We start from the raw sequence: 72089 nt of genomic DNA on the forward strand, positions 1-72089 counted from the left end.
TTCAGCACAGCCTGCTGACGTCTACCAACGCCAGTGCTGCAACGTTTCCAACTCGTAGCTGGGGTCAATCTAACAGCGGAGGAGGAGGCGGTGGCGGAGGAGGAGGCGGTGGCGGAGGAGGAGGCGGTAGAGGAGGAGGAGGAGGGGGGTGTTCTTCTCGTGTCCCTGCCAGGAATGTTAGGCGGGGAGACGAGGTACACCGGGCCAGTTTGGGAAGCAGTCCCAGCCTCAACTACATTCACCCAGTGTGCCGTCAGTGAAATGTAGCGTCCCTGTCCGCATGCACTTGTCCACGCGTCGGTGGTCAAGTGGACCTTTGTGCAAAGCGCGGAACTAAGGGCCCGCCTGATGTTGAGTGACACGTGCTGGTGCAAGGCGGGGACGGCACACCGGGAGAAGTAGTGACGGCTAGGGACGGCATAGCGAGGTGCCGCAGTTGCCATCAGGTCCAGGAAGGCGGGAGTTTCAACAAGCCGGAACGCCAACATCTCCTGGGCCAGCAGTTTAGCGATGTTGGCGTTCAAGGCTTGCGCGTGTGGGTGGTTAGCAGTGTATTTCTGCCGCCGCTCCAATGTCTGAGAGATGGTGGGTTGTTGTAAAGAAACGCCTGATGGTGCCTTTGATGGTGCAGGAGAAGGAGATAAGACAGGACCAGGGGAGGATGAGGTAGAAGTCAACAAAGTGGCGGAGGCAGATGAAGTGGTGTCCTGGCTCGTCCTCTGGAGTGCATCGCCAGCACAGTCAGCAGTGGCAGTGGCAGAGGCAGAGGAAGTGGCAGAGGCAGTGGCGTGAACGGCAGGCGGCCTTTGTCCTGCCGTTGCTGCCTGCCACTGATTCCAGTGCTTGGATTCCAAATGACGGCGCATTGAAGTGGTGGACAGGTTGCTCTTCTCAGAGCCCCTAATCAATTTCGAGAGGCAAATTGTGCAGACAACACTATATCTGTCCTCGGCGCATTCCTTGAAAAAACTCCACACCTTCGAGAAACGTGCCCTCGAGGTGGGAGTTTTTCGGGGCTGGGTACGAACTGGAACATCTTGGGAGATTCCGGGTGTGGCCTGGCTTCGCCTAAGCTGCTGACCTCTGCCTCTGCCTCTAGCTACCCTTTTTGGTGCTGCACCTGCCTCAACATCCACACTACTTTCCCCGCTTGACATCCCCCCTGTCCAGGTCGGGTCAGTGTCCTCATCATCCACCACTTCCTCTTCCAACTCCTGTCTCATCTCCTCCTCCCGCACAATGCGCCGGTCAACTGGATGCCCTGACGGCAACTGCGTCACATCATCGTCGATGAGGGTGGGTTGCTGGTCATCCACCACCAAATCGAACGGAGATGGAGGAGACTCTAGTGTTTGAGCATCTGGACACAGATGCTCCTCTGTTAGGTTCGTGGAATCGTGACGTGGAGAGGCAGGTTGAGGGACAATGAAAGGAGCGGAGAACAGCTCTGGGGAGCAGGGACAGTTTGGGTTATTGTTCTGTAAAGCTTCGGAATTTTGGGAGGAAGGAAGACAAGACTGTTGGGTAATAGGAGGAGAGGAGGCAGAGTCTGACTGGCTGCTGGACAATGTGCTGTAAGCGTTCTCTGACAGCCATTGCAAGACCTGTTCCTGGTTCTCGGGCCTACTAAGGTTTGTACCCTGCAGTTTAGTTAATGTGGCAAGCAACCCTGGCACTGTGGAGTGGCGCAATGCTTGCTGCCCCACAGGAGTAGGCACGGGACGCCCTGTGGCTTCACTGCTACCTTGCTCCCCAGAACCATTCCCCCGACCTCGCCCACGGCCTCGTCCACGTCCCTTTCCGGGAGCCTTGCGCATTTTGAATTCCTAGTTAGAAATTGGCACTGTATACCAGTAGTAAAAATTGTGGGTGCACGTAACCCCAATATATTCTTTGAATTCCCAGTCAGACACTGGCACTATATGGCAGTAGCAAGAAATGAGGGTATTTGTATTCCCAATATACTCTTTGAATTCCCAGTCAGACAATGGCACTGTATACCAGTAGTAAAAATTGTGGGTGCACGTAACCCCAATATATTCTTTGAATTCCCAGTCAGAAACTGGCACTATATGGCAGTAGCAAGAAATGAGGGTATTTATAACCCCAATATATTCTTTGAATTCCCAGTCAGACAATGGCACTGTATACCAGTAGTAAAAATTGTGGGTGCACGTAACCCCAATATATTCTTTGAATTCCCAGTCAGACACTGGCACTATATGGCAGTAGCAAGAAATGAGGGTATTTGTATTCCCAATATACTCTTTGAATTCCCAGTCAGACAATGGCACTGTATACCAGTAGTAAAAATTGTGGGTGCACGTAACCCCAATATATTCTTTGAATTACCAGTCAGAAACTGGCACTATATGGCAGTAGCAAGAAATGAGGGTATTTGTATTCCCAATATACTCTTTGAATTCCCAGTCAGACAATGGCACTGTATACCAGTAGTAAAAATTGTGGGTGCACGTAACCCCAATATATTCTTTGAATTACCAGTCAGAAACTGGCACTATATGGCAGTAGCAAGAAATGAGGGTATTTATAACCCCAATATATTCTTTGAATTCCCAGTCAGACAATGGCACTGTATACCAGTAGTAAAAATTGTGGGTGCACGTAACCACAATATATTCTTTGAATTACCAGTCAGAAACTGGCACTATATGGCAGTAGCAAGAAATGAGGGTATTTATAACCCCAATATATTCTTTGAATTCCCAGTCAGACAATGGCACTGTATACCAGTAGTAAAAATTGTGGGTGCACGTAACCCCAATATATTCTTTGAATTCCCAGTCAGACACTGGCACTATATGGCAGTAGCAAGAACTGAGGGTATTTGTATTCCCAATATACTCTTTGAATTCCCAGTCAGACAATGGCACTGTATACCAGTAGTAAAAATTGTGGGTGCACGTAACCCCAATATATTCTTTGAATTACCAGTCAGAAACTGGCACTATATGGCAGTAGCAAGAAATGAGGGTATTTGTATTCCCAATATACTCTTTGAATTCCCAGTCAGACAATGGCACTGTATACCAGTAGTAAAAATTGTGGGTGCACGTAACCCCAATATATTCTTTGAATTACCAGTCAGAAACTGGCACTATATGGCAGTAGCAAGAAATGAGGGTATTTATAACCCCAATATATTCTTTGAATTCCCAGTCAGACAATGGCACTGTATACCAGTAGTAAAAATTGTGGGTGCACGTAACCACAATATATTCTTTGAATTACCAGTCAGAAACTGGCACTATATGGCAGTAGCAAGAAATGAGGGTATTTATAACCCCAATATATTCTTTGAATTACCAGTCAGACAATGGCACTGTATACCAGTAGTAAAAATTGTGGGTGCACGTAACCCCAATATATTCTTTGAATTCCCAGTCAGACACTGGCACTATATGGCAGTAGCAAGAAATGAGGGTATTTGTATTCCCAATATATTCTTTGAATTCCCAGTCAGACAATGGCACTGTATACCAGTAGTAAAAATTGTGGGTGCACGTAACCCCAATATATTCTTTGAATTCCCAGTCAGACACTGGCACTATATGGCAGTAGCAAGAAATGAGGGTATTTGTATTCCCAATATACTCTTTGAATTCCCAGTCAGACAATGGCACTGTATACCAGTAGTAAAAATTGTGGGTGCACGTAACCCCAATATATTCTTTGAATTACCAGTCAGAAACTGGCACTATATGGCAGTAGCAAGAAATGAGGGTATTTGTATTCCCAATATACTCTTTGAATTCCCAGTCAGACAATGGCACTGTATACCAGTAGTAAAAATTGTGGGTGCACGTAACCCCAATATATTCTTTGAATTACCAGTCAGAAACTGGCACTATATGGCAGTAGCAAGAAATGAGGGTATTTATAACCCCAATATATTCTTTGAATTACCAGTCAGAAACTGGCACTATATGGCAGTAGCAAGAAATGAGGGTATTTATAACCCCAATATATTCTTTGAATTCCCAGTCAGACAATGGCACTGTATACCAGTAGTAAAAATTGTGGGTGCACGTAACCACAATATATTCTTTGAATTACCAGTCAGAAACTGGCACTATATGGCAGTAGCAAGAAATGAGGGTATTTATAACCCCAATATATTCTTTGAATTCCCAGTCAGACAATGGCACTGTATACCAGTAGTAAAAATTGTGGGTGCACGTAACCCCAATATATTCTTTGAATTACCAGTCAGAAACTGGCACTATATGGCAGTAGCAAGAAATGAGGGTATTTGTATTCCCAATATACTCTTTGAATTCCCAGTCAGACAATGGCACTGTATACCAGTAGTAAAAATTGTGGGTGCACGTAACCCCAATATATTCTTTGAATTACCAGTCAGAAACTGGCACTATATGGCAGTAGCAAGAAATGAGGGTATTTATAACCCCAATATATTCTTTGAATTCCCAGTCAGACAATGGCACTGTATACCAGTAGTAAAAATTGTGGGTGCACGTAACCCCAATATATTCTTTGAATTACCAGTCAGAAACTGGCACTATATGGCAGTAGCAAGAAATGAGGGTATTTATAACCCCAATATATTCTTTGAATTCCCAGTCAGACAATGGCACTGTATACCAGTAGTAAAAATTGTGGGTGCACGTAACCACAATATATTCTTTGAATTACCAGTCAGAAAGTGGCACTATATGGCAGTAGCAAGAAATGAGGGTATTTATAACCCCAATATATTCTTTGAATTCCCAGTCAGACAATGGCACTGTATACCAGTAGTAAAAATTGTGGGTGCACGTAACCCCAATATATTCTTTGAATTACCAGTCAGAAACTGGCACTATATGGCAGTAGCAAGAAATGAGGGTATTTGTATTCCCAATATATTCTTTGAATTCCCAGTCAGACACTGGCACTATATGGCAGTAGCAAGAAATGAGGGTATTTGTATTCCCAATATATTCTTTGAATTCCCAGTCAGACAATGGCACTGTATACCAGTAGTAAAAATTGTGGGTGCACGTAACCCCAATATATTCTTTGAATTACCAGTCAGAAACTGGCACTATATGGCAGTAGCAAGAAATGAGGGTATTTATAACCCCAATATATTCTTTGAATTCCCAGTCAGACAATGGCACTGTATACCAGTAGTAAAAATTGTGGGTGCACGTAACCCCAATATATTCTTTGAATTCCCAGTCAGACACTGGCACTATATGGCAGTAGCAAGAAATGAGGGTATTTGTATTCCCAATATATTCTTTGAATTCCCAGTCAGACAATGGCACTGTATACCAGTAGTAAAAATTGTGGGTGCACGTAACCCCAATATATTCTTTGAATTCCCAGTCAGACACTGGCACTATATGGCAGTAGCAAGAAATGAGGGTATTTGTATTCCCAATATATTCTTTGAATTCCCAGTCAGACAATGGCACTGTATACCAGTAGTAAAAATTGTGGGTGCACGTAACCCCAATATATTCTTTGAATTCCCAGTCAGACACTGGCACTATATGGCAGTAGCAAGAAATGAGGGTATTTGTATTCCCAATATATTCTTTGAATTCCCAGTCAGACAATGGCACTGTATACCAGTAGTAAAAATTGTGGGTGCACGTAACCCCAATATATTCTTTGAATTCCCAGTCAGACACTGGCACTATATGGCAGTAGCAAGAAATGAGGGTATTTGTATTCCCAATATATTCTTTGAATTCCCAGTCAGACAATGGCACTGTATACCAGTAGTAAAAATAGTGGGTGTATATAGCCCCAATTCTATTGCTAGGGGACTTGCAGGGTATTTCTGGGGTGAAGGTGGGGGGGCACACCGTTGGAACGGGTATCGGGGTATATATCGGGTATACGGGAATACACTGACAGTGTATTCCATTCAGGATCCTGGGAAAGCTGGGTTGCGGCGATTGAGCCCGTCAGTGCCACGTTACACTGACAAGCTTCTCCCTGGAATTTAGCTCTTACAAGAGCTGTTGGTTGTCTTCTCCTTCCTATCCTAGCCTGTCCCTGCCTACCCAGAATCTAAGCCCTAGCTAGCTGGACGGAAACCTCCGTCCTCGGTGAATTGCAAGCTCAGAATGACGCGAACCTGGGCGGCGCTGTTCTTTTAAATTAGAGGTCACATGTTTTCGGCAGCCAATGGGTTTTGCCTACTTTTCTCAACGTCACCGGTGTCGTAGTTCCTGTCCCACCTACCCTGCGCTGTTATTGGAGCAAAAAAGGCGCCAGGGAAGGTGGGAGGGGAATCGAGTAATGGCGCACTTTACCACGCGGTGTTCGATTCGATTCGATTCGAACATGCCGAACAGCCTAATATCCGATCGAACATGAGTTCGATAGAACACTGTTCGCTCATCTCTAGTCATGTTGGTGATAAATGAGTCTCAGTGACCTCCATATACCATGAAGATAAGATATACAAATAGCCAGCTGCGACTTACTTACACAGTTTATGTGTGAAAGGTTACAAGATGACTGACAAAATACAAAGATGGAGGATTTGACTCTAACACAGCCATAGTCAGCAGCACAGCTGTATCTCCATACTACAGGACCTGTATACATAGACATAACCCCTGTCACCTCAGGTATACTGTATATACAGCCATAGTCAGCAGCACAGCTGTATCTCCATACTACAGGACCTGTATACATAGACATAACCCCTGTCACCTCAGGTATACTGTATATACAGCCATAGTCAGCAGCACAGCTGTATCTCCACAGTACAGGACCTGTATACATAGACATAACCCCTGTCACCTCAGGTATACTGTATATACAGCCATAGTCAGCAGCACAGCTATATCTCCATAGTACAGAACCTGTATACATAGACATAACCCCTGTCACCTCAGGTATACTGTATATACAGCCATAGTCAGCAGCACAGCTGTATCTCCACAGTACAGGACCTGTATACACAGCCATAACCCCTGTCACCTCAGGTATACTGTATATACAGCCATAGTCAGCAGCACAGCTGTATCTCCACAGTACAGGACCTGTATACACAGCCATAACCCCTGTCACCTCAGGTATACTGTATATACAGCCATAGTCAGCAGCACAGCTGTATCTCCACAGTACAGGACCTGTATACATAGACATAACCCCTGTCACCTCAGGTATACTGTATATACAGCCATAGTCAGCAGCACAGCTGTATCTTCACAGTACAGGACCTGTATACACAGCCATAACCCCTGTCACCTCAGGTATACTGTATATACAGCCATAGTCAGCAGCACAGCTGTATCTCCACAGTACAGGACCTGTATACACAGCCATAACCCCTGTCACCTCAGGTATACTGTATATACAGCCATAGTCAGCAGCACAGCTGTATCTCCACAGTACAGGACCTGTATACACAGCCATAACCCCTGTCACCTCAGGTATACTGTATATACAGCCATAGTCAGCAGCACAGCTGTAACTCCACAGTACAGGACCTGTATACACAGCCATAACCCCTGTCACCTCAGGTATACTGTATATACAGCCATAGTCAGCAGCACAGCTGTATCTCCACAGTACAGGACCTGTATACACAGCCATAACCCCTGTCACCTCAGGTATACTGTATATACAGCCATAGTCAGCAGCACAGCTGTATCTCCACAGTACAGGACCTGTATACACAGCCATAACCCCTGTCACCTCAGGTATACTGTATATACAGCCATAGTCAGCAGCACAGCTGTATCTCCACAGTACAGGACCTGTATACATAGACATAACCCCTGTCACCTCAGGTATACTGTATATACAGCCATAGTCAGCAGCACAGCTGTATCTTCACAGTACAGGACCTGTATACACAGCCATAACCCCTGTCACCTCAGGTATACTGTATATACAGCCATAGTCAGCAGCACAGCTGTATCTCCACAGTACAGGACCTGTATACACAGCCCTAACTCCTTTCACCCCATGCGTATTATATCTACAACTACATGACAACCACAGGCAGGCACGCACGCATGCGTAGTAGCTGCAAATCCTCCCAGGGACAACTGCCGCCCTACTGCGCAACCTCAGTGGTCTCTCTGGTGACGGCATCGCGTGTGTATCATCCCGGTTAAGATGGCGGACCCACGGGTGAGGCAAATAAAGATCAAGACCGGCGTAGTGAAGCGGTGAGTTTAGCGGGAGTGAGAGTGCAGAGCGGCGGCCTGTCAGTGATCTGTGCCTGTCCGGAGTGCTGCAGTGTGCGCAGGCCTTACAGCCAGGCCGGGAGTGATGGAGCAGGCTTGTGCTAGTAGTGGCCATGTCTGCCGAGCCGCAGTCAGTCACGTGGCCATTCATGGCTTCAATGACACAGGCTGTGGTAAGCTGGGCGCAGAACTGACGCACTGTGTACATACATGTGGCGCAGACTTCTCCCCGCTCCTATACACACACAGCCCCCCCTTACAGCCTGCAATGTTCTGTGCTGCTTATTTACCCCTGGTAAGATGGGAGGTCCCCCCCCCCCCCGTGTGGTAAAACGTGAGAGACTGTTCTAGACATCATTGTCATAATCCTCATCTCTGGGGGGCTAAATTTGTGGCCCCCCTGTGTAACTGGAGCTCACCATTACTTCTGTAGTAAAAACAGCTGGGTACAGCACCCCCCAATCCCATAGAGGTAAGTAATAGCTGGGTATAGCACCCCCCCCCCCCAATCCCATAGAGGTAAATAATAGCAGGGTATAGAACCCCCCAATCCCATAGAGGTAAATAATAGCAGGGTATAGAACCCCCCAATCCCATAGAGGTAAGTAATAGCTGGGTATAGCACCCCCCCCCCCAATCCCATAGAGGTAAATAATAGCAGGGTACAGCACCCCCCAATCCCATAGAGGTAAATAATAGCTGGGTACAGCACCCCCCCATCCCATAGAGGTAAATAATAGCTGGGTACAGCATCCCCCAATCCCATAGAGGTAAATAATAGCTGGGTATAGCACCCCCCCCCAATCCCATAGAGGTAAATAATAGCAGGGTACAGCACCCCCAATCCCATAGAGGTAAATAATAGCTGGGTACAGCATCCCCCAATCCCATAGAGGTAAATAATAGCTGGGTACAGCACCCCCCCCCCCCCAATCCCATAGAGGTAAATAATAGCAGGGTACAGCACCCCCCAATCCCATAGAGGTAAATAATAGCTGGGTACAGCATCCCCCAATCCCATAGAGGTAAATAATAGCAGGGTACAGCACCCCCCAATCCCATAGAGGTAAGTAATAGCTGGGTATAGCACCCCCCAATCCCATAGAGGTAAGTAATAGCTGGGTATAGCACCCCCCCCCCCAATCCCATAGAGGTAAATAATAGCAGGGTACAGCACCCCCCAATCCCATAGAGGTAAATAATAGCTGGGTACAGCACCCCCCAATCCCATAGAGGTAAATAATAGCTGGGTACAGCACCCCCCCATCCCATAGAGGTAAATAATAGCTGGGTACAGCATCCCCCAATCCCATAGAGGTAAATAATAGCTGGGTATAGCACCCCCCCCCCCCCAATCCCATAGAGGTAAATAATAGCAGGGTACAGCACCCCCAATCCCATAGAGGTAAATAATAGCTGGGTACAGCATCCCCCAATCCCATAGAGGTAAATAATAGCAGGGTACAGCACCCCCCAATCCCATAGAGGTAAATAATAGCTGGGTACAGCACCCCCCAATCCCATAGAGGTAAATAATAGCTGGGTATAGCATCCCCCAATCCCATAGAGGTAAATAATAGCTGGGTACAGCACCCCCCAATCCCATAGAGGTAAATAATAGCTGGGTACAGCATCCCCCAATCCCATAGAGGTAAATAATAGCTGGGTACAGCACCCCCCAATCCCATAGAGGTAAATAATAGCTGGGTACAGCACCCCCCCCCAATCCCATAGAGGTAAATAATAGCAGGGTACAGCACCCCCCAATCCCATAGAGGTAAATAATAGCTGGGTACAGCATCCCCCAATCCCATAGAGGTAAATAATAGCTGGGTACAGCACCCCCCCCCCAATCCCATAGAGGTAAATAATAGCAGGGTACAGCACCCCCCAATCCCATAGAGGTAAATAATAGCTGGGTACAGCACCCCCAATCCCATAGAGGTAAATAATAGCTGGTTACAGCACCCCCCAATCCCATAGAGGTAAATAATAGCTGGGTACAGCACCCCCCAATCCCATAGAGGTAAATAATAGCTGGGTACAGCACCCCCCAATCCCATAGAGGTAAATAATAGCTGGTTACAGCACCCCCCAATCCCATAGAGGTAAATAATAGCAGGGTACAGCACCCCCCAATCCCATAGAGGTAAATAATAGCTGGTTACAGCACCCCCCAATCCCATAGAGGTAAATAATAGCTGGTTACAGCACCCCCCAATCCCATAGAGGTAAATAATAGCTGGGGGGGCCACACGGTGGCTCAGTGGTTAGCACTGGAGTCCTGGTGTTCAAATCCCGCCAAGGGCAAAAAACCATCTGCAAGGAGTTTGTATGTTCTCCCCGTGTTTGCATGGATTTCCATCCCATATTCCAAAAAAAAAGACATACTGATAGGGAAAAATGTACATTGTGAGCTCTGTGGGGCTCACAATCTACATTTAAAAAAAAAAAATAAATAGCTGGGTACAGCACCCCCCAATCCCATAGAGGTAAATAATAGCTGGGTACAGCACCAACCAATCCCATAGAGGTAAATAATAGCTGGGTACAGCACCCCCCCATCCCATAGAGGTAAATAATAGCTGGGTACTGCCCCCCCCTCTCCCCCAATCCCATAGAGGTAAACAATAAAAATGAGGTGCGAAAAAAATGGGAAATTGTATAGAGCACTACTGTGGAAGGATGCAACACAAAAAGTAAATGGAATTGCAGCGTTGGAACATTTTCCAGTGTGTGTGCAAGGCTTTACCCTAGGGCACACGGTAACATGTCATGTGACTCGTCTGGAGCTTGTCATGCCACATATTTAGAGCTGCAATTTACGCTAGGGTCACACCTGCGTCTGGGTTTCCGTTCTTCAGGTCCACTTGGGAAACCCAAAGAACTGAAATCTAATCTTTTAATTTCGCTTAAAAAGCGGTTACCCGTGGAAAACCACAGACCTCAAAGACTCTTCTGCTAGCAGAAACAGGAACCTATTGAAGTCAATGGGAAGCTTTTTTTCAGCGCTGAATCTGACATGGATTCCAAACCATTTCAGCAGAATTTCCTCTGTGTGAATGCACCCTAAGTCAAGGTAGACCCCATGTGAACGAGACCTTACTATTGTGTCATAGACTACATACTGTTACAGTATTGCTAGCAGTTGGGGTCTCAGTGGGGGGGTAACCTCCGATATTGCCTTAGTTGTGTCTATAAACCTCTGTTCATACCACACTTAGAGCCTACATTTCCGATAATACAGTACAGTGCAAAGTTTTAGGCAAATGTGGAACAAATGATGCAAGGGTAGGATCGCTGTACCGTCATTGCAGAAGTCTTACCTGGAGGATTTTTTTTTCTTCAGTCATTATTCACGCAATTTTGTTAATTGACAAAAATAAAACATTGATGTTTCTATTTTTGAAAGCGTTCTTATTTTTGCAGCATTTTCCCCACACCTTCCTTAAACTTATGCATATTACTGTATCTGCAAAGATCTTACGATGTATTCCTCCAACAGATATGGCATATCTCACTATATAATCAGACTATGGGATACATTATTTACAGGCTGCTATTGTGTAATAAATGTACAGACTTGGGCGGGGGATTATACTGATGGAGTCTAGAAGACTAAAAGGTTGCTCTCTAGGCCTTGTGTTAGATGAGTGGAGTTTTGTGGATACATTGTCTTAATGCAGGGGTAGGGAACCTTCGGCTCTCCAGATGTTGTAAAACTACAACTCCCAGCATGCATACTGGCTCTGCTGTTCTTGGAACTCCCATGGAAGTGGATGGAGCATGTTGGGAGTTGTAGTTTCACTGCATCTGGAGAGCCAAAGGTTGCTGATCCCTGTCTTAATGTATGAACCAAGTGTAGGCTTCAAACAATGATGTGAACAGATGCTAACATGTCAGAATGGAGAAGATTCAACTTGCGGGAAACTGAGTTTCATACTTTTACAATATCTGCTGCTTTCATATACCACAGCCCATAAATAATACCACAAGGTTGTCGACATTTACTCTGAATTGTGACATCCACTGCAGTATTGTGTATGGAAGGCTACATTTATGTCCAGCCAGAAGTCCGCTACAAACAAGTCTTGCAAGCCTGACTTTTTCATCCCCCCTAAAAATAAGACCTGCAATGGACCAAATTGTAGTCAGTGGGGTACTTTGAAGTCCTTTGCCCATCAATAGACAGGCTGTTTTTCCGGAACAATGCCATTAGACGGACTAGAAGAATGCAGATGTGAACATGCCCTAACTAACGGGCCTAGACCAACCCATGAAAGATAGTCCCACAGCATTATCCCTTATCCAGCAAACGTTACCATTGGCACAGTATGGTCAGGCAAGTACTGTTCTAGAATATGCCATAAATGTCTGACAGCCGTCTCTGGAGCCGGACCCCCCCTTCCCCAGTCCCTCTCCTGGCTAAAACAGATGCCAATATCAGCAGGGGTTGGGTTTACAGAAGCAGCTGAACTACACTGTTTCCATAAGTCCTTTTTCACTTCTTATTTTTACAGACACCGTATAATTGAGTGATAAGTTTCTGATGGTTGAAGGTCCAAACTCCATTCCCCCACACCCAGTGATCAGGGGAACAGAAAGCCCACCTAAGGCTCTTATGGAAGTTTTTATGTTCTAGTGAAGTTTTTTGGTCAGGAATCCACCTCAAAATCAGCCTCCATAAAAAGCCTCCCAACGGAGTTCTATTGGGAGGATTTTTTTGGAGGTTGATTTTGAGGCCGCCTCGGGTTCCAATCCAAAAGCCAGGTAGCCGTGACTGAAAGCCAGTGCACTGCACCGGCATCCAGCCGCGCACTCTGCTCCAGATTAGGCCCAATGAATGGGCCTAGTCCGGAGGAGGGAATGTCTTCAGGCTGAATCGTGAGGCGAAATGGCCTGTAGAATGAGCACCTCGCTTCTTTTTCTGGGAGCCGGCACAAGCGGGTCCCAGAGAAAGCTCCTGAGAGACTCCCATTGATTTCAATGGGAGCCGTCTTTTTGATCAGGATTTTGAGGGGAATACGGCCTCAAAACTCTGACAAAAAAACTCAGTGTGAACTTACCCTAAAGCCTCCTTGTGATTGGAGCGCTTGTGTGACCAGTACTCATTTGCCTCAATGGGACTTTCTGGACTGGCAGTCCCATAGAAGTGAATGGAGCATTGGTCACACAAGCTCGACGCCACTTCATTCACAAGAAATCACCTTCCGTCCTGATCACTGGGGGACCCAGCGTTGGGACACTTGTCCCCTGTCCTGTGGATACAGGGTAAGTGTCCATGAAGACACAACCTCTTTAACTTGCAAACATGGTTTACAATGAGGTGATTTCCTGGTGATACATTCCCTGGACTTTCATTCTACACAGACAGGTCAGAAATGTGCTCTATAGATTATAGTGTTCATCCCGCTTATCTTATCTTGCGTCTTCTCCAATAACAGAGTTTACCGTTCCAGACTCTTATTGGATGGAGGATGCTGACGGACATTGGACATGTTGGTGGCCGGGATAGATTTCTGCTGACACTGAGGTTTCCAGTGTGATTTATTACAAGGGCTTTACCTTGGAGAACATATGTGGAGTTGTCTGTGTGGTGCAGGGTTCCTGGCGTGTCCATAAGTTGGTCTTTAATTGCATAAACCATCCTTAAATATGTCTTTTTCTATCCATTTGGAACTAATAATAGCTTTCAATTTAAAGTGAATGGAGAGTGCTAGGGCCATGCAAAAACAGCACTGACACTGTCCCGTTGTTTCCTTCCGGCTAAATGAAAGTGACATCGGTAGATTAGAATGAGACTAAGACAATTCACATTGCAATTGTGTTAGTTTAACTTTAACAATCTTTTAACACTCTTGTTTAAATGTAGCTGACATACCATAATTACTAATCTACAAGCCTTGATTAAAGAATTTTACATCTGAACCTATGGGGAGCTGGGGGATGGATTTTTTTTTTTTTTATTGTAAGAAACCTTTTTTTCAAATTCTTTTCCAAAAGTTGATGTTCGGGCCAAAAAACACTGGAATGAAATTAGACCGAACTGTAACCAGGAGGTTGGATAGTCACATCCATGTTATAGTCGTTTTATTCATCCCAGAAAAAGAGAAAAAAAAGTCAATCTAGGCATAGGCCATAAAGTCAGCAGAGTTGATCATGGCTGTCGTCCATGTATAAAGGAGAAGGCGTTGGGCTGTGGGACAATAGAGGAGTCGGAGATGGTGGTTTGGTCTACCGATTCCACATCCCTGGTTGCAGTATCGCTATGGTTTCCTCCTATATACACTCACCGGCCACTTTATTAGGTACACCATGCTAGTAACGGGTTGGACCCCCTTTTGCCTTCAGAACTGCCTCAATTCTTCGTGGCATAGATTCAACAAGGTGCTGGAAGCATTCCTCAGAGATTTTGGTCCATATTGACATGATGGCATCACACAGTTGCCGCAGATTTGTCGGCTGCACATCCATGATGCGAATCTCCCGTTCCACCACATCCCAAAGATGCTCTATTGGATTGAGAACTGGTGACTGTGGAGGCCATTGGAGTACAGTGAACTCATTGTCATGTTCAAGAAACCAGTCTGAGATGATTCCAGCTTTATGACATGGCATTGCATTATCCTGCTGAAAGTAGCTATCAGATGTTGGGTACATTGTGGTCATAAAGGGATGGACATGGTCAGCAACAATACTCAGGTAGGCTTTGGCGTTGCAACGATGCTCAATTGGTACCAAGGGGCCCAAAGAGTGCCAAGAAAATATTCCCCACACCATGACACCACCACCACCAGCCTGAACCGTTGATACAAGGCAGGATGGATCCATGCTTTCATGTTGTTGACGCCAAATTCTGACCCTACCATCCGAATGTCGCAGCAGAAATCGAGACTCATCAGACCAGGCAACGTTTTTCCAATCTTCAATTGTCCAATTTCGATGAGCTTGTGCAAATTGTAGCCTCAGTTTCCTGTTCTTAGCTGAAAGGAGTGGCACCCGGTGTGGTCTTCTGCTGCTGTAGCCCATCTGCCTCAAAGTTCGACGTACTGTGCGTTCAGAGATGCTCTTCTGGCTACCTTGGTTGTAACGGGTGGCTATTTGAGTCACTGTTGCCTTTCTATCAGCTCGAACCAGTCTGGCCATTCTCCTCTGGCATCAACAACGCATTTCCGCCCACAGAACTGCCGCTCACTGGATGTTTTTTCTTTTTCGGACCATTCTCTGTAAACCCTAGAGATGGTTGTGCGTGAAAATCCCAGTAGATCAGCAGTTTCTGAAATACTCAGACCAGCCCTTCTGGCACCAACAACCATGCCACGTTCAAAGGCACTCAAATCACCTTTCTTCCCCATACTGATGCTCGGTTTGAACTGCAGGAGATTGTCTTGACCATGTCTACATGCCTAAATGCACTGAGTTGCTGCCATGTGATTGGCTGATTAGAAATTAAGTATTAACGAGCAGTTGGACAGGTGTACCTAATAAAGTGGCCGGTGAGTGTATAGTTATAGATGCGGTCACACGGCTAGAATATAGAACTTCTTATATAATTCCTAGAGATGAGCGAACACTGTTCGGATCAGCCGATCCGAACAGCACGCACCCATAGAAATGAATGGAAGCACCTGGCACAGCGACCGGCCGCCGGCAAAGTGTACGTGCCAGGTGCTTCCATTCATTTCTATGGGTGCGTGCTGTTCGGATCGGCTGATCCGAACAGCGTTCGCTCATCTCTAATAATTCCCATTTCTTTTGTAGCCATTCTTAGCTTTGACTGAAACAACTGCAGCAAAATCTGCAACAATAAAAGCTGCGTTCCCGCAACATGGGACCGTTGCCTAAGGGCCAATTTATACAGCTTTGGGAATTGGCCCTTAAGCAGATTGAATGTCTTATAAGTGGAGAAAAAAGCATTTTTCTGTTATAAAATATAGTAAACTAGTGACTTAAGGAAATTTGCTAAAAAGTTAGTGACTTAGTGAATTTTTTTTCTCTTTAACTTAAAATAATCTTTACAAAGACATGGTTTGCGTCTATGTTGAAATATATTCTACTCTTTATGCTGAGGTTGGGACCCAATAGAAAGGAGCAGGCGACGATTGCAGATATACCTTTAGACATGTAGGGCGTCATTACTGGGTCATGTAAGTTAGATCCCCTAGTGCTAGCTATCGTGTAATGTAAATTTCAGGTTTATTGGCAGACGGTACTTTATACACGTATAAGATGACAATGTACTGAAACATACAATTTGAGTGTCGGAGTAAAGAAGTAGAATAAAATAAAACATTAAACTTTTGATACAATTTAAGGTAAGTTTTGGATTGGTTTGCTAGCTGTGCACGGAAACTATAAAGACGCGGCGTCCTAAAGGTATGGTTGTGTGACTATTGTATGGGTTACGGTATATAATTGTTGAGGAAGCCAGCATGTGTCCATAAAGCAAATATCATGCTTGGCATATCTCTTGAAATTCTTATGCCAGATTAGTTAATAGATATGACAGTGGTACATATTTGGAAAAGGCACGTTTGTAGAGCTGGTTCTATAGCACTTAATCTCTCTGATATTAGGAGGAATATAAGGACATCGTGATGAAATAACAACAAAACGTATCTAAAACAATTAATACAGAACAATTGCTTCATATCAACGTCTAAAAAAATAAAAAAAATTCAAGTCAATCTTGGAGTATCGATAAAGAGAACCTGTCATGAGGAGGATGTGGGAATTTCCTAGTAGTCTTCTTGTAATGCCATCTGTGCCAGCATTAAAAACAAAACTCCTTTAAGGTTCCATTCCCATGGAGTAACGCGCCGCTCATATAGACACGTAAACACATATCAGAGCGAGGCGCTTCAAAACTGATCCCACTCATTTCAATGGGTGCCGGCTTACACATTGAAATCAATGGGAGGCTTTATAACCCATTGATTTCAATGGGCAGCGTGCGCAAGCCGGCACCCATTGAAGTCAATGGGATCTGTTTTGAAGTGCCTCGCTCTGACACGTATTTACGTGTCTAAATGAACGGCGCGTTACTCTGTGGGAACAGAGCCTTAGGGTAGGGCGGGGAAGCAACGCAGCATTTTACAGGACCTGCAAAGTGAATAGGATTCTGGCTAACCCCATGCGCACATTGCAGAAAAATACACACAGAAATGTTGCGATTCCCAAAACCGTTGTGTTTTTTTTGTTTTTTTTTTTGGTATATCACAGCATGTCAATTATACCTATGGAAATGCTGGCGTTTTCCATATAGATATATTAGAGGCATAAAGTCCGCAGAGGAAAACTCTGGACTTTCTGAGAAAAACGCTACGGAAAAAAAAAAAATTGCTCTTCTGCCGCAGTTTCTTGCGCAGCTTTGTTTTAAAAAAAATTTCAACAATTCGCTACGTGGAGTCTTAACCTTATACTTACTCAGTTTCTGTACTGCCAGCGCAGTTTTCAAGTGAAACCAGTGTACGCCATGGCTTTAGAGCACATGAAGATGGGGTGTAAGGGTAAGTTCACACAGGGTTTTTTGGACCAGAACCTGAGGCGGAGGCTGTAGTGCACCAGTGTAGTGTAGTGTATCCAGTCGTGGACTCCTCTCCAGATTAGGCTCAAATGAATGGGCCTAGTCAGGAGGAGGGAGTGTCTTAAGGCGGATGTCGTGAGGCGAAACGGCCTGAAAGAATGAGCATGTCGCTTCTTTTCCAGGAGCCGGAACAAATGGCTCCCGAAAAAAAGAACTGACCGGCTCCCATTAATTTCAATAAATGGGGTTATGTAGGATCAAGATTTATGGCATTGTTCAGCTGGTGCCTTCATAGTCATTCTACATTGATGTCTATGGGAGATGTAGAGACAAGAGACATGGCCACTACTGCTGGGTCACAGTCACATGTTTATGGCCTGTTTCACACGGGGCTTTTTGCTCCGGAACCTGAGGCGGAGCCCGCCTCAGGTTCCGGTCCAAAATACGGGTAGCTGCGACTGGATGCTGGTGTAGTGTACTGGCATCCAGTCGTGCACTCTGCTCCGGATTAGGCCCAATGAATGAATCTAGTCGGGAGGAGGGAGTGTCTTCAGGCGGATTCTCAAGGCGACCCCGCCTGAAGAATGAGCATGTCCGTTCTTTTTTCTGGGAACAAATGGCTCCCGAAAAAAGAACTGTACGGCTCCCATTGATTTCAGTGGGAGCCGTCTTTTTGGTCAGGATTTTGAGGCGGATGTGGCCCCAAAATCCTGACCTGTGTGACCTTACCCTAAGTCTCTGGTTTCTCTAAATAACTGGGCAGGTGCCAGGAGTGTTACTAAAAGTAAACCGTGCAAGCAGGAGATGATCTTGACCCCGCTGTTTATCAGACTGCAAAATTTTCTGTGTTAGGGTGCATGCACACTGAGTAACGCCGGGCGTGTATCACAGCCGTACACGCCGGCATTACAGCAGACTGCCGAACACTTCCCATTCACTTCAATGGGAGCGCTCGTAACAGCGGCGTTTACGAGCGCTCCCATTGAAGTGAATGGGAAGTGTTTGGCAGCCCTGCTGTAACGCCGGCGTGTACGGCTCTCATACGTAGTGTGCATGCACCCTTAGGGAGCCTTCACAGTGAGTAAACGCGTGTGTATTTTTGCAAAATACATGTATAAAAATAAGACTCCTATTGACTTCAATGATAATTTTTCACTCGTGTAAAAATACGCCTGTAAAATGTCATTGAAGTCAATGGGAGTCTTATTTATACACGTGTATTTTGCAAAAATACATGCACGTTTACTCCGTGTGAAGGCCCCCTTACTGAAACAAAAAGCTTTGTAAAAATCCTGCAGGAAACCAGAGGCTTGAGGCTTAGCCAAGGGTTGATGTGTTTGTTTGTCCTGTGCTGAGTGGCCGTGATCATGTAGAGACCAGAGCAGAGCTGTCTGCTTCCTGCTCCATTCTCTGTGTACCATCTAAGTTATAGGGGTGCTGGGTGTAGGATGCCCCTATCGATCTGATATTGAGGACCTATTCTTAGTATAGGTCATCAGTATTTTATCCCTGAAAACCCAGTAGTGAGGCTTTGTCTTCAGCAAGTGACAGGCTTGGGAGGTGGATGGGCACATCTCTAATATTATCATGTTACTATATTGTTCACTGCATTTTTTTTTACGGATCTTAAAGGGAAACTCACATTGTACATATAATCCTATCCTCGTCCAGCATGATAAAAAGCATGTGTATCACTCATACTGGATCAGTGGCAGTATGAGTGATAGGGTGCTGGGTATTAGACCCCCACATTTCTAATATTGATAACTTATCCTTAGGATATTTCATTAATATTTTTAGTTGGGAAAAACACTTTACAAAGAAAAACATCCTGAATCCTAGACAACTGACATAACAAAAAAATTTAGTGGAACAGATGGGTGTATAAAAGAAAGAAAAACTTCCCTTTAAGGTCAGGACTCCATTTTGCGAATACACAGTACATACAAAGTAGATGGGATTCTGGCTAATCCCATCCACACATTGCTGAAAAAAATCTGTAGTGGACATGCTCAAAAAATTTAGTGTTTTTGCAAATCGCAGCATAAGGGCCCCTTCACACGGGGTAAACGCTCGCTGATTCTGAATGTGTAACACGTTCTGAATCAGCGGCGTTAAAACAGATCCCATTGCTTTCTATGGGAGCCGGCATACATGTGCTCCCCATAGAAATGAATGGGCTGCTATTTTCCCTATTGCTTTCAATGTGATACGCGTGTATGCTGGCTCCCATAGAAAGCAATGGGATCTGTTTTAACGCCGCTGATTCAGAATGTGTTAGCGCCCCTTCACATGGATTTTACGCTCCGTGTATTTTGTCTACGCTCGGTGTCTTCTGTACATTTTACACGTGTAGAATGTAGTTAGCCATTGAGTTCAATGGCACGTTCGTATAACGCGCGTCTTTTTGCGTGCGTCTTTTTTGTAGAAGAGGTCCTGACACGTTCAGAATCAGTGAGCGTATACTCCATGTGAAGGGGTCGTAACAGCTATACCTATGGAAATGCTGGCATTTTCCGTATAGGTGGAATAGAAGTAGTAAGTCCGTAGAGGAAAACTCTGTGGACTTTCTGTGAAAAACGCTGGGGAAAAAAAATGCGATGAGTTTCCACCGCAGCCTTTTCTGCATCAATTTTTTTTAGCAGCACCTACATGGGTCCTTAGCCTAAGGCCGAGGCCCCACTTTGTGGAAACGAAGCCTTTTTGTTGCAGATTTTACTGCGGTTTTTTGAGCCAAAGCCAGTGGTGGATTGAATAGTAGGGAGATGTATAAGAACTTCCTATGTATTTCCCATTCCTTGTGTAGCCATTTTTGGCTTTGGCTCAAAAAAAACCGCAACAAAATCTGCAACAAAAAAAGCTGTGTTTCCGCAGTGTGGGGCCTTAACCTAAAGATACATCTGTTCCTGTGCTGCACTTCGGGTTCTTGTCATATTAGAAGTGACAACAGTTGCTCTTCTTAGCCAATCTCAGTCCTTAGGAACTGTTTACATCAAGTTTTGATCAGTTTTACAGAGTTAAAAAACAAAAACTGATACTAAAACAGATAACGGATGACCATTTGATTACATAGAGTCAATCAATTTATTTGTGGGGCAAAGTTTTTCATTAACATTGACTTCAATGGGAATTATGACGTGGAAACCGCCTCAAGATCAAGCATGACACTTAAGAGGGCATTCACACTGAGTAACACGGCGCTGATTCTGGCACAACAACTCACATAAGAATCAGCGCTGCAAAACAGAATCCTATTGAGTTCAATGTGTTACGCGCGTTAAACGGAACGTATTGAACTCAGTGGGATTCTGTTTTGCAGCGCTGATTCTTATGTGAGTTATTGTGCCAGAATCAGCGTTGCGTTACTCTGTGTGAATACCCCCTTAATTCTTTTCACTAGCTGAAAATAATCAGCTAGAGTAAAAATTGGGGCTTCTGACTCCTGTTTCCGGTGCAATCCAGCCAAAATCTGCTGGGTAAACATACCCTAAGGGGGCATTCACACGGAGGAAGTTAGCGTTGATTCTGGCGCAATAACTCGCATCAGAATCAGCGCGGAAATAAAGCCTCCCATTGATTTCAATGGGTTCTGCGCAGAAAACGGAGCCCATTGAAGTCAACGGGAGGCTTTATTTCTGTGCCGATTCTGACGTGAGTTATCGCGCCAGAATCAGTGCCCCCTAATTATGTGCATCAGTTATCACTCTTTTTCGTCTGTTTTTAGCATTCGCTTTTTTGCATCAAAACATAATGTGAACAGCCCCTTAGTGGTCACACAGCTGACCTGAGGCCGGTGAACATTGAACATGACGTCATCACTTCCTATCATGATGGGGACCTGGCTTGCAGCCATAGAATCCCATTTCAGAAATGAGGAGAATTTTGGGTTTCTCATTCCTCAGGACATTACAATGCAGGGTTTTGTTCCACTTACTAAAATATATTTGAGTCAAATTCTTCTTTTCCCCCCCAAGTTCCCCGATGAGGTCACTCCATGTAATGAAAATGAGAGAATCTTCATTAGCTTGTGCGCCGGGCATTGATCTTTTGCTTTTACACAATCCGTTTACGGCTTAACTACCTGCCTATTCAGAGCCGAAAAGCCAGATTATGATTAATTTCTCGGCCGTAATAAAGAAATCCGTTTGAGTCAGTGGCAGCATATTCTGCTACTGAAATAGAAAATTCACTGAACAGTGGCCTCTATTCCGTATCATTTATAATTCCACATCGGCGCCGGGCGCACATTTACTAAAGTGTGACCTTGGGCCAGACCTGCAGTCAGAAACTAAAGGAAAATGAAGCGCTGGCCCCGGCTTTCCTTCTGGCTGGAAGTTAAAAACACTGTGCATGGCTTTTATACAGTTTTGCACATTTCAGTTAGCTCCGTGCACAGCGGATACCCTTAATAAAATGACAACAGTAATTTGGTTTTGTCATTTGAACCGGCACCGGCTACATGCCTCAAAAATACAGTATTAGGGGTTGCTGAATGTGTGTCGGGTCTAATTCTTTTTTCCATTTTCCAGAGAGCGGCTTTTCCATTAACTTTGGGAAAACACACTGGCAGATTCGTTTAGAAGCGGCTCAGCCCCACCCCGGCTCTAAGTGACTTAGCCTGTGCAAGAAGAAATTAAGATCAAGGGACATTTTTCTCATTAGGCTGTCGTTTTTGTTATTTGCATTCCGCCGATGGCATCGCGAGTCGCAAAAGCCTATCGGCGGTATAACTCATCTCAAGGAGTCTTAAGACACTTACTGTAGCATATGTTAACTATTACAAGATGCTTTGATGGAAGGATATTAAAATTACTGATAATTGACATAAAATATGACAAAGTGTTTTAGGCTTTCTGAGCAAAGCAACACACATTACGGAGGAGCAGCCCCATAATGTAACTGATTAATGAAGGATTGCCGAGGCATACGCCGCTGATGTTATGAAAAATGAATTCTTTGTTGTCTCGCCGACAACCCAGGAACTGCAGCCGGAAAAGACTATTAGCGAGAATCATTATCAATAGCAATATTTTCAGACTCTATTATGGCAATCAGGTTGGAATTTATTCAATAGATTTAGTTCATTTGGTGGTAATTGATAAATAATCAAAATTTATCAATGTGCTTGCACACATTTCACTAACAATCAAGCCAAAATGGTCCATTTACCACCTGACTTGGTCCAAATTAGGATTAAATTGATGATCAATTAATCTTAGAAGGGGCAGTGTTGTATTTGGTAAAGGAGCAGCAGCGAGAGGAAGAAAAAAAAAAAAAATAAGGCAAATAAATGGAGTTAAGACGGAAGATTAGGGGAATGAGCTGAGCGGCTATGGTTCACAGCTAATAAGCACGCAGCTGGATTACAAATGGCTGATTTTATAGGGTTGGTTCGAAAACTAAAATGCGTTTACACTGCCGCCGTCGTGTAGCTTGGGTATTTCATGCAATGGATATTAATCTTCTTTGGGATGGGATGAAGAGCGCTCAGAGCTTCACCATCTTTAACATAAGAACACAGCGCATCCATGTACGAGCAATGATCTGGGGCATTGTGTTACTATTAAACACCCCCTCATAGAGGGGTTTTTTTTTTTTGCACTTGATGTTTATGAGGAGGTCATGGGAAACACTTCTAATTTTTAATGATGGCAGATAAAATATAATTTTGTACCAGACGCTTATAAAGGGACAGGGAGGCATAAAAAATAACAATAATCGTCTCACCGACTCTAATCCCGTTCTGCTGCTCTCTGGGTCGCCGCTGCTTTTTTGCTTCCTGGTCCTTCTCGATGTACAGGAAGTTACCTCTTGGCCAATCCCTGGCTGTAACTGAGACCCAACTCGGCCATTGATTGGCTGAATGTCATTTCCTTTGTGTGAAGACGGGCCAGGAAGTAGCGACGGTCAGCGGACCTAGGCAGCATCCAAACCGAGCACGAAGGTATGGGGAGTTAAGGATTATTTCCTTGATTTGATCTTGATAATTTTTATTTATTTATTGTTAAAAATAATACTTTCTGATAAAGATGTGGCTGCCGACCCTAATCCTGGTGTACAAGGTAAGGTGACAGGACTAACAGGCTGTTGTGAGTGACTAGTGTGAATACTGCAGGAATCCAACATTTTTTTTTCCAGAAAGTCCTTCCCATAACATCTCTTTCCGATTATGCATTCCCTTTAAAGCATCAAATGTTCCATTAAATTTACTTTTGAGGCAGGTTTAAAGGGAACCTGTCACTTTGAAAATCCTATCCGCAGGCAGTGGAGTTATAGAATAGGAGAAGCAGGACAGGTTTATTATAATTTTGAAAAAAGCTGCAGTATAATTTTTATATATACATTTTCATGTATTTTTCATGTATTTTATTTATTTAAGGGCTCGTTCACATCTGCGCCCAGGAGTCCATTCTGCAGGTTTCCGTTTCCCGCACAAAACTGGGCAGGAGACGGAAACCTGTCGGCATCTTTCCAAACCCATTCATTTGAATAGGTTTGAAAAGTGTCCGGCTGTGAGCGCCGGTGAGCGTTTTATGCTCTCCGCGGCAAAACCGTTTTTTTAAAACCGGACACCGAGTTGGAAATGCAGTACTCTGTGTCCGGTTTTAAAAAAAAACGGTTTCGCCGCGGAGAGCATAAAACACTCACCGGCGCTCACTCCTGGACTCGGCATGACAGGTTCTGCATGCAGAAGATGGAAACCTAATAACGGAGTCCAGACGCTGGTGTGAACCCAGCGTAATATGTAATTTCTGCTGTTTCTATGCTTAGGTGTCCGGTGGTCTCTGTTGCCGGTTGACCTCCCTCTCTGTATGTACTCTTATACAGTGAAGGATGTTACTCACCAGTAGGACTGCCCCCTGGACTCCTGAATATAGGATGAGCAGGGATTTAAAGGGAGCCTGGAAAAAAAAAAACACCTTTCCCTGCTCCTTGTATTCTTGGAGACGTCACTTCTGTACATTGACACCACAGTAGTATATTGTGGCTTTGGTGCGCATACACCAGACCTTGGGTGCATGCGCATAAAACCAATGTATACTTCCCTGGCTTCAGTGCTGAGCTGTGCAAGTGATATGAGCACGAGATGATTCCTATAAACCTCAGGTAAGTATGAAGGGTTTTTTTTCACGGACAATATACGGCTCTAATATACTGGACAGATTCCCTTTAAATGACTAAAATACAAGTTATACCAAGTACTTTCCCATAACACTATATATCAATCTGCTCAGAATGTTACATTGAAAAAAAAAAAAACTATAGGGCTGGATTTTCATTTATTTCTTACTGTCATGGAAGAGATCTGTCTTAGAAGTGTACGTATAGATTGTATTTTGATCCTTGTGAAAATTCTCTGACAGATAAGATAAAGTGGTAAAGTAATGGATGTTAGCCTCCATTTGCTGGAAAGAAGAGAATTGAGGAGCCCGGGGCTGGCTGGGAATCTTCCTGGCAGCTACAATGAACCAGGATTGCCTTGTATGTGACAGATGCTAAAGATAAGGTTGAGATTGTAACAAGCAATATCTCTGTAGTAATAAAGGAGACTGAGCTGTTATTATCATGCTACTCTTCTGTCATACACTCGCTCTTTTCCAGCAAAAATTGTACTATATTTTTCTTCTGTCACATAAGTGTATCAGTAAGATACAGGAGACTATATCACTAGCCCTTCCTTTATAAGTTATGTAGCGGAGGATTGATCTTGACTTCTCATTGGCGTTGGCACAATGGCAGTAACTGGTGCAATACAGAGAGGTCTGGAGATAAGGAACCGTATCAGTGAGCATAGCCAAAAATGCCTTATTGTACTTATATTTGTATTTTCTATCCATATGTCATTTTTATAGGTTTATAGTAGACCATGCAGATAGACCATCCATATATTCTAAGCCAAGCCAATCTCCACCCAAAACCGGGTCACTCTATAAATAAATCAGATATACTCCCAAGAGACCTGGAAGATGAACATAGATCTAATGGGAAGGGTATGATATTGAAGGTGCGGACTGATCCCCCTAAGGGAGTGTCTTCAGGCGGAGTCGCCTCGCCAGTCTGCCTGAAGACACTCCCTCCTCCCGATGAGGCCTATTCATTGGGCCTAATCCGGAGTGGAGTGTGCAGATGGATGCCGGCATCCAGTTACAGCTACCCGTACCCTTACATAGGCCATAAACGTGACTGTGTTCCCAGCAGTGGTGGCCATGTCTCTGGTCTCTACATCTCCCATAGACATCAATGTAGAATGACTATGAAGGCACCAGCTGAACAATGCCATAGATCCTGATCCTACATAACCCCATTTATTGAACAGTCCAGAATTTTATATTTAAGTTTTTCTCAGAATTTTTAGTCATAAACTGTTGGATTTTCCACGAGCGTCCTACGTGCCCAGGTTCTGCACGGACTGTACTGTACATTTTCTTCCCTCACATATGTTGATATTTTTTTCTCTGTCAGTCCATCATTTTCCATTTCCTTCATTTGTCTCCAATGTCTCTGTCAGGTTTGAGGAAGCATAAACCTCTTTTGCCAGTGATCTAAGTCTAATCGGAGAAACTTGACTGATGTAACAGGGCGTAAAATAATTCTCTCTCAAATGGTCCTCCAGTTGTGTCAGGTCATTTTACTTGCCACTAGCCATTTCCTCATGATCTTCTAAATGTAAATCCTGGTATTTGTATTTATTTTACCTCGCATTTGCTTCATTGTGGCGTTGAGGCTCTGTAATAAGAGCAATGAAGGCTTGTCGGCTCTTGTTTACGGGCTGCAGACATTTTGCGCACATCTCGTGTTGACCTTGTGAGAAGGAAGAAGAGCGTTGCCGCTCAGGTTGGCAGCTTTCATTTGGGCTCTAGGGCTGGATAGTTGTTGTTAAATTTCATTAGTCGGGGAAGAACCTCTATGAACATCTTTCTGAACGAAAGAACGCTTCTTACACTCCTAGTATTGTTTCCATTGCCAATTTGTAGAGTTGTTTTTTTTTTTTTTTTAGAAAATATTCTTTTTTTTTTTTTTTCTTTTGATCTCAAAAAGGGACAACATTGCCTGCACAGTCTTCTTAAAAGCGGTATTCACAATATACCGCTACCCTAATCAGACTCATAAGGGTCCAGTAACTTGAGATTCAAGGGGATGTTTGACGCGGGTACAGTTCGAGGATCTCCCATATCTCAGCTTCATAGGATCCCTGTGAGTCTAACATGGAGATGGATGTGCAGGGAGGATATTGAGGGTAACAATTAGTTGTACACAGCATTAGGCGGTGATACGTGTTTACACTGTGCACCTGTGTGTACATCACATGACCATGGACTGTATGTCACATGACCGTAGGCTGATTTTTATCCACTTGGCGTAAGCAGAAGCAGAGATCTACAGAACCGTGAGGAATGGATACAGAAACTACGATGGAAAATGGTCCAATTTTTTTTATTATACAAACAATAACATGTCTCTTTCAATATTGGTCTGAAAGCTGACAACCCCTTTAAGGGTTTTTCCCTTTGGTAACTTTGCATATTGCTATAAAGACAGAGTCCATAAGACTGTTGTTCTAATCTGATCCCCAGTAACCATGTTGTTGTTGGCCTCCTTTACAGATTGTCTAAGGAAAAATTAATGTATGAAAAAGAAGCCAAACAACAAGAGGAGAAGATCGAGCGCATGAAAAGTGAAGGAGGCGATGAGTACGTCATTAAAAAACAGGCAAGTAATGAGTTCAAGTTACTTTATTTTCCTATTAACCTTCCAGATACATAATACTTACCTGTCCCTGACATACTTAAGGTAGTTTCCATGGTGGGAGGTATATGCACGTATCTCAGCACGTGGGTTCACATAGGGCAGACTGCAAATCCATAGCTATGAGTCAACCCTGGATTTGTGATCATGATTCTGATTTTGTTAGCCTAGAAAATCAGGCAGATATAGATGGAATAACACTTGATAACCTGACATATGGAAATTCCTCTTCCATAGAAAATACCTTCTGTTTATTGGGATGTTGAACTCCTAGTTTGGAGGTTGTAAGTAAGAATCTGCCCTACATCAAAAAGTTGCTCATTGACTCTTTTTAGGGTCTTCATGTGCAGGTGAATCCCGGTCACTGCATTTATATATTACAAGGCTTGTGATGGCTTGTGTCATAAATACTGTAATTCTTGTGGTAGCAAAAAAAAATGTGAATCTGTTATTTGATTCCTTTCAGCTTAAGGGACACAGTGATAGATAGATAGATAGATAGATAGATAGATAGATAGATAGATAGATAGAAGAGAGAGGGATAGATAGATAGATAGATAGATAGATAGATAGATAGATAGATAGATAGATAGGAGAGGGAGAGATAGATAGATAGGAGAGAGGGAGAGATAGATAGATAGGAGAGAGAGAGGGAGAGATAGATAGGAGAGGGAGATAGATAGGAGAGGGAGAGAGATAGATAGATAGATAGATAGATAGATAGATAGATAGATAGATAGATAGATAGATAGATAGATTGATTTACTAATTCAGGTAGCCTAAGAATGAGCCAGATATATTACAGTGGATGATAAATATGATCATAACACATCACATTAAAGGGGTAATCCACCTTTTACAAATTAATGGGTGTGCGATTGTTGCGACCGCTGCAGATTATCTATATACTCATATACTGGAGTGCGCCACTCCTGACATTTATTCCATACTCAGCTACTCCATACTTTTAGCTGCAGCAGTTATGGGTTTTGCAGCAGTGTCCCATTCAAGTCTAAGGATGCACAATACTGCAATTTAGCAGGTTAAGGGTTCATTATTTTATTTAGACAAAATGTGACTTCCACCATGAGTATAGTATGCTATTAAGACAACAATGGTAAGTATTTCATGTCACATTACGCCATAAAGAAAAAGAATATGAATGCTGATTACAATACGACATTTCGGTCTGTGTGAAACCTTCCTCATGTATGAATCCACAACCAAGAAGCAAATAGGTAAGTGTGACACTCAACGTAGGTAGGTCAGTAATGTTGTGACATGAATTAATCAAAATAGAAAATAATTTTATTCAATATAAATCTATAAAACACATATAGATAGGATGCAGGAACAATGTAACCATACTTGGAAGAAATCGAGTCAGCAGGGATGACCACCTGCAACCCCATACATGTATGATCTGATACATGGCCATAATATAGGTTAGGAGGCATGCGGAGCTGTGGCGATGTTGGTGATGTATGCCTCCTAACCAGTTATGTGCCCATGTAACAGATCATACCTGAGGAAGGTCTCACACAGACCAAAGCGGGGGTCATGAGTCACTGATCTTAAGGACAAGCCATAAATTCTTATAAAGATGGGTAATAAGTCATATTCCCTTTTCCGCTTTGCTTCCCACTAAGCCACACCCCCTTGTCATATCAGTATATTGTGTTTTGCTTCATAGCTGGGTCTAAAACGTGATGTTCCATCTATGACCTGATGTCGGTGTGAGCAGATTAGTGTATCCACCCCACTGTTTTACATACCGCTCCCACTTTAAGCCTCTCTCTCAACTGGTGCCGTTCAGGGAATACAATTACAGCCCCTGTCCTAGTTTTAGGAGCTTTCTTCTTTCGGGAGCAGACTCTCCTATATATCTGTATTTATTGTAGCTTTTGGCTGCTCTTCATATGACCACTATACAATCTTTAGGATCCCCTCCTATGATGATAAGCAGACTCCGGGCGTACGTACATAAATGGATGCCTCTTGATGCATTCATTGACATTTTATGACATTTTCCTCCCCCCCCCCCCCCCCCCTTATTGCACTTCTGTGGCGAAAATAACGTGGTATCCTATTGCAGATCTTAATTTTGTCATTTTGGTGGTATGTTATGTTGAAAAAGAAGCAACGACTTCTTCATATTTTTGTAACCACTACAATGTCAATGCCTTACGGGAGGGTTAAAAACAACAGGAGTAAGTGGAAGGTGTCCCGGTAAACGGCCTAATTTGGCCTGTCTGGTGCGGAATATAGTATATCGATCCCGGTTCATTGCACTTAAAGGCGTTCGGGCCTCGTGTGCGCAGGGAGACAATAAAGCGCTAGTATTTTTTCTCCTTAACCTAAGGATTTTCACAAAACAACATTTAAGAGTATGTAGGCAGGAAAAATGTTCACCTCCAGTGGGGTTCCAGTTTAGTAATTTTACTCCCAACCGCATGGTGAGAATATCATCTCTGCTAAAATGAAATGCAGTGATAAGTAATAACTTTTTATGCATGATAAGCATCAAAATATAAACCCGCTGTTTTCTGCTTTTCATTTTCTTTACTTTTCTCTTCCACTTAAAGCCTCCTGCCGGGGCCACTCCGCAGGATCAATCTACTCAATGACGCTTTTTTCTCTCGCAGTAATTATCTCGATGTGATATTATCTCAGCACAGTATTTCTTTATTAACCAAAAGATGCCGGCGATTTTTATGCAACCAGCTGATCCCGATCTGGGGGGAAGGAGGGGGGGAAAGCAGCAGAAAGAGTTTATTTTTAAGTAAACTTTCCGAGCTCAGGCTGCGACTTCTGCCACTGACAGGGGTAAGCGCTATATCCACTGTCAGCGGCCGTGGCGAAAATAACTCGCTCTTGCTCGTACGAATAAAATTATTGATATGTATTTTTTCAGGGTAGTTTGAGGGTGGCGAGCGGGCATTTATTTAATATATTATATGTCATTTATGTTTTGTAAGAAGAACTGGGCGATTTTGCCTAAAATAAAATTCTAGATTTTTTTCAACCTTCTGGACTATTTTCCATTTTCTGCTTGATTTTCTTATTTCTGTTAAATGAACTGAAAAAAGCTTATAAGGGCGGGTTCACACCTGCGTCCGGTCTCCGCTTTACCCACATTGGTGGCTTTCCGTCTTCTGCCGCAAGAAACTGGACAGGAGACGGAAACCGGGCGGTCAATTTTCAATCCCATTCACTTGAATGGGTCTGCAAAATGACCGCCCGTGTGCGTCTTCTGCCTTTCCTTGGAAAAACCGTTTTTTTGGGGTTTTTTTTAGCCAGACACAAAGTTGGACATGCAGCACTTAAAAAAAAGGTTTCAATGCGGAGAGGCAACACGGGCGGTCATTTTGCGAACCCATTCAAGTGAATGGGACTGAAAACTGACCGCCAGGTTTCCATCCCCTGTCCAGTTTCTCGGGGCAGTAGACGGAAATCTGCTGGATTGTCTAAAGTGGAGACCGGGAGCAGATGTTAACCCACCCTTATAGGTACTTTGACAACACTGACCCTTAATAGGGACCCGCTAACTACGGTATGTTCGCTATATGTGGCAGTCAGGGGTCCAGTCAGGGCTCCATCTCTTGAAGAAGGTGCATAGATCTATCTATCTATCTATGGATACATGTATGTAGTTAAATTCAGTGGATGAGTCAGGGTGACCCATTTTAAGCGCATGTTCACAAGGTGAATAATAACCTACTACCTCTCATGCTCAGCATAGTAACCACCAATACTGTAGAAAAGTCCGGCAAATTATTTCCACTCATGTAGCATTGAAAACTCCTTCAACCCGCACGTTGCAGCTTTTTAACCCCTGCAGTGTCAGACCAATGTACATTACTCCCATGTAACCATAAACTCGGACATGTCCCTTCAGCACAGCAGTGACCAGTTAGCGTTTACGTCTCCATTGTTGCCTAGTTCCCTGCCACTACAGCATATGTATACAAAGCTCTATTTCTTACATCCCTCAGCATGCTAATAGTCTGTAAAGATGCAGATAGGTCATGTTCCTCCTCTATACTATGTGATCTACTGTTTAAGGTGGTTATCCAGGGCTGTGTTATTGAACTCTACTTCCTCTTCTTGGGCAATAAGCTCACAATCATTGGTCACATGACCATGCTGCAGCTCAGCTTTATTGCAATGAGTGGAGCTGAGCTGCAATACCAAGCACAGACACTATGCAGTGTATGGCGCTGTGCTTGGTAAGTAGTTAGGGGGTCACAACAATCAGTGTGATGTTGTCGGAGAAGGGGGAGGTGACAGCAGGGAGGCTTATCATCATCACCATCAGCCTCCCCCTGTGTCCACACAGCAGACACTGCTCAGTGAACTTCCTCTGCTCGTTGCTGGCTAATTGGTATATGTATAAAAGCAGGCTAATATAAAAAGAACTGAGGGGATTAACAAATTAAAGGTATGTGTGGAATAGCCTTTCTAAAGGCTATACCAATATATGCTTATTTAAAATTGAGTTTTTACCCAATGATAGAATCCCTTTAACTTCAGATTTGTGTCTTTGTTGCTCCAGAACAAGACCTCTACAATGTAAAACTCTATAAGTGAATGCATGCTCTGACAATAATGATCTTGACCATAAGGAAAACTGTACAATAGTAATATTACCCTAAGGTTTTATTCAGAAATGAACGGTGTAACATCTAGCTCTGCCCTTTAGACTAGAATTTCATGTTCTTATTTTTGCATTTCAGAAGGAAATCCTACAGGAATCCCGCATGATGATCCCAGATTGTCACCGCAGGCTAGAAGCAGCACACGCAGATCTCGCACGCATCTTAGTAAGTACATATGTGCACTGTCGGTTCTCATTGCACAATTCAACAAATGTCATTATAATTTATATTAAGATAAATTGTAAAATCTTAATTCTATTTGTATAATTATTATATATAGGCATAGCTTAGTATCCTTTTTTTCCCTTTTTCTTCTCCCATTATTACGCACTGAACAAACGTGAGTTAAACACCTCATACGCATTATATGTATATTGGATCTTGGAGTAGTATCACTGGCTCTTAAAGTCTGTAGGAATTGCACAGCCTTTCCCTGGGCACAAAGTGATCTGGAGTTGAGGCCCCAGTACCCATTAAATGGTTTGTTGGTCCTGTCAAAACCTGTGTGTTTGCGATACTTATCTAATGTGTATGTCTAGCTAAAGAAGTGTTTCCTTTTCCACTTATTAGACTGATCTCCTCCTCTTTATCTTCACTCCAAGAAAACCCTACTCTGTTATTTAGCCTCATAAAGTCATCTATGGAGAAGGGAGGGGAGAGGAGGATGCTAATTGATTTATTGCCCCATTCTGTGCAGTCTAGAGTGTTATCTTGAGGATAAAGCAGTGTCAGAAGAGTTAGAAGAGCAGTAGATTGTTGCTGTAGTCGTGTGTGTTTCCAGCTGCCTCCTTCTCCTCTCCATAGACTTCTATGTAAAAAGTATCTCAGCTTGAAAAGAGAGCAAGGAAACAGATTTCTTTAATAAGATATTTTCCAAAGTTTCTTGTATTCACATGTACTATTCATTTGTGAAAAGTTGTTTTATAATCCGCTTTATGCTTTAAGACAGATTGATAGAGTTCAGTCGCCTAAAGTATTTAGGGAACGCTTAGTGCCTTTCACTATATTATTTGAAGAGGAGATATCATAACTTTTATTATATAAAAACTATAAATCAGCTATTTACATAATATTGAAAGGCAGCTACCCACACATTCTTTTGGGGTGAGAAAGTATCATGGACCGCAATGTAAACCACCACAGGACAATGCCACCCAATGCTAAATTTGTCAGCAAACATGGGGGTCGTAAAAAGACGTAAATCAGGACCATATAATGAATGTGTGCCATATATACCGTATATTTTTCACAATGTGTATAATATAACTGCAGTGCACCATTGTTGTATCGTCACCATAGCCAAGCAAAGTCTATTTATCTACGTATGGGGGTCCCAAATCCTAAGATCAGAAGAAGCGGGCATTACCGTGGCCCAGCCTTTGTATGTGCAATAACATTCTTTCTTTCCTGTAGGAGGATGAAAAAGACTTAGAAGAAACAGAAGAATTCAAAGATGCCCGTGACATGCTGGACAGTGTGAAGTTAGAAGCATGAGCGCCCTCCGGCCTCCGTTTTTATGCCTTGATACCATTCCACTGTCCTGTTTGAAAATTGGGAAACTTGAATGCATTTCCAAAGCCTACGAATAAAAGGACACAATTCCAGTTGTGTAGCTTCAAGGGTGTAGACAATAAATTGCTTTATCTTATACGAATATGTAGCAGTGTAATTACTGGTTAGTCTAGGGACAGGGTCAATGTCCGGAGCAGTAAAGGGGTCTGTAATGGAGCAAGATGACAGCACTTCATGGAATGGGAAGGTCTGAGGTGACGTTACTTAGTACAGAAAGATTAATGTCAGGCGATATATCCAACAGATGCAATGGGAGGGCACTGGTTTATCTCACGAAAACATCACTGGCTCTATAGGAGCTCTGTCAGTGGTTGTGTACACATCTATAGCTATTCCTATGGATAGTTCAGTTTATATAACCATCTGGGTACGGCTGGGGGGTCGGTTATCTTTATTGGAGGTCACAATGTTCCTAGAATGAATAGGCAGCTACAGTGTTGGCCAAAAGTATTGGCACCCCTGCAATTCTGTCATATAATACTAATTTTCTTCCAGAAAACTATTGCAATCACAAATTCTTTGGTATTATTATTATCTTCATTTAATTTGTCTTCAATGGAAAACCACAAAAAGAATTGTCAAAGAGCCAAATTGGATATAATTCCACACCAAACATAAAAAGGGGATTGGACAAAAGTATTGGCACTGTTTGAAAAATCATGTGATGCTTCGCTAATTTGTGTAATTAACAGCACCTGTTACTTACCTGAGGAACCTAACAAGTGGTGGCAATAACTAAATCACACTTGCCTCCAGTTGAAATGGATTAAAGTTGACTCAACCTCTGTCCTGTGTCCTTGTGTGACCACATTGAGCATGGAGAAAAGAAAGAAGACCAAAGAACTGTCTGAGGACTTGAGAAGCAAAATTGTGAGGAAGCATGAGCAATCTCAAGGCTACAAGTCCATCTCCAAAGACCTGAATGTTCCTGTGTCTACCGTGCGCAGTGTCTTCAAGAAGTGTAAAGCCCATGGCACTGTGGCTAACCTCCCTAGATGTGGACGCAAAAGAAACATTGACAAGAGATTTCAACGCAAGATTGTGCGGATGGTGGATAAAGAACCTCAACTAACATCCAAACAAGTTCAAGCTGCCCTGCAGTCCGAGGGTACAGCAGTGTCAACCCGTACTATCCGTTGGCGTCTGAATGAAAAGGGACTGTATGGTAGGAGACCCAGGAAGACCCCACTTCTTACCCAGAGACATAAAAAAGCCAGGCTGGAGTTTGCCAAAATGTTCTCTGGTCAGATGAGACAAAAGTAGAGCTTTTTGGGAAAAGGCATCAACATAGAGTTTACAGGAAAAAAAAAAGAGGCCTTCAAAGAAAAGAACCCAGTCCCTACAGTCAAACATGGCGGAGGTTCCCTGATGTTTTGGGGTTGCTTTGCTGCCTCTGGCACTGGACTGCTTGATCGTGTGCATGGCATTATGAAGTCTGAAGACTACCAACACATTGTGCAGCATAAGGTAGGGCCCAGTGTGAAAAAAGCTGGGTCTCCCTCAGAGGTCATGGATCTTCCAGCAGGACAATGACCCAAAACACACTTCAAAAAGCACTAGAAAATGGTTTGAGAGAAAACACTGGAGACTTGTAAAGTGGCAGCAATGAGTCCAGCCCTGAATCCCATAGAACACCTGTGGGGGAGGAGAGATCTCTTGATGGCAGTTTGGAGAAGGCCCCCTTCACATCTCAGGGACCTGGAGCAGTTTGACAAAGAAGAATGGTCTAAAATTCCAGCAGAGCCTTGTAAGAAACTCATTGCTGGTTACCGGAAGCGGTTGTGTGCAGTTATTGTGTCTAAAGGTTGTGCTACCAAGTATTAGGCTGAGGGGGCCAATACTTTTGTCCGGCCCATTTTTGGAGTTTTGTGTAAAATGATCAATGATTTGACTTTTTTTTTTTTTTTCATTCTCTTTTGTGTTTTTTCATTGCAAGCAAAATAAATGAAGATATTAATACCAAAGAGTTTGTGCTTGCAATCATTTTCTGGAAGAACACGAGTATTATCTGACAGAATTGCAGGGGTGCCAATACTTTTGGCCAACACTGTACTGGTTTTGGTTACATAGGTTCTCCCATGAAACACATTTATTCTTATCCACGGGTTATAGGGAATAAAGGCTGTATTACACGGACAGATCTCAGCCCCTCAAGTGATCAACTAGAAAACTGATTCGTCGGCACTCATTTGTAACAATCTTATTACATAGACCGAAGTGAATGTGGGAGGAACAATCTCTACTGCGATGGTTGCTCTCTCATCCGGCTGCATGGATTACATGGACTACTGGTGGTACTCTCTGGATTACACAGGGCAGAGTGCTGCCGATGATCTGTATGGATCTCGTATCCTGCATGAAAGATGTGATTACCCGACCAGCGAGCATTTGTTTGCTGGTCAGCTGATCGACTGCTCTATTAGATAGGACTATTATTGGTAACAAGTGACTGTCATCGCCAGTAATGGCCCTGAATATTGGCCTGTCTAATAAGGCTTTAAGCGTCCGATCTCCAGCTGTCCCATTGCTGTGACCGCCAACATGAGGGTCCTGTTTCTCTAGACTGTTGTCCATGCATATCCACTGCTGTGTTATTTGCTGTCTATAAGACAGTGATAACTGATCAATGTACTCTCCTATAGAGAGTGAATGGAGTGGCAGTGAACGTGCATAACCCAACATGATTGATCTGACCCCCAGGAATCGGACACTTATCCCCCAGTCCTGTGATATTTGTGAGACGACACCTTTACATACAGAAGCCTTGTATTCATTCACGTCTCATGATATTGCCTATTGTCCTGTGCCTGTAATGTGATACATATACACTGTATGAGCGTCCTCTGGTATACACGACCTGTTTACTGTCAGCCAGGAACACATGATGGGAAATAAAATGATGCCTTCCTGATTCTCTTGTCCGCTGTCTAATAACATTTCTTCCCTGGTTACTTGTGTCTCGGTGAAGAAGATGCCTCTTGTAACTGATGATCTTTTTGCTCATTTCAGACACAGGTTTTATAGCTTTTTATTTTTCCCACACACTTAAGCCTTCCAGTTGCTTAATGCAATATACACCATATGTGCTATTCTGCAACTTGTGACCATATATCACAAGCAGTATGGATGTATAGCTTCTGGATTCGGAAAAAATAGGGCATGATCTATATTTTGATGGTTCATTAAAATGGACTATCAGAAAACCAGATGTGTAAATATTCTCATTGAAATTGATGGGACTGAATTATCCAGACTGGCATTTTCCACGCCGGTTTTGTGACCGGAGTTTTCACCTAAGTTATGACTTTACAAATTGAGAGCATTGTCGGGGGTCTGTGCACCAATCTAAAGAGAAATCTGTGATGGTTCTATTCTGGTGTGATGTTATGGCATCATTTACGCCACATGTTCATGTGAATAAGATCCACAGATTGAGGCAAATTTATTGAAACTGTCTAAAAAATTATAGTGCAAATTTGTCCTAGATTCACACTACCGAGTTTGTATCCGTTTGGTTTTGGAAGAAGACAGCAGGGGATGACCCCTTTAATACACCCTGTAATGCAGATCACAGGCCTGTCTTTAAATATAGGATGCGGCAAAGACCAGACCTTACTCACCTACAGTCATGGCCAAAAGTTTTGAGAATGACACAAATCTTATATTTTCACATGATCTGCTGCCCTCTGGTTTTTATGTGTGTTTGTCAGATGTTTTTATCACATACAGAAATAGAATTGCAATCATATTATGAGTAACAAAAGCTTATATTGACAGAATGAGTTAATGCAGCAAGTCAATATTTGCAGTGTTGACCCTTCTTCTTCAGGACCTCTGCAATTCTCCCTGGCATGCTCTCAATCAACTTCTGGACCAAATCCTGACTGATAGCAGTCCATTCTTGCACAATCAATGCTTGCATTTTGTCAGAATTTGTAGGTTTTTGTTTGTCCACCCATCTCTTGATGATTGACCACAAGTTCTCAATGGGATTAAGATCTGGGGAGTTTCCAGGCCATGGACCCAAAATCTCTATGTTTTGTTCCCTGAGCCATTTAGTTATCACCTTTGCTTTATGGCAAGGTGCTCCATCATGCTGGAAAAGGCATTGTTGATCGCCAAACTGCTCTTGGACGGTTGGGAGAAGTTGATCTTGTAGGACATTCTGGTACCATTCTTTATTCATGGCATCAGTGCTCTCTCCCCTTCACAAGACGCCCCTACCCATCACACATATAGGAACTTGCGTGCTATTGACACCCAGCACCTCTCAGATACTCTACAGTCCTCCCTGTCCCCCATCTCTTCAATCTCCTGTCCCAATCTGGCCACCAGTCACTATAATGAAACCCTCAAAAATGCATTGGATGAGGTTGCTCCCCCCTCCACTCGTAAAGCCCCACATAGGAGGCAGCAACCCTGGCACACGCCACAGACACGATTTCTCCAGCGATGCTCTAGGTGTGCCGAACGTCTCTGGCGAAAATCACGCTCACCTGCAGATTTCCTCCACTTCAAGTTTATGTTTAAAACATATAGCTCCGCCCTTTACCTCGCCAAACAAGACTATTTCACCGCCCTCATCTCTTCTCTCTCCAGCAACCCTAAAAGGCTTTTTGAAACCTTTCACTCCTTACTCACACCCAAGGAACAGACACCATTCACAGACCTTAGTGCTGATGACCTGGCCATGTATTTCCATGATAAAATTGATAAGATCCGTCAGGAAATTACTGCCCAAGCCCCAGGTGGCATTGACTCCCACACCTACGATAGTACTGATCCCCTCACCAGCCGCACTTCAGACTGTCCATTCTCATCTTTTGAACCTGTTACAGAAGAGGAAGTTTCCCAGCTACTTTCTTCATCTCGCCCCACAACCTGCAGTAGTGACTAGAGATGAGCGAGTACTGTTCGGATCAGCCGATCCGAACAGCACGCACGCATTGAAATGAATGGACGTAGCCGGCACGCGGGGGGTTAAGCGGCCGGCCGGCGTCAAAGCGGAAGTACCAGGTGCATCCATTCATTTCAATGCGTGCGTGCTGTTCGGATCGGCTGATCCGAACAGTACTCGCTCATCTCTAGTAGTGACTAGAGATGAGCGAACACTAAAATGTTCGAGGTTCGAAATTCGATTCGAACAGCCGCTCAATGTTCGTGTGTTCGAACGGGTTTCGAACCCCATTATAGTCTATGGGGAACAGATACTCGTTAAGGGGGAAACCCAAATCCGTGTCTGGAGGGTCACCAAGTCCACTATGACACCCCAGGAAATGATGCCAACACCTCTGGAATGACACTGGGACAGCAGGGGAAGCATGTCTGGGGGCATCTAACACACCAAAGACCCTCTATTACCCCAACATCACAGCCTAACAACTACACACTTTACACACTCAATACCACCTCTCTGACAGTAGGAAAACACCTTGAAACATGTGTATTTGGCACTTGCAGTGAGGAGAGCTTGTCACCAGCAGTGTATTTGGCCCTTGTAGTAAGTTGAGGTTGGCACCAACATTTGTTTTGAAAATCAGGGTGGATTGAGCCTCTAACCAGCAGAGTTTGGGCAAATTCATGGTGGAGGGAGCCTCTAAACACCCCAGTTTGGGCAAATTCATGGTGGAGGGAGCCTCTAAAAACCCCAGTTTGGACCAATTCATGGTGGAGGGAGCCTCTAACCAGCCCAGTTTGGGCAAATTCATGGTGGAGGGAGCCTCTAAAAAACCCAGTTTGGACCAATTCATGGTGGAGGGAGCCTCTAACCAGCCCAGTTTGGGCAAATTCATGGTGGAGGGAGCCTCTAACCAGCCCAGTTTGGACCAATTAATGGTGGAGGGAGCCTCTAACCAGCCCAGTTTGGACCAATTAATGGTGGAGGGAGCCTCTAACCAGCCCAGTTTGAACCAATTCATGGTGGAGGGAGCCTCTAAACAGCCCAGTTTGGGCAAATTCATGGTGGAGGGAGCCTCTAAAAAACCCAGTTTGGACCAATTCATGGTGGAGGGAGCCTCTAACCAGCCCAGTTTGGACCAATTAATGGTGGAGGGAGCCTCTAACCAGCCCAGTTTGGACCAATTCATGGTGGAGGGAGCCTCTAAACAGCCAAGTTTTGGGAAATTCATGGTGGAGGGAGCCTCTAACCAGCCCAGTTTGGACCAATTCATGGTGGAGGGAGCCTCTAAACAGCCAAGTTTTGGGAAATTCATGGTGGAGGGAGCCTCTAACCAGCCCAGTTTGGACCAATTCATGGTGGAGGGAGCCTCTAAAAAACCCAGTTTGGACCAATTCATGGTGGAGGGAGCCTCTAAACAGCCCAGTTTGGGCAAATTCATGGTGGAGGGAGCCTCTAACCAGCCCAGTTTGGACCAATTAATGGTGGAGGGAGCCTCTAAACAGCCCAGTTTGGGCAAATTCATGGTGGAGGGAGCCTCTAACCAGCCCAGTTTGGACCAATTCATGGTGGAGGGAGCCTCTAACCAGCCCAGTTTGGGCAAATTCATGGTGGAGGGAGCCTCTAAAAAACCCAGTTTGGACCAATTCATGGTGGAGGGAGCCTCTAACCAGCCCAGTTTGGGCAAATTCATGGTGGAGGGAGCCTCTAACCAGCCCAGTTTGGACCAATTAATGGTGGAGGGAGCCTCTAACCAGCCCAGTTTGGACCAATTCATGGTGGAGGGAGCCTCTAACCAGCCCAGTTTGGACCAATTAATGGTGGAGGGAGCCTCTAAACAGCCAAGTTTTGGGAAATTCATGGTGGAGGGAGCCTCTAACCAGCCCAGTTTGGACCAATTCATGGTGGAGGGAGCCTCTAAACAGCCCAGTTTGAGCAAATTCATGGTGGAGGGAGCCTCTAAAAAACCCAGTTTGGACCAATTCATGGTGGAGGGAGCCTCTAATTAGCCCAGTTTGGACCAATTAATTGTGGAGGGAGCCTCTAACCAGCCCAGTTTGGACCAATTAATGGTGGAGGGAGCCTCTAAACAGCCCAGTTTGGGCAAATTCATGGTGGAGGGAGCCTCTAACCAGCCCAGTTTGGACCAATTAATGGTGGAGGGAGCCTCTAACCAGCCCAGTTTGGACCAATTAATGGTGGAGGGAGCCTCTAACCACCCCAGTTTGGACCAATTCATGGTGGAGGGAGCCTCTAACCAGCCCAGTTTGGACCAATTCATGGTGGAGGGAGCCTCTAAAAAACCCAGTTTGGACCAATTCATGGTGGAGGGAGCCTCTAAACAGCCCAGTTTGGGCAAATGCATGGTGGAGGGAGCCTCTAAAAAACCCAGTTTGGACCAATTCATGGTGGAGGGAGCCTCTAACCAGCCCAGTTTGGACCAATTAATGGTGGAGGGAGCCTCTAAACAGCCAAGTTTGGACCAATTCATGGTGGAGGGAGCCTCTAAAAACCCCAGTTTGGACCAATTCATGGTGGAGGGAGCCTCTAACCAGCCCAGTTTGGACCAATTAATGCTGGAGGGAGCCTCTAACCAGCCCAGTTTGGACCAATTAATGGTGGAGGGAGCCTCTAACCACCCCAGTTTGGACCAATTCATGGTGGAGGGAGCCTCTAAACAGCCAAGTTTGGACCAATTCATGGTGAAGGGAGCCTCTAAAAACCCGTTTGGACCAATTCATGGTGGAGGGAGCCTCTAACCAGCCCAGTTTGGGCAAATTCATGGTGGAGGGAGCCTCTAAACAGCCCAGTTTGGGCAAATTCATGGTGGAGGGAGCCTCTAACCAGCCCAGTTTGGACCAATTAATGGTGGAGGGAGCCTCTAACCAGCCCAGTTTGGACCAATTAATGGTGGAGGGAGCCTCTAACCACCCCAGTTTGGACCAATTCATGGTGGAGGGAGCCTCTAAACAGCCAAGTTTGGACCAATTCATGGTGGAGGGAGCCTCTAAAAACCCCAGTTTGGACCAATTCATGGTGGAGGGAGCCTCTAACCAGCCCAGTTTGGACCAATTAATGGTGGAGGGAGCCTCTAAACAGCCAAGTTTTGGGAAATTCATGGTGGAGGGAGCCTCTAACCAGCCCAGTTTGGACCAATTCATGGTGGAGGGAGCCTCTAAACAGCCCAGTTTGGGCAAATTCATGGTGGAGGGAGCCTCTAAAAAACCCAGTTTGGACCAATTCATGGTGGAGGGAGCCTCTAATTAGCCCAGTTTGGACCAATTAATTGTGGAGGGAGCCTCTAACCAGCCCAGTTTGGACCAATTAATGGTGGAGGGAGCCTCTAAACAGCCCAGTTTGGGCAAATTCATGGTGGAGGGAGCCTCTAACCAGCCCAGTTTGGACCAATTAATGGTGGAGGGAGCCTCTAACCAGCCCAGTTTGGACCAATTAATGGTGGAGGGAGCCTCTAACCACCCCAGTTTGGACCAATTCATGGTGGAGGGAGCCTCTAACCAGCCCAGTTTGGACCAATTCATGGTGGAGGGAGCCTCTAACCACCCCAGTTTGGACCAATTCATGGTGGAGGGAGCCTCTAAAAAACCCAGTTTGGACCAATTCATGGTGGAGGGAGCCTCTAAACAGCCCAGTTTGGGCAAATTCATGGTGGAGGGAGCCTCTAAACAGCCCAGTTTGGGCAAATTCATGGTGGAGGGAGCCTCTAACCAGCCCAGTTTGGACCAATTAATGGTGGAGGGAGCCTCTAACCAGCCCAGTTTGGACCAATTCATGGTGGAGGGAGCCTCTAAACAGCCCAGTTTGGGCAAATTCATGGTGGAAGGAGCCTCTAACCAGCAGAGTTGTGGGAAAGCAGGGTGGAGGGAGCCTCTAACCAGCAGAGTTGGTGGAAATCAGGGTGGAGGGAGCCTCTAACCAGCAGAGTTGGGGGAAATCATGTTGGAGGGAGCCTAGTATTAGCAGAATTGTGCAACGCTTATGGTGGATGAGTATGAGGATGCGGAGGAATTGGAGAGGTTGAGTACAGACATGGAGTTTCATGTTGGGGTGCTTTACACAGGTGGGCACAAAAATGAAGGCTCTATCCAGTGGTGGTTCATTTTTATCAAAGTGAGCCGGTCGGCACTCTCAGCTGACAGACGGGTGCGCTTGTCAGTGATGATGCCACCGGCTGCACTGAACACCCTCTCAGATAGGACGCTGGCGGCAGGACAGGACAGCACCTCCAAGGCATATAGGGCAAGTTCAAGCCACAGGTCCAACTTCGACACCCAATACGTGTAGGGCGCAGAGGGGTCGGAGAGGACAGGGCTGTGGTCGGAAAGGTATTCCCGCAACATGCGCCTATACTTCTCACGCCTGGTGACACTAGGACCCTCCGTGGCGGCACTTTGGCGAGGGGGTGCCATCAAGGTGTCCCAGACCTTAGACAGTGTGCCCCTCGTTTGTGTGGACCGGTGAGAACTTGGTTGCCTACTGGAGGAACTGCCCTCCCTGCCGCCACTGTCACATGCTGGAAACATCTCCATCATATTCTGCACCAATTGCCTGTGGCAAGCATTGATGCGATTGGCCCTCCCCTCTACCGGAATAAAAGACGAGATGTTGTTTTTATACCGGGGGTCAAGGATAGCAAAGATCCAGTACTGGTTGTCCTCCATGATTTTGACAATACGCTTGTCGGTTGTAAAGCACCCCAACATGAACTCAGCCATGTCTGCCACAGTGTTAGTTGGCATGACTCCTCTGGCCCCACCGGAAAGTTCAATCTCCATTTCCTCCTCATCCTCCATGTCTACCCATCCGCGCTGCAACAATGGGACGATTCGAAGTTGCCCGGAAGCCTCCTGTATCACCATCACATCATCGGACAACTCTTCTTCCTCCTCCTCCTCCTCCTCCTCCTCCATTAAACGCAGTGAAGCGGACAGATGTGTGGACCTACTCTCCAGCTGTGACGGATCGGATGCTATCCCTAACTCCTCTGTGTGATCTGAGTTATCCCTGATGTCAATCAGGGATTCTCTCAGAACACACAAGAGCGGGATTGTAAGGCTCACCATCGCATCCTCAGAGCTCACCCTCCTTGTGGACTCCTCAAAGACCCGTAGGATGTCACAAAGGTCTCTCATCCATGGCCACTCATGGATGTGAAACTGAGGCAGCTGACTTTGTGGCACCCTAGGGTTTTGTAGCTGGTATTCCATCAAAGGTCTCTGCTGCTCAACCACTCTATTCAACATCTGAAACGTTGAGTTCCAGCGTGTGGGGACGTCGCACAAAAGCCGGTGTTGTGGCACATGCAGGCGTTGCTGGAGAGATTTTAAGCTAGCAGCGGCTACTGTCGACTTGCGAAAGTGGGCGCACATGCGCCGCACTTTCACCAGTAGCTCTGGAACATTGGGGTAGCTCTTTAGGAAACGTTGCACCACTAGGTTGAAGACGTGGGCCAGGCATGGAACATGTTGGAGTCCGGCAAGCTCCAGAGCTGCTACCAGGTTCCGGCCGTTATCACAAACGACCATGCCTGGGCCCAGGTGCAGCGGCTCAAACCATATTGCCGTCTCATCGAGGAGGGCATCCCTCACCTCGGAGGCAGTGTGCTGTCTGTCCCCCAAGCTGATCAGCTTCAGCACAGCCTGCTGACGTCTACCAACGCCAGTGCTGCAACGTTTCCAACTCGTAGCTGGGGTCAATCTAACAGCGGAGGAGGAGGCGGTGGCGGAGGAGGAGGCGGTGGCGGAGGAGGAGGCGGTAGAGGAGGAGGAGGAGGGGGGTGTTCTTCTCGTGTCCCTGCCAGGAATGTTAGGCGGGGAGACGAGGTACACCGGGCCAGTTTGGGAAGCAGTCCCAGCCTCAACTACATTTACCCAGTGTGCCGTCAGTGAAATGTAGCGTCCCTGTCCGCATGCACTTGTCCACGCGTCGGTGGTCAAGTGGACCTTTGTGCAAAGCGCGGAACTAAGGGCCCGCCTGATGTTGAGTGACACGTGCTGGTGCAAGGCGGGGACGGCACACCGGGAGAAGTAGTGACGGCTAGGGACGGCATAGCGAGGTGCCGCAGTTGCCATCAGGTCCAGGAAGGCGGGAGTTTCAACAAGCCGGAACGCCAACATCTCCTGGGCCAGCAGTTTAGCGATGTTGGCGTTCAAGGCTTGCGCGTGTGGGTGGTTAGCAGTGTATTTCTGCCGCCGCTCCAATGTCTGAGAGATGGTGGGTTGTTGTAAAGAAACGCCTGATGGTGCCTTTGATGGTGCAGGAGAAGGAGATAAGACAGGACCAGGGGAGGATGAGGTAGAAGTCAACAAAGTGGCGGAGGCAGATGAAGTGGTGTCCTGGCTCGTCCTCTGGAGTGCATCGCCAGCACAGTCAGCAGTGGCAGTGGCAGAGGCAGAGGCAGAGGCAGTGGCAGTGGCGTGAACGGCAGGCGGCCTTTGTCCTGCCGTTGCTGCCTGCCACTGATTCCAGTGCTTGGATTCCAAATGACGGCGCATTGAAGTGGTGGACAGGTTGCTCTTCTCAGAGCCCCTAATCAATTTCGAGAGGCAAATTGTGCAGACAACACTATATCTGTCCTCGGCGCATTCCTTGAAAAAACTCCACACCTTCGAGAAACGTGCCCTCGAGGTGGGAGTTTTTCGGGGCTGGGTACGAACTGGAACATCTTGGGAGATTCCGGGTGTGGCCTGGCTTCGCCTAAGCTGCTGACCTCTGCCTCTGCCTCTAGCTACCCTTTTTGGTGCTGCACCTGCCTCAACATCCACACTACTTTCCCCGCTTGACATCCCCCCTGTCCAGGTCGGGTCAGTGTCCTCATCATCCACCACTTCCTCTTCCAACTCCTGTCTCATCTCCTCCTCCCGCACAATGCGCCAGTCAACTGGATGCCCTGACGGCAACTGCGTCACATCATCGTCGATGAGGGTGGGTTGCTGGTCATCCACCACCAAATCGAACGGAGATGGAGGAGACTCTAGTGTTTGAGCATCTGGACACAGATGCTCCTCTGTTAGGTTCGTGGAATCGTGACGTGGAGAGGCAGGTTGAGGGACAATGAAAGGAGCGGAGAACAGCTCTGGGGAGCAGGGACAGTTTGGGTTATTGTTCTGTAAAGCTTCGGAATTTTGGGAGGAAGGAAGACAAGACTGTTGGGTAATAGGAGGAGAGGAGGCAGAGTCTGACTGGCTGCTGGACAATGTGCTGTAAGCGTTCTCTGACAGCCATTGCAAGACCTGTTCCTGGTTCTCGGGCCTACTAAGGTTTGTACCCTGCAGTTTAGTTAATGTGGCAAGCAACCCTGGCACTGTGGAGTGGCGCAATGCTTGCTGCCCCACAGGAGTAGGCACGGGACGCCCTGTGGCTTCACTGCTACCTTGCTCCCCAGAACCATTCCCCCGACCTCGCCCACGGCCTCGTCCACGTCCCTTTCCGGGAGCCTTGCGCATTTTGAATTCCTAGTTAGAAATTGGCACTGTATACCAGTAGTAAAAATTGTGGGTGCACGTAACCCCAATATATTCTTTGAATTCCCAGTCAGACACTGGCACTATATGGCAGTAGCAAGAAATGAGGGTATTTGTATTCCCAATATACTCTTTGAATTCCCAGTCAGACAATGGCACTGTATACCAGTAGTAAAAATTGTGGGTGCACGTAACCCCAATATATTCTTTGAATTCCCAGTCAGACACTGGCACTATATGGCAGTAGCAAGAAATGAGGGTATTTGTATTCCCAATATACTCTTTGAATTCCCAGTCAGACAATGGCACTGTATACCAGTAGTAAAAATTGTGGGTGCACGTAACCCCAATATATTCTTTGAATTACCAGTCAGAAACTGGCACTATATGGCAGTAGCAAGAAATGAGGGTATTTATAACCCCAATATATTCTTTGAATTCCCAGTCAGACAATGGCACTGTATACCAGTAGTAAAAATTGTGGGTGCACGTAACCCCAATATATTCTTTGAATTCCCAGTCAGACACTGGCACTATATGGCAGTAGCAAGAAATGAGGGTATTTGTATTCCCAATATACTCTTTGAATTCCCAGTCAGACAATGGCACTGTATACCAGTAGTAAAAATTGTGGGTGCACGTAACCCCAATATATTCTTTGAATTACCAGTCAGAAACTGGCACTATATGGCAGTAGCAAGAAATGAGGGTATTTGTATTCCCAATATATTCTTTGAATTCCCAGTCAGACAATGGCACTGTATACCAGTAGTAAAAATTGTGGGTGCACGTAACCCCAATATATTCTTTGAATTACCAGTCAGAAACTGGCACTATATGGCAGTAGCAAGAAATGAGGGTATTTGTATTCCCAATATACTCTTTGAATTCCCAGTCAGACAATGGCACTGTATACCAGTAGTAAAAATTGTGGGTGCACGTAACCCCAATATATTCTTTGAATTACCAGTCAGAAACTGGCACTATATGGCAGTAGCAAGAAATGAGGGTATTTATAACCCCAATATATTCTTTGAATTCCCAGTCAGACAATGGCACTGTATACCAGTAGTAAAAATTGTGGGTGCACGTAACCCCAATATATTCTTTGAATTCCCAGTCAGAAACTGGCACTATATGGCAGTAGCAAGAAATGAGGGTATTTGTATTCCCAATATACTCTTTGAATTCCCAGTCAGACAATGGCACTGTATACCAGTAGTAAAAATTGTGGGTGCACGTAACCCCAATATATTCTTTGAATTACCAGTCAGAAACTGGCACTATATGGCAGTAGCAAGAAATGAGGGTATTTATAACCCCAATATATTCTTTGAATTCCCAGTCAGACAATGGCACTGTATACCAGTAGTAAAAATTGTGGGTGCACGTAACCCCAATATATTCTTTGAATTACCAGTCAGAAACTGGCACTATATGGCAGTAGCAAGAAATGAGGGTATTTGTATTCCCAATATACTCTTTGAATTCCCAGTCAGACAATGGCACTGTATACCAGTAGTAAAAATTGTGGGTGCACGTAACCCCAATATATTCTTTGAATTACCAGTCAGAAACTGGCACTATATGGCAGTAGCAAGAAATGAGGGTATTTATAACCCCAATATATTCTTTGAATTCCCAGTCAGACAATGGCACTGTATACCAGTAGTAAAAATTGTGGGTGCACGTAACCCCAATATATTCTTTGAATTCCCAGTCAGAAACTGGCACTATATGGCAGTAGCAAGAAATGAGGGTATTTGTATTCCCAATATACTCTTTGAATTCCCAGTCAGACAATGGCACTGTATACCAGTAGTAAAAATTGTGGGTGCACGTAACCCCAATATATTCTTTGAATTACCAGTCAGAAACTGGCACTATATGGCAGTAGCAAGAAATGAGGGTATTTATAACCCCAATATATTCTTTGAATTCCCAGTCAGACAATGGCACTGTATACCAGTAGTAAAAATTGTGGGTGCACGTAACCCCAATATATTCTTTGAATTACCAGTCAGAAACTGGCACTATATGGCAGTAGCAAGAAATGAGGGTATTTGTATTCCCAATATACTCTTTGAATTCCCAGTCAGACAATGGCACTGTATACCAGTAGTAAAAATTGTGGGTGCACGTAACCCCAATATATTCTTTGAATTACCAGTCAGAAACTGGCACTATATGGCAGTAGCAAGAAATGAGGGTATTTATAACCCCAATATATTCTTTGAATTCCCAGTCAGACAATGGCACTGTATACCAGTAGTAAAAATTGTGGGTGCACGTAACCCCAATATATTCTTTGAATTCCCAGTCAGAAACTGGCACTATATGGCAGTAGCAAGAAATGAGGGTATTTGTATTCCCAATATATTCTTTGAATTCCCAGTCAGACAATGGCACTGTATACCAGTAGTAAAAATTGTGGGTGCACGTAACCCCAATATATTCTTTGAATTACCAGTCAGAAACTGGCACTATATGGCAGTAGCAAGAAATGAGGGTATTTATAACCCCAATATATTCTTTGAATTCCCAGTCAGACAATGGCACTGTATACCAGTAGTAAAAATTGTGGGTGCACGTAACCCCAATATATTCTTTGAATTCCCAGTCAGAAACTGGCACTATATGGCAGTAGCAAGAAATGAGGGTATTTGTATTCCCAATATACTCTTTGAATTCCCAGTCAGACAATGGCACTGTATACCAGTAGTAAAAATTGTGGGTGCACGTAACCCCAATATATTCTTTGAATTCCCAGTCAGACACTGGCACTATATGGCAGTAGCAAGAAATGAGGGTATTTGTATTCCCAATATATTCTTTGAATTCCCAGTCAGACAATGGCACTGTATACCAGTAGTAAAAATTGTGGGTGTATATAGCCCCAATTCTATTGCTAGGGGACTTGCAGGGTATTTCTGGGGTGAAGGTGGGGGGGCACACCGTTGGAACGGGTATCGGGGTATATATCGGGTATACGGGAATACACTGACAGTGTATTCCATTCAGGATCCTGGGAAAGCTGGGTTGCGGCGATTGAGCCCGTCAGTGCCACGTTACACTGACAAGCTTCTCCCTGGAATTTAGCTCTTACAAGAGCTGTTGGTTGTCTTCTCCTTCCTATCCTAGCCTGTCCCTGCCTACCCAGAATCTAAGCCCTAGCTAGCTGGACGGAAACCTCCGTCCTCGGTGAATTGCAAGCTCAGAATGACGCGAAGCTGGGCGGCGCTGTTCTTTTAAATTAGAGGTCACATGTTTTCGGCAGCCAATGGGTTTTGCCTACTTTTTTCAACGTCACCGGTGTCGTAGTTCCTGTCCCACCTACCCTGCGCTGTTATTGGAGCAAAAAAGGCGCCAGGGAAGGTGGGAGGGGAATCGAGTAATGGCGCACTTTACCACGCGGTGTTCGATTCGATTCGAACATGCCGAACAGCCTAATATCCGATCGAACATGAGTTCGATAGAACACTGTTCGCTCATCTCTAGTAGTGACCCTTTCCCCTCACACCTTCTCCAATCTCTGTCCCCTGCTGTCACTACTTACCTTACTAAAATATTTAACCTTTCTCTCTCTTCTGGAATCTTCCCATCCTCCTTCAAGCATGCTGTTATAACCCCGCTACTGAAAAAACCCTCCCTGGACCTATCCTGTGCTGCTAACTATCGACCCGTCTCTAACCTCCCCTTCATCTCTAAACTTTTGGAACGCCTGGTTTATTCTCGGTTAATTCGTTATCTCTCTGCTAACTCTCTGCTTGACCCCTTACAATCTGGTTTCCGCGCTCTGCACTCTACTGAAACAGCTCTCACAAAAGTCTCTAATGATCTACTAAAGGCTAAATCCAATGGTGACTTCTCTCTTCTTATTCTTCTGGACCTCTCTGCAGCTTTTGACACTGTTGACCATCAACTTCTCCTCACTATGCTCCGCTTAGTCGGCCTCAATGACACTGCGCTCTCCTGGTTCTCCTCTTATCTCTCAGACAGCACTTTCAGTGTATCATTCGCGGGCTCTGTTTCCTCCCCTCTTTCCCTTGCTGTTGGGGTTCCTCAGGGCTCGGTCCTCGGCCCCCTGCTCTTTTCTCTCTACACAGCCCCCATTGGACAAACAATCGCCAGATTTGGCTTCAGGTACCATCTTTATGCTGATGACACCCAATTATACACATCTTCCCGTGACATCACCCCTGCACTCATACAGAACACCAGTGACTGTCTCTCTGCTGTCTCTAATATCATGTCCTCGCTCTATCTGAAACTAAATCTCTCTAAGACTGAACTACTATTGTTTCCACCATCTAACAGATCTGTCCCTGATATATCCATTGCAGTCTCAGGCCTTACTATAACTCCTAGGCAGCATGCCCGCTGCCTCGGGGTCATATTTGACGCAGACCTTTCCTTCACCCCTCATATTGAATCACTCGCACGTTCATGTCACCTCCACCTCAAAAACATCTCCAGAATACGCCCTTTCCTTACCAGAGATACACTAAAGACACTTACTGTCTCTCTGATTCACTCTCACCTTGACTACTGTAACTCCTTACTAATCGGTCTTCCCCTCACTAAACTCTCCCCTCTACAATCTATTCTGAATGCAGCGGCCAGGCTCATCTATCAGGCTAGACGCTACAGCGATGCCTCTGGTCTGTGCCAGTCACTACACTGGCTGCCTATTCATTATAGAATAAAATATAAAGTTATTACTCTCATCCACAAGGCTCTCCATAAAGCCGCACCTCCCTACATTTCTTCCCTCATCTCTGTCTACCGCCCAACTCGTGCTCTCCGCTCACTCAATGATCTAACACTTACATCCTCTATTATCAGAACCTCCCACGCTCGTATACAAGACTTCTCCCGAGCTGCACCACTTCTCTGGAATGCTCTACCCCGGACAATAAGATTAACTCCCAACTTCTACAGTTTCAAATGCAATCTAAAGACGCATCTTTTCAGACTAGCCTATCACAATTCCTAATGCACAAAATTGTCTGAACACTGTATAAGCAATGCCGCCCCTGCTACCTCTTATGTCACCCCCTCTACCTCATAGATTGTAAGCTCTTTTGAGCAGGGCCCTCAGTCCCATTGTGTGAAATGACGTTCTTTGTTATGTATGTCTGTCTGTATCTGAATCCTATAAATTGTACAGTGCTGCGGAATATGTTGGCGCTATATAAATAAAATGTATTATTATTATTATTATGGCAGTGTTTTTAGACAAGACTGTGAGAGAGCCGATTCCCTTGGCTGAGAAGCAACCCCACACATGAATGGTTTCAGGATGCTTTACAGTTGGCATGAGACAAGACTGATAGTAGCGCTCACCTCGTCTTCTCCGAATAAGCTGTTTTCCAGATGTCCCAAACAATCGAAAAGGGGATTCATCAGAGAAAATGACTTTACCCCAGTCCTCAGCAGTCCACTCCCTGTACCTTTTGCCGAATATCAGTCTGTCCCTGATGTTTTTTCTGGAGAGAAGTGGCTTCTTTGCTGCCCTCCTTGAGACCAGGCCTTGCTCCAAGAGTCTCCGCCTCACAGTGCGTGCAGATGCACTCACACCTGCCTGCTGCCATTCCTCAGCAAGCTCTGCACTGCTGGTAGCCCGATCCCGCAGCTGAAACACTTTTAAGAGACGGTCCTGGCGCTTGTTGGTCTTTCTTGGGCGCCCTGGAGCCTTTTTGCCAACAATGGAACTTCGCTCCTTGAAGTTCTTGATGATGCGATAGATTGTTGACTGAGGTGCAATCTTTCTAGCTGCGATACTCTTCCCTGTTAGGCCATTTTTGTGCAGTGCAATGATGACTGCACGTGTTTCTTTAGAGATAACCATGGTTAACAGAAGAGAAACAATGATGCCAAGCACTAGCCTCCTTTTAAAGTGTCCAGTGGTGTCATTCTTACTTAATCATGACAGATTGATCTCCAGCCCTGTCCTCATCAACACCCACACCTGTGTTAATGGAGCAATCACTGAAACGATGTTAGCTGGTCCTTTTAAGGCAGGGCTGCAATGATGTTGAAATATGGTTTGTGGGATAAAGTTCATTTTCTAGGCAAATATTGACTTTGCAAGTAATTGCTGCTAAGCTGATCACTCTTTATAACATTCTGGAGTATATGCAAATTGCCATTAGGAAAACTGAAGCAGTAGACTTTGTAAAAATTAATATTTGTATCATTCTCAAAACTTTTGGCCATGACTGTAGACTATGATGAAAGGCTTCAGATTATTTGCTTCCAGCATAGACCCCCGGCTGTCAGCCTGAATCTTGGACAAACCCTTTAACCATATATTATCCAGTGATCTGCTTCATAAACTTTAAATTAAAAAGTATTAAAACGGGTCATTGGGAGTTACAGATCTTTATATGGTATCCTAAAAGTCATTTGTTGGAATGTCCCTTTAAATAAATTCAGTCTTAAAACCTGCCTATGTATTTCTGAAATTCTCTTTTACAGACCAGAAACTATTCGTTGTGACTAACAGGCCATGTGGCAGCATTGTATTCTGGTGTTTTGTTAAGTAAACAAAACATCGCTATAGATACATATAGATAATTATCTATATCATTGGTCCTGAAAACTGAGCCTAAGCTTAGCAAGACAAAAATAGTCAATAGTTTTTATGGCTGCCATAGAAAAACCCAGATAGTAAAGCACAAACATATCAATAAAAAGATGTAAGATGGAAAAGCATAAAATAACAAGAAATGGAAATCAATACTGAAGATGGTAGCTACTAAGGGTTATTATCGCAGTGTATGTTGTGGATCCTGGTTGAATTAAGCTTAAAGTTAACGTACATTATAGACCTATATAAAATACTGTACACATCCATATATTTAATGGCGTAATATTTGCAGCTCTGGTGCCTGTAAAGGGACTAACTAACTAATATTAGCCTCTGCCTGCGACTTCGTCTGTGTATTGTTGGAGATGATGATCCGCCTATACTCAGCAAATTGCTGCCATCGATGGTTTGCCTGCTCTGGCGTTTCAGCAGCTCTTAACCTGTCCTGCTGCTGAACTTGTTCCTCACACTGTGCCTGTGATTGTTCCGGCATCTCAGCAACTCGCTGGGACGCCATATAATGAGTGTGTTGTTGGCGTCAATGATCCGCCTACTCCGGCATTTCGGTTGCTCTAAGAGCCACTTGACACCTATCTTGCTCAATCCACCTGAGCTCCGCTTGAGGAGAACTCTGTGACTTCTGGCTACCTTCATAGCTCTCATTTTACAATTTTGCCACAAATTAGATTTTCTTTTTCCCGGCATGTTTAGAATTGGTAAAGGTGTTATCCTATGTCAGTGTCTCAGCATGTTGCCTGGAACAGATCAGATAATATGCAAATGTTTGTACACAATGGACTCAGTGTTATCTGTGTGTTTACATATAGAGATAGTAGACCAGGCTTTATCAGCAAGGTGCAATTAACTGATAGTCCTGGTAGGAAGAGCAATTTAAAATAGAATATGAAAATAAATTCATAACAGTCGTGAAGCCATGTCATTTACCTGGATAAAAAGTAGCCTATCTATGTGCCAAATTTCATCCAAATCCATTTAGCCATTTTTGCGTGATCGAGTAACAAACATACAAACTTTCACATTTATAATAGGACTATTAGGATAAATCAGTTTCATTCCATTTGATTCCACAGCATGTACAGTACATACATTACTAGGACAGTCACTGAAGTTTTTAGCAAACACCCTAAAGATACTTTTGATATTAATTTTTAATAAATAGCCTTTATTATATTTTTTATTATTACTTTATGAAACAAAAATGTAGAAAATACTGATAACATTGTAGACCTGTATATTATACGTTAGTATAATAACTTGCAAAGGCATTACTGCAGAGCCCTGTAGGAATTAGGTCCATCCATATGTATAACCAACGTTTGTCTTACAGCATATATGCTGCAGATCTGCTGTGTCAGTCTTGTGTAAGTCCATACCTTGGAAGCAGAACATGGGGTTACTAAGGGACCCCTGGAGAGAAGGGCCCAGACTTGGATAATCCCATCCTCTTTGTTTCTGGGATATGAGAAGCTCTGCAGTACACCCCCCACCTCTTGAAGGAATTTTCCGGGCTAAATATATTGCAGATGTATCCTAAGAAGTTATCAGTATCAAGTTAGTGGTGTCCGAAACCCGGGGTCCTCCATGGATCACCCGGTCTCAGCAGCTCTGTTCTCTGTGTAATGGCCAGACCGGGGTATTGCAGATCGGCTCCCATTCACTTGAAATGGAGCTAATCTACAGCGACTCTTAACACCGCAATTTCGGCACAGCGTTTTATAGTACCTGCAAAGCGTATGGGATTCTGCCTAATCCCATCCACACATTGCAGAAAACTCGGACATGCTACGATTTCAAAACCCAACCCATTTTTGGAAATCGCAGCATGTCAATTATACTTACGGAAACACTGACGTTTTCCGTATAGGTATAATACCACCTGATAAAGGTCCTAGAGAGACTGGTCCTGACACACCTACGCCCCCTAGTGAGAGCCGCTCTGGACCCCCTCCAGTTTGCCTGGGCATTGGGGTAGATGACGCCATCATCCACCTTCTTCACAGAGCTCTCTCTCACCTGGAGAAACCTGGGAACACTGTGAGAATAATGTTCTTTGATTTCTCCAGTGCGTTCAACACCATTCAGCCAGAGCTACTGAGGGAGAAGCTGAACCTTGGTGGTGTGGACATCACCTGTCCAACTGGATACTAGACTACCTGACAAACCGCCCTCAGTATGTGAGAGCCCAGGACTGTGTGTCTGATACTGTGATCTGTAGTACGGGGGCACCACATGGTACAGTTCTTGCCCCATTCCTCTTCACACTGTACTTCTGACTTTAGGCACAACTCCTCCAGCTGTTACTTACAGAAGTACTCCGATGACTCTGCTATAGTCGGCCTTATCACTGATGGCGACGATAGGGAATACAGAGACTTAAACCGGGACTTTGTTGAATGGTGCCAGCAGAACCAGCTCAGGATTAATGCTGGAAAGACCAAGGAGATGGTGGTGGACTTTAGTAAATGGAGAAGTGCTCCGACCCCGGTGGAGATCCAAGGGACATGTATTGAGATAGTCAGGACCTATAAGTATCTGGGTGTTCTCCCCAATAATAAACTAGACTGGGCTGATCACCTGGAGGCGCTGCACAGAAAGGGCCACAGCAGACTCTACCTGCTCAGGAGGCTGAGGGCCTTCAGAGTCCAGGGGCCACTTCTTAGGGCCTTCTTCAACTCTGTGGTTGCTTCAGCCATCTTTTTCGGTGTGGCCTGCTGGGGGAGCAGTATATCAACCAGGGACAGAAATAGACTTGACAGGCTGATCAGGAGGGCCAGCTCTGTCCTGGGGAGCCCCCTGGACCCAGTACAGGTGGTGGGTGACAGAAGGATTTGTATACATTTGGATTATTGTATACATTTATTTTATTATATTATATTTATTGTAGACATTTATTATATATTATATACATTTATTATATTATATTTATTGTATACATTTATTATATTATATACATTTATTATATTTATTGTAGACATTTATATATTATATACATTTATTATATTATATTTATTGTATACATTTATTATATTATATACATTTATTATATTATATTTATTGTAGACATTTATTATGACCCTTTATAACTATCAGCAGCAAGCAATAGCTCCAGCAATGTGGAGACAGTATTATCTTAACAAGCAAACTTTTCTGTATCCTACATATGCCGGCCTTCTCTAGGGATGTGTACAGAATAGCACCGCTTTCATCCGCACAATAATTTATGTTTTACTTGCCGTGGCTGTACGTATGACGAATGGCGCTTTAGGTATAATACTGTTCATTGGCGTGTACAGCCATAACTGTTGTCTCTGAGCTGCTTATGTAGATAAAGCAATAGATATGGGAGGCAACTTCTTGTCTCATAAAATGTTACTTATTTTTGCAAGCGTGAAAGCTTGTACGCCAGGGTTGATGGAACTTAAAATAATAGGAATTTTCTTCTTATGTTCTTAAACTGCAATCCGTCTTGGCAAGCCATCATTCTTCAATAATCACTAACGTTTTATGAGAGAATAAATTGGTTCAGTAAATTATATTATTCTTGAAAGTGAAGAAATGAAATGTGTCTGATGCTGAAACAGGGCTCCTCACATTCTCCCGGTGTCACAGCAGTGGCGGCCATGCTTTACCAATTTTTACATTGATTTTCGTCCTATTTGCTTATCGCAAATACTTTTTGGATATGTTTTACCTTGTTTAACCAAACAATGCTATTGCAATTTTTTTTTATATTCAATACCCTAGAAAATTTTACTCTAACCCTTCATAGTGTATTACAGATTATAAAGTATAGCTATCATGAAAAATGTAGCAGAAATTACTTGTTTGCATAAATAATTATTAATCAATTAATAATTAATATTAAAGTTGTGTTCTGTAATCCTCTTAGTGTATGCTAAATACTTTGCAGCCCTTGTAAGAGATCAGATACAGAGCCCTCAGCTATAGCCCAACTAAGAGACTGTTCACATGGAGGAATCTGGAGACGAAGTTAGGTTACCTAGGCAAGGCCATCACTCAAAACTGAGACCAGAGTAGTGCTGAGTACACATGAAGTTTTTCGGACCAGATTGTGACGCAGAATCCGCCTCCAAAAAACGCCTCCCATTGACTTCAATGGGAGCTGTTCACTTCTTTTTTCCGCTAGTGTTTTTTTCCCGCTCGTGGAAAAATAAGCGAGCTGCCCTATCTTGCCACGGATTCTGTGGTTGAATCAGACGTGGGGCCCACGGCACAAGACTCCCTTCTGATTAGGCTCATTCATTTGGGCCTAATCTGGAGCAGAATTTCGCAACTGGATGCCGGTGCACTGTAGCCGCGGTAGGCATTTTCTGGAGGCGGATTCAGAGGTGGCCGCGTCAAAATCCAGTCCAAAAAAACTGTGTGAACTCAGCATAAGGTTGGCTGTATGGGATGGTGGATAGAAAGAAGACTTTACTGAAAGAACCCACATCAAATAATGTCACTAGAATAGGGGTCAGCAACCTTCAGCTCTCCAACTGCTGTGAAACTACAACTCCCAGCATGCTCCATTCACTTCCATGGGAGTTCAAAGAACAGCAAAGCATGTATGCATGCTGGGAGTTGTAGTTTTACAACAGCTGGAGTCCCGAAGGTTGCCTACCCCTGTTCTAGGGTTTGTCCAAAAAATATTTAAAATGTGGTATACCGTTTGATACTCAAATAATTTTCTGCCAAAATTCATTTAATGCTAAATCTAATACTGGTCAATCCTGAGCAAATGCCATCCTGTATGGGGAGGAAATATCATATTGTAGGGATAGTTTTACTCATCAGGGAATGTTCGCCTTCTTGAAATGTATGAGTGTATGTATAGTGCAAAATACAGTGAGGTCCTGCATGACAACCTACTTCAGGTTGCTACTAAATGAAAACTTAAAGGGGTATTCCCATCTCAAGAAACCTATCGTTATGTAAATTGAAGACTTTCCTATATATATTACTTTAAAAATGATGCTTTGTTTTCCTGCTATGTGAACTTAATCCTCCAATTGTTTACACAGCATTACCATGGACCTGTGAGATAGGACAAGTGACGCCACTCACTGCTCTTGCACGACAATCAGTTCAGCTTATTGTAGTTTATCTCTCTATGTAAACACATAGATAACACTGAGTCCATTCTGTACAAGCATCTGTATATTATCTGATCTGCATTTATATTAGATTTCTAGTAATTATAAGCATTGTGATGCTTCATAGAGTCCTGTTCAGCAAGCTGGTGGGAAGTGAGAAGAAGAGACAGCAGGCAAAGCTGAAGATGGGCTAAAAATATTGATTTCATGTCCTAAGGATAGGTCAATAATATCAAATCTGTGGGGTTTGTCACCTACCACCCACATTGATTCGATGTATTCAGCAGTTGCACAGAGTGTAAGAAGCAGATAGTACTGTTGTCTGTATTGTGGCTGAACTGAGTCAATGTAGCTTATCTTCCAGATATACTGTATATGAATGGGTTCTGTTCTGCAGTACCTGCTCTGGCCACTACACATGCCATAAAGGTCTGCGATGGAAAAACTGAAGTGAAAGCTCATGAAGACAATGATCACAAAGCCAATGAAAAAGGAGCATCAGAAAGGACAGTTTTCTACAGGAATCAAGTCAAATGTTCAGTTCTCATTCCAAAGATCAATATGTTGCACTAATTTAAAATTGCAATGCATAAGTGACATCCAACCAACTTAAATAACTTGGAGGAAATCTGCCAAGAAAAATCAGTGAAAATTACATTGGTGTACACACCTACTAGAGAATTATCACAAAAGTCTTAGAGAGCACCTTTCACCACCTTTTTCTCTAGCCCCAACCATTCCTGAGAAATCAATGCTGTTACTTTTGGTGCCCAATATATGATTTTGCCTCTACACTGTCAGGAGGGTGGTGTCAGGAGCAGACAAGGGGTGTGATTCTGAGCTCTGACACTGGCTGCCTCTGATTGGAGCTCTGAATCACGCCCCCTGCCTGACACTGCCCTTCTGACATTACAGAGTTTACATAGCACATATAACTGCATTTGTTCAGGAATGGTGGGGGCTAGAGAGAGAATTCCAACTGTGCCGGCAGCTATTAACAGATGCTAAGAACTAGAACTGGTGAAGGTAGTGGAAGGTCCTCTTTAAAGACTGTAAGCACCTTCACATTAATGTATTCATTGAGTTGCATATATTATGTTAAAAAAAATAATTCTTTAATTGGGTTTCATTCAAAATTCTAAAAGTTTGTTTTTTTGCAGCTTTATGTGTTCTCATAGATTTAAGGCTGCTCAGTCCCGCTCAGAGTAAAATTTCCGATGGCTCATTCTGTAGCCTTTATCTCTTCTCTCCTGATTGAATATTTTTAATTAAAACAATTACAAAAATAACTTTCGGCACATAATAGATGCTATTCAATTAGCAAAAAGGGACTGACTCTATTTTGTCTCTCTACATATCGTGCAAATGTGTCTGTAGCTTATGAAGCAGGTATTTTTCAGATGTTTATTGGGCAGGCAAGACATTGTTTGAGGTTAGCTCGTCATTAGCTATGCCAGGGTACATTCAGCCATGAATGAATGGCACAGCTGTATATGGATGTCATCTCTGTACCGTCCATGCACTAGTAGTACTTCCACGCCCCATTCATTCAATGAATAGGAACCAAGGAAGCACAGCCACAAAACTGGACAGGAATAGGACCTTCACCTTCATATTTCACGATCTTGTACACGGGCCCACAGAAGTGAATGGGTCAGTGTACTATATGGGAAAAATCCAGATAGCACACTGACCTAGCACATGGTTGTCTGCTAGGGGTTTTAGAGTAGTTGTAGCTCCTGATTCCATAATTCTATGCAGGGTAGACTTAAAGGGATTCTATCATTAGAATCCCGTTTTTAGCTAAACCCACGTTGGACTATTCCCCTACCTTTAGATGTCTTCTCTGCGCCGCCATTTCGTATATATTCCCAGTTTCTTCATTATGGCAATGAGTCTTCTCGCAGCACTGGAGGTGGTCCCCAGTGCTTCAAGAAAACTCTCTAGTGCCGCCTTCTTCTTGTTCTCCATTTCCCACTACACATGTCCATCGGCCACTTTCCTGTAGCCGAACGGGAGAGGCCACAGGAAAATTTCAGACGGACATGCACAATGGGCGCAGTTGGCCCAGGAACAGGAGAACAGGCGGAGAAGAAGGCGGCGGCGCTGTTGAGTTTTCTCACAGCACAGAGGACGCCCCCAGTGCTGCCTGAGCACAGAGGACCGCCCCCAGTGCTGCGAGAAGACTCATTACCATAATGAAGAAACCGGGAATATATACGGAATGGCGGTGCGGAGAAGACTTCTAAAGGTAGTGGAAGAATAACCTTTCTTAAGGCTATTCCTACGTGGGTTTAGCTAAAAACGGGATTCTAACGGGATCTCTTTAAAAAAAATATTCTCCATCAAAATCATCTTGTATGCCGTAATAATTTTTTAGTTGCAGGGATGAAACAGTTTTAGGAATGTGTTCCCATAAATGGAACAAACCTTGAGATATCTGTCGGCAAAAACTGTGCCTCCGGCAATACATCTTCATGCGGTGATACTTGGTGGACATCTCCTTAATGTCTTGTCCTATTTACAAGACGGAGAATAAAATTGAGTAGAGATGAGCGAACAGTGTTCTATCGAACACATGTTCGATCGGATATCAGGGTGTTCGCCATGTTCGAATCGAATCGAACACCGCGTGGTAAAGTGCGCCAAAATTCGATTCCCCTCCCACCTTCCCTGGCGCCTTTTTTGCACCAATAACAGCGCAGGGGAGGTGGGACAGGAACTACGACACCGGGGGCATTGAAAAAAATTGGAAAAAGTCATTGGCTGCCGAAATCAGGTGACCTCCATTTTAGACGAATAGTGGATTTCAAATCCGGGTCATATGAGAATGTGAACTTTGTGACTATGAGACAGGGATAGCTATACAGGCAGGGATAGCTAGGGATAACCTTTATTTAGGGGGGAATGTTATTAAAAATAACTTTTTGGGGCTCTATCGGGTGTGTAATTGTGATTTTTGTGAGATAAACTTTTTCCCATAGGGATGCATTGGCCAGCGCTGATTGGCCGAATTCCGTACTCTGGCCAATCAGTGCTGGCCAATGCATTCTATTAGCTTGATGAAGCAGAGTGTGCACAAGGGTTCAAGCGCACCCTCGGCTCTGATGTAGGAGAGCCGAGGGTGCACTTGAACCCTTGTGCACCCTCAGCTCTGCTACATCAGAGCCGAGGGTGCGCTTGAACCCTTGTGCACACTCTGCTTCATCAAGCTAATAGAATGCATTGGCCAGCGCTGATTGGCCAATGTATTCTATTAGCCTGATGAAGTAGAGCTGAATGTGTGTGCTAAGCACACACATTCAGCTCTACTTCATCGGGCTAATAGAATGCATTGGCCAGCGCTGATTGGCCAGAGTACGGAACTCGACCAATCAGCGCTGGCTCTGCTGGAGGAGGCGGAGTCTAAGATCGCTCCACACCAGTCTCCATTCAGGTCCGACCTTAGACTCCGCCTCCTCCGGCAGAGCCAGCGCTGATTGGCCGAAGGCTGGCCAATGCATTCCTATGCGAATGCAGAGACTTAGCAGTGCTGAGTCAGTTTTGCTCAACTACACATCTGATGCACACTCGGCACTGCTACATCAGATGTAGCAATCTGATGTAGCAGAGCCGAGGGTGCACTAGAACCCCTGTGCAAACTCAGTTCACGCTAATAGAATGCATTGGCCAGCGCTGATTGGCCAATGCATTCTATTAGCCCGATGAAGTAGAGCTGAATGTGTGTGCTAAGCACACACATTCAGCACTGCTTCATCACGCCAATACAATGCATTAGCCAGTGCTGATTGGCCAGAGTACGGAATTCGGCCAATCAGCGCTGGCTCTGCTGGAGGAGGCGGAGTCTAAGGTCGGACCTGAATGGAGACTGGTGTGGAGCGATCTTAGACTCCGCCTCCTCCAGCAGAGCCAGCGCTGATTGGCCGAATTCCGTACTCTGGCCAATCAGCGCTGGCCAATGCATTCTATTAGCCCGATGAAGTAGAGCTGAATGTGTGTGCTAAGCACACACATTCAGCACTGCTTCATCACGCCAATACAATGCATTAGCCAGTGCTGATTGGCCAGAGTACGGAATTCGGCCAATCAGCGCTGGCTCTGCTGGAGGAGGCGGAGTCTAAGGTCGGACCTGAATGGAGACTGGTGTGAAGCGATCTTAGACTCCGCCTCCTCCAGCAGAGCCAGCGCTGATTGGCCGAATTCCGTACTCTGGCCAATCAGCACTGGCCAATGCATTCTATTAGCCCGATGAAGTAGAGCTGAATGTGTGTGCTAAGCACACACATTCAGCACTGCTTCATCACGCCAATACAATGCATTAGCCAGTGCTGATTGGCCAGAGTACGGAATTCGGCCAATCAGCGCTGGCTCTGCTGGAGGAGGCGGAGTCTAAGGTCGGACCTGAATGGAGACTGGTGTGGAGCGATCTTAGACTCCGCCTCCTCCAGCAGAGCCAGCGCTGATTGGCCGAATTCCGTACTCTGGCCAATCAGCACTGGCTAATGCATTGTATTGGCGTGATGAAGCAGTGCTGAATGTGTGTGCTTAGCACACACATTCAGCTCTACTTCATCGGGCTAATAGAATGCATTGGCCAATCAGCGCTGGCCAATGCATTCTATTAGCGTGAACTGAGTTTGCACAGGGGTTCTAGTGCACCCTCGGCTCTGCTACATCAGATTGCTACATCTGATGTAGCAGTGCCGAGTGTGCATCAGATGTGTAGTTGAGCAAAACTGACTCAGCACTGCTAAGTCTCTGCATTCGCATAGGAATGCATTGGCCAGCCTTCGGCCAATCAGCGCTGGCTCTGCCGGAGGAGGCGGAGTCTAAGGTCGGACCTGAATGGAGACTGGTGTGGAGCGATCTTAGACTCCGCCTCCTCCAGCAGAGCCAGCGCTGATTGGTCGAGTTCCGTACTCTGGCCAATCAGCGCTGGCCAATGCATTTCTATGGGGAAAAGTTAGCTTGCGAAAATCGCAAACTGACAGGGATTTCCATGAAATAAAGTGACTTTTATGCCCCCAGACATGCTTCCCGTGCTGTCCCAGTGTCATTCCAGGGTGTTGGTATCATTTCCTGGGGTGTCATAGTGGACTTGGTGACCCTCCAGACACGAATTTGGGTTTCCCCCTTAACGAGTTTATGTTCCCCATAGACTATAATGGGGTTCGAAACCCATTCGAACACTCGAACAGTGAGCGGCTGTTCGAATCGAATTTCGAACCTCGAACATTTTAGTGTTCGCTCATCTCTAAAATTGAGTAATGCCCGAGAAGCCTGTCAATCCGTAAGTCAATAATATTATCGCTCACTTCTATTATACTACCCTTGGGTATTAACATATTTTCCAAGCAGTATGATCCTTCTCCTTGCCATCATGAGGAGTTTGTTATTCTGGCGGCATCATCAGTTAAAAATATTCATGCTCCGACAATGTAGTCCTGGGTTCTGCTTGTGGTCTCTTTGCTGTAATGTGTAGATCAAAAGCAGAGACAAGAAAAATCTGGTTTAAAAAGTTGGTTACAGTCCAAATGCAAACAAGGTTTTGCTGACAGATGGCACGATAAACATATAAATGTTTTCTATAATTTTTTGGCTTCTCGGTGCGAGAAATTTTGAATATTCACAGAGAAGGTTGGCTGTGGTCTGCTATAAATAATTGAGATGCTGTTGTGGATTCAGCTATAGATGTGATTTAGAAAAATTGAATTGTTTGGACATTTAAAAATGCAGGCGCTATGTTTTATCTGCAAACAAGATGGTGGATGGAAAAAATGAAGCTTTTAAAAAGTTTTCTTGGGAATAAAATATTTCAGACTTTCACAGGTATCATTTATCTTTGCCAGAGAGTAAGTCGGTCGTTTGGAATATAATCCATCTGTTCAGCGCCATGTCGCTGCCACTAATCTGTACCAGGATGATAGATCATATTTGAATATATAGGTCCAGATATATGTGAAATATGGGAATTTATTCCAGAAATTTATAAATTTCTATTCATTGGATTACTAGTGAAAAATGCATGAAAAACACAACATTTGTTTCTGTTACCATACTTGTAAGACGTCTCATACTGAATAAAGTTATAAATCTAGAACCATTTCAAAAGTTGTAAAGTGTAGATGCCCAACTGGTGACATGGAGGGGAAGGAATGGGACCCTTGTGCTCCTAATGTGCAGCCCCCAGAGGAATTTAAATATCTATGGCGCCACTCTCTTCTTCAGGATAGGAGAACACAGGAATGCTTCACTCAACCACAAAGAACAGAAATACTCAGTTTCCTCTTCTATTATTGGGTCCTATGGGATCTTTGCCATATACAAAATTTGGATGGAGAAAATATTGGTGAAGACACAGCTGAATAAAAATCTATCTTTCTTCAGTTGTGGTCTCTTATTGCTATTGCTCATCCTTCCTTTTCTCACACCATTAGCTACTATAGAGTTACATTGTGAAGTGATCTGCTGGAAATGATCTTGCCCCTACAGTATGATATGATCTGCTGGACGAGATCTTTCCCGCACACACAAACTGCACTGTGAGAGGCTGTGGACAATATTTTCTCTACACAGGGCTTTGAACTTCTGTAGATGATCTCCCCCTAGACTGTACTGTGATCTGCTGTAGATGATCTACCACCGGACTGTAATGTGATCTTACTGTTGATGATCTCCCTCTACACTAGGCTGTGATCTAATGTTGATGATCTTCTCCTACACTGTGCTGTGTTCTGGAAGTGTAAATCGTCCATGCGGGATTTTTTCTTCCATCACTTTTTTTTTTACATTAGAGTGAATAGGAAGAAATGCAGATGAAGGGGGCTCCATCTGCATCATTTATTATACAGTATAATCACTTAAATCTGTGGCTCTCATACTATGACAGGTGATATCAACAGATTATAATGACACTAGTGTGAACCCAACCTTAGTAGTACTTCCTACCGTCCTACTTTCCATGATTGTCTGTGGGATTAAAGCAGACTTTGAAAAGTTTTCTTGAATTTCTTAAAGGGATCCTATCATACAAACAGATTTTTCTCTTAAGAAAGGCTATTCGTCTCCTACCTTTCGTTGTCTTCTCTGCGCCGCCGTTCCGGAGGAATCCCGGTTCTTGTCGGTATGCAAATTAGTTCTCTTGCAGTACTGGGGGCGCCTGCAGACAGGCCACAAGAAAATGGCCGCTTACCCAGTATTGTAAGTGGCCATTTTCTCATAGCCTGTGAGCATGCACAGTCTGCTCTGCCTAAAAGTCTGAGCATCTCCGCTGCGGGCAAATTGCGGCGTTTCCGGGCCGTGGGGCCCCGGCCTTAGGGAGCCTTCACACGATGTAACGCTGCGCTCATTCTGATCGTAATACATTGAAAGCATAGGGAAAAAAGCCTGCCATTGATTTCAATGGGGAGCGCACGTATGCCGGCTCCCATTCAAGTCAATGGGAGCTGCTTTTTATGCGCTCATTCTGAACGTCTTTTTACGATCAGAATGAGCGCAGCGTTACATCATGTGAAGGCTCCCTTAAAGAGCTTTTCTGGGATTACAACCTCTTCATTGTTTAACAAAAGTGGGTTGTGCTTGGTATTTCAACTCGGCCCCATTAACTTAAATGGGGCTGAGCTGCAAACAGACCATGTGACTGATAAACCTGACTGATAAACCTGACATCACAAGGCTGTGCAGAGGAATTGGCCCTGTGAAACAGATAGTAGGTGGGGTGCCATGTGTCACATCCCCACAGTCTAAAATTGATGACCTACCCCAAGGATAGGTCAAAGATTATTGCTATAAAGGTCATTTAAAAGGATTGTAATTGCACTAAGGGGTTGATGCTGGGCTGGTTCTGACCCTGGATTATTTTACCTCCTCACTCCTGTGTTAAGAGCTATAGTAAAGTCAGCCCCCATAACATAGATAGGCAGGTTTGGTTCTAATCAAATGATCCATGTTTGGAAACAGATGGGAACCCTCCAACATGATGAAAACCCCAGCACATGTAAGCTCAATTACACTTCCCGGACAGCCCCTTTAAGTAGGCATATGCATAAGGGGTGATTACTTTTGCACATGGTTAAAGTGGGTCTTTTTATGTAGATTGTGAGCCCCATATAGGGATCACATTGTACATTTTTTTCCTATCAGTATGTCTTTATAGAATTGGAGAAATTCCACGCAAACATGGAGAGAACATACAAACTCCTTGCAGATGTTGTTCCTGGCAGGATTTGAACCCAGGACTCCAGCACTGCAGTGCTAACCACTGAGCCACCGTGTTGCCCCCTTAAAGTGGGTCTTGAATGACTTGAATGGTTATTCAGATTAATGGTATAATAATTCCATACCTGTGTGATTTGTTGGCAGGTGTTTCACAGTATTGAGCAGGTGTGAATGAGATATAGAATAATTGAATTTATGTTATATAAAATATATTGGTCATCTGGCATCCGAGCTGTATTTACACTGAACCATATTAGAAGTGGCTAACAACAAACCATGGAGGGCTCTGCATTCCAGACTCATGGTCTTAAGAACCAAGAAACAGAGCTCTTTACATTGGAGTAATTGATATTGATTATTCAAATATCAATATTTTGTATTTTTCACTTCATGATTTTTTCAATTTATTATTTTCAAAGGTTATTTTTCACTCAACGTATTATTAATGTGAGAAGCTGCGAAAGTTTATTGTTAATTATTTCTGCTAAATTGAATGTTGCTTAAAATCTCTGATTTAAGATGTTATTTGAATAAAACTAACAGCAAGATTTTCGGAGCAGTCTTAGATTCTGTTCACATCTGGATTGTGGCTTCTGTTGTAAGCAGTGTTGGGTTAGTTACATAATGGACATGACTGGGGCTTGACAGATCCCATTCACATGTCTAGGGTTCGACTAAGGGTTGGTTCACACTAGCGCTTATATTCCGTCCGCAAGGAGTCCGCCTGGAGACCCCCCCGGACGGAATGCAATCACAATTGCAAGCGATGTACTTGCAAAGCACACGGAGCCCATAGATTATAATGATTTCCATGTGCTTGCCACGCACTGCCCACACAATTCATTTGTGAGGGCAGTGCGCGGCAAGCACACGGAGCCCATTATAGTCTATGGGCTCCATGTGCTTTGCAAGCACATCGCTTGCAATTCTGATTGCATTCCGTCCGGGGGGGCTCTCCATGCGGACTCCTTGCGGACAGAATACAAGGGCTAATGTGAACCAACCCTAAGGTGTCCGTCTTTTTGAGTGGAAAAAATGGGTTATCTGGTTTCAAAGACTGGGGGCCTATCGTCTAGGACAGACCATTAATATTAGATCTGACAAAATTCTGACACCCAAGACCCTTGCAAATTAGTGGTACCAAGGCAACGTCAGAAAGCCATGCTGCTCGTTCTACCCGCCATACAAACTAGTGGTGAGTGTAGGTACTGCAGCCCTACCCACTTAAGTCTATGGATAGACCATCAACCTTATAAACCGAAGCAGAATAAGATAATGACCAGTACTTTGTACACTTTCCCACGATATCTTTATTTTTCTGCATTGCAGCTCTATTTGCATGAAAATCAGTGTTTTATTTTTATGCAAACTAGTTGGAAATTGGTTTAGGAAAGTTCCTTTCCCTGCTGGGGATTTCCTCTCTGCTCTAGATAACCAACCGTAACTGCAGACAACGTATGACAAAGTAGAAGATACCACTCAAGCATCATAGGGACAGTTATCCAGAGCAGAGAAGTGCAGTGAAGACTCAGCAGGAGAAGAAACGCCCCTAAGGCTCTTTTCAGCTAATTTGCATAAGATTAAAACACAGATTTTCAAGAAAATTGAGCTGCATTGCAGAATAACAAAGACATCTTTGGAAAGTGTAGCAGCCGCCCTACAAGGTACAGTCACTTATATGATACCAATTTTCCTGTTGACAGACTCCCCTGTAATCTTCTCTCTCAAAATTTATGTATCAATCTGCTGAATTCCTCCTGCTTTATAACATGCTTGGAGATCAGACACCATGCGTTTTCTAAAAGGGAAGGGGAAGGGGCAACTTTTTTTTAAGGTGGTCAAACAGAGGTAAAAAAATCCTAGGAAATAGAAGTGAACACAATACTTGTGGCTTGGCCTCCATTTTGCTGGCACCTATACCACTGATCCTAGGGTCACACTAGAATTGCCTTTCCATTCTTCTAGTCTGTCAATGGAGAGGTGGGCCACTAAAATAGCGGTAACACACGGAGTCCAATGGACCACATTGACTACAATGAAGTCTATTGGGTATCCGTTGTTTTAAAGCTGAAACCGGTGGAGGAAAAGGTCCTTTGTGCAGCACTTTTTCCTCTGCTGATTTTCAGGCGAACACTGCAATGGAGTCTCCTAATTTCTGTGTTCCATTGCCAACTTTGTAATCTTGTTACACAATGGCACAGGCAGTGGTGTCTTCATGTGGATGTATTGCTTGTGGTTGGATATACCGTAACTGTGCTACTGATTAGTTCTACTTTTTTTTAATAACCTATATGTCTACATTTTATTGCTCAGGTCATGTCTTGTTGACACTTGCAGTTTAGCAATAAGTCCATGTTATTGTGCATAATGATGTGTGTATATATATATATATATATATATTGTTAGCGTGTGAAGTTTTATATGGGAAAACTAAAGATTTATTCCTTACGTGAAGAACCCTTTAAGGACGCTGGGTAGTTTGTACGTTAATGCTTAATGACTTTTTCCATAATTTCCCTCCCCGCCTTCCAAAATTCATAACTACTTCATTTTTGGTTGACATAACTATATGAGGGCTTGTTCTTTGCCTGACGGGTTGTACTTTTATTTGGCACCATTGTTGGGTATATATATATATATATATATATATATATATATATATATATATATAGTGTTTTGATTGGCTTTTATTAATTTGGGGTGATTCCATGTTGAAAAGCCCACAATTCTATCACAATTTTTAAAAATTTTGTTTTTATTGCATTCACTCTGCGTTACAAATGACATGGCAGCTTTGTTCAGGGGGTCATTACGATTACTGCGGTATCAGAAATTGGTTTATTATGTCTTATCGCTTTCACAAATACAGGTTACTTTTTAAAAATGAGCATTTTTATAAATATAAAGATGTTTTTAAACTTTACTATTTAGGTATTATTTTTTATGATAAACTTTTTCTTTTACACGTCCAACAAGGGTATTTAAAGCTGGGATCTCAGATCCCCGATGCACAATAGTTCCCTATGGGTACTGTACATAGGCACAAAAAGCTGCGTTTCTGCAACGTTGGGGCTTTAGCTTTAAAGGGGTTGTCCCATCACAAGGATCCTCTCTATACTGCTTGTTAATGTGGATGTAAGACTTTTCCTGAATACATTGCTTCAGCAAAACTGCTTTGTTTGTCCACTATCTTACTTTATTCAATTCATTGTTGGCACAGCCTTGACTTATCTGCTCAAAAGTCAAGTGATGTATCTGCTGCTCTCAGGGGGGAGGGAGGAGGGGCTAAGTGCAGGGAGCGAGCCTGTGTATCTAGCTATTCCTGTGTCTACACCATGTGACCTAGGTCCTGCACTCAGATAGGAGAGAGGAGCTGCTTTCATTTCTGAACTCGTCTTCTGTTCTCCCAGTTATCAGGCTAGTTAATTCAATTGTGTTAATTGTGTTCATTATGGTAGAGACAGGCATTCTCTGTATGTAACACAGAACGGAGTTGCACCTGCCTGTACTTCATAGTCCAATATTGTGCATATAGTGTTTAAGTACCTTTGATGACATCACAGGCCCTTCAGCCGCCCCATAGGATCACGCTATGTGGTGGGCGGAGCTACATGCTAATTTTGGGGTGGAGCTAAACAGCAGGTTGCATGTGAAACCCCGCCCACCAAATGATGCAAGAAACCAGGAAGAAAGAAGATTTTACAGCAGTGAAGACTGGTGAGTATGCGACGTTGGAATACCCCTTTAAGATGAGCACCCAACCACAAAAGTTGTTATTAGAATGGGTTCACCTTTGGTTTGCTATTTTTACGGTTCTACACAAGGAGCGCTCCATCCAATCTTTTTATAGGCCATGTATCAGTACAAGCTTAGAAGGATGTTGCTATAGGGGGCCCTCATTTCCATTATAACCAGTACTAAATGGTTAGAGGCCACCAGCAACTAAATCACCAGTGCTGGATAGGTCATCAGGTAACCAGGGAACATATACTGTGCTAAATGGAGTTCAATAAGGATCCTGGATTCAGTATCTTATTCCAAAGTAAAGAATTAGTTACTTTTCGCACCTGACGCTTTGCTGACAAACTCTTAGAATGGTAACAGATGCTTGCTTAAGTGAGCTCTAAAACTATGCTTTGGTTGTAAATGAGCACGGCAACTTTTTGGCAGAAGGTTTATTAATATTAATGAAAATATTAGTTCCCTTATGTTAGGGAAATACAATTGTTAACTTTGAGTTTCTAATATTCTCTAAACTTTTATTAATATAGAACTCTTCATTTGTTTGCGGTGGAATTTAGGGACTGCCTTGTTATATCTCATTGGTTTTATTAACAGGTAGTGATGAGAAATCTGTTCTCCTCTGATTTTTAAAGTACAAACAAGTCTGAATCGCTGCAAGTCTGAAAAGTGTCGGATTAGTTTTTGATTCCAATCCATTTTGTGAGTATTTTCTATCCTAAATATTAAAGAGGATGTTTGGGATAAAATTATATTTCTACATTAGGCTAAACGCTCCACGCCTACCTTCTATCTTGCTTACTTTACTATATATATATATATATATATATATATATATATATATATATATATATATATATATGTATATATTTATCTAGATCGCCAGGCGGTCGTGTGACCTCCCCAGGCAAATTTTAAGATTTTCCAGAGATATTCCCTGTTTCCAGAAGCAGAACGTTACCTATACTAGCACGCCCCCACCCCATCATACTTTCCTGTCTTCCTGTCAGAATCTTCTGGGCATGGGAGTTCACTTTCTTCTAGGGCCTGGCTTGTGGCTTCTCCTCTTCTTGACATCTGCCAGCCTCCCACACCTGCGCAATAAAGCCGGAGTGTCAAATACAGCACATACCGGCACTCCAGCTCTATTGTGCAAACACCGACAGATACCAAGAAAATGAGAAGCCAGTCCCACATAAGGAAGTGATCTCCCATGCCCAGAAGATCCGGACAGGAAAACAGGTAAGTATGATGGGGTAGGGGTGGGGGCTATTATAGATAACGTTCTGCTTCTGGAAATGGGGAAACAGAACATCTTTGGAATCACTGTGGAGGTGGGCTGAGTTAGTTAATTAAGAAGGGCTTGTAGTGGGTGGGCTAGCTAGGGAAATAGTGAAGGGGTATGAGGGAGGGGGAGAGAGTGAGAGAGGGAGGTAGTATGAGTCAGCTCTGAGTAAATCACAATGCATCCTGGTAGTTGTAGGAAAACAGAACAGGAAGTTACCCATGTAAACAAATGCAGAAGATGCCAATTGCTCCCAGAGAAACCCAGAAATCACTCAAAACACTTCTAAAGCTATTTGGCTGCATATATTTACCTATTAATAACACTAACTATCCTTATTTGAAAAACTAAGATAACTAAGCTCAGGTAAGGTATTCCATATTATAATAAGCTTATGCTCTCTCTATATAGATAAATGAGAGTACCATAAACAGTCAAATACTATTAAACTGTTTTTGATTCCGTTTATCAAGAGAGAGTGTTCTGCTGCAATCTCTCCCTGTTCTTTGGACCAAAAACAGAGAATTTTGCCTACCAAGATCACAATCACTGCAAGATCAGTTAAATCTAAAATAAACATTTATTTGAACTTCAATGCTATTCACCTTCTTTCTACTACTGCCAGGATGCCATTTGATCCTGGGGGCCTATTGAATTTTTTCCCCTAATTTATTACAGTGTGGCTATGTCTCCATTGCTCAGCCACACCCTGTTGCACCAGCCGCTCCATCATTCAGGACCTGAGTGTCAGCATACTATTCAAAGGGTTTTCTTGGAAGGTAAATCTTGTCTTTTATTACTGTGGCCTCTACTACAAGCAGGAATCCACAGTACCACAAAGCCTGTTTCTAGTCTGTTTGCACTCAAACCTGATCCAAGTATGTCCTAGTTATTGTCCCTGCTACTTGTAGTACTACTGTCACACTTGCTAATCCTGATTACTCCCTGGCATTGATACTTGGATACTATGTCTAAACATATAATGGAGATGACCTTTGACACTATTCAAGATCGCATTCCTCTGCTATAGTTATGTTCCTGTTCCATATTAATGTGCTGTGATCACAATC

At 44.1% G+C, this 72089-nt stretch overlaps 1 protein-coding gene across 1 annotated transcript; it reads left to right on the plus strand.

The window, feature by feature from the left end:
- Positions 1-8032: 8032 nt before the first annotated feature.
- TBCA (tubulin folding cofactor A) lies at positions 8033-34052 on the plus strand. Its single transcript, XM_075262410.1, has 4 exons — positions 8033-8168; positions 27318-27423; positions 32196-32282; positions 33531-34052. Exons 1-4 carry the CDS (start codon positions 8116-8118, stop codon positions 33609-33611), a joined length of 327 nt encoding a protein of 108 aa, XP_075118511.1. The 5' UTR covers positions 8033-8115; the 3' UTR covers positions 33612-34052.
- Positions 34053-72089: the final 38037 nt, after the last annotated feature.

This window comes from Leptodactylus fuscus, chromosome 1, assembly GCF_031893055.1.
Source record: "Leptodactylus fuscus isolate aLepFus1 chromosome 1, aLepFus1.hap2, whole genome shotgun sequence".
NCBI classification, from domain to species: Eukaryota; Metazoa; Chordata; class Amphibia; order Anura; family Leptodactylidae; genus Leptodactylus; species Leptodactylus fuscus.

What these genes read in the sequence shown, in the direction of transcription:
- TBCA (XM_075262410.1), top strand. Translation starts at nt 8,116, where the DNA reads ATGGCGGACCCACGGGTGAGGCAAATAAAGATCAAGACCGGCGTAGTG. An exon ending in AAGACCGGCGTAGTGAAGCG is followed by an intron (nt 8,169 to 27,317) that starts GTGAGTTTAGCG and finishes CCTCCTTTACAG; the next exon opens with ATTGTCTAAGGAAAAATTAA. An exon ending in AGTACGTCATTAAAAAACAG is followed by an intron (nt 27,424 to 32,195) that starts GCAAGTAATGAG and finishes TTTGCATTTCAG; the next exon opens with AAGGAAATCCTACAGGAATC.